At 29.3% G+C, this 72,089-nt stretch overlaps 7 protein-coding genes across 9 annotated transcripts; 1 reads left to right on the top strand and 6 right to left on the bottom strand.

The window, feature by feature from the left end:
- Positions 1-1,361: 1,361 nt before the first annotated feature.
- On the bottom strand, positions 1,362-8,144 carry LOC109802520 (uncharacterized). Of its 2 annotated transcripts, XM_020363917.3 has the most exons (15): positions 7,991-8,144; positions 7,778-7,840; positions 7,404-7,526; positions 7,098-7,151; positions 6,853-6,963; positions 5,880-5,963; positions 5,668-5,786; positions 5,171-5,272; positions 4,872-4,988; positions 4,298-4,366; positions 4,147-4,213; positions 3,753-3,806; positions 3,541-3,630; positions 3,377-3,409; positions 1,362-2,641 (listed from the first exon to the last, which is right to left on the bottom strand). In XM_020363917.3, the coding sequence occupies exons 2-15, from the start codon at positions 7,793-7,795 to the stop codon at positions 2,546-2,548; spliced, it is 1,137 nt and encodes a 378-aa protein (XP_020219506.1). In that variant the 5' UTR covers positions 7,796-7,840; positions 7,991-8,144; the 3' UTR covers positions 1,362-2,545. The 2 variants fall into 2 exon arrangements, with proteins under 2 accessions (XP_020219506.1, XP_082929120.1); XM_083072994.1 differs by lacking the exons at positions 5,171-5,272; positions 7,991-8,144 and having other exon boundaries at positions 7,778-7,984.
- An 11,251-nt stretch (positions 8,145-19,395) lies between these two features.
- PIN5 (Auxin efflux carrier family protein) lies at positions 19,396-23,561 on the bottom strand. The gene is made up of 5 exons (XM_020379215.3): positions 22,310-23,561; positions 21,827-21,912; positions 20,777-20,934; positions 20,077-20,153; positions 19,396-19,750 (listed from the first exon to the last, which is right to left on the bottom strand). The coding sequence occupies exons 1-5, from the start codon at positions 23,020-23,022 to the stop codon at positions 19,678-19,680; spliced, it is 1,107 nt and encodes a 368-aa protein (XP_020234804.1). The 5' UTR covers positions 23,023-23,561; the 3' UTR covers positions 19,396-19,677.
- Positions 23,562-43,292: 19,731 nt separating this feature from the next.
- On the bottom strand, positions 43,293-46,946 carry CBSX6 (Cystathionine beta-synthase (CBS) family protein). The gene is made up of 2 exons (XM_020379199.3): positions 46,156-46,946; positions 43,293-44,471 (listed from the first exon to the last, which is right to left on the bottom strand). Exons 1-2 carry the CDS (start codon positions 46,494-46,496, stop codon positions 43,532-43,534), a joined length of 1,281 nt encoding a protein of 426 aa, XP_020234788.1. The 5' UTR covers positions 46,497-46,946; the 3' UTR covers positions 43,293-43,531.
- A 5,867-nt stretch (positions 46,947-52,813) lies between these two features.
- On the bottom strand, positions 52,814-53,311 carry LOC145957508 (uncharacterized). The gene has a single exon (XM_083073775.1). It carries the CDS (start codon positions 53,309-53,311, stop codon positions 52,814-52,816), a length of 498 nt encoding a protein of 165 aa, XP_082929901.1.
- A 78-nt stretch (positions 53,312-53,389) lies between these two features.
- Positions 53,390-55,032, bottom strand: LOC145957507 (uncharacterized). The gene is made up of 2 exons (XM_083073774.1): positions 54,567-55,032; positions 53,390-54,486 (listed from the first exon to the last, which is right to left on the bottom strand). The coding sequence occupies exons 1-2, from the start codon at positions 55,030-55,032 to the stop codon at positions 53,390-53,392; spliced, it is 1,563 nt and encodes a 520-aa protein (XP_082929900.1).
- An 8,023-nt stretch (positions 55,033-63,055) lies between these two features.
- On the top strand, positions 63,056-66,256 carry CLV2 (Leucine-rich repeat (LRR) family protein). The gene has a single exon (XM_020379200.3). It carries the CDS (start codon positions 63,394-63,396, stop codon positions 65,545-65,547), a length of 2,154 nt encoding a protein of 717 aa, XP_020234789.1. The 5' UTR covers positions 63,056-63,393; the 3' UTR covers positions 65,548-66,256.
- A 315-nt stretch (positions 66,257-66,571) lies between these two features.
- On the bottom strand, positions 66,572-71,658 carry ABCI13 (non-intrinsic ABC protein 11). 2 transcript variants are annotated; one of them, XM_020379212.3, is made up of 10 exons: positions 71,077-71,655; positions 70,752-70,880; positions 69,892-69,987; positions 69,724-69,801; positions 69,572-69,633; positions 69,351-69,426; positions 69,034-69,141; positions 67,990-68,165; positions 67,796-67,880; positions 66,572-67,008 (listed from the first exon to the last, which is right to left on the bottom strand). In XM_020379212.3, the coding sequence occupies exons 1-10, from the start codon at positions 71,260-71,262 to the stop codon at positions 66,970-66,972; spliced, it is 1,035 nt and encodes a 344-aa protein (XP_020234801.1). In that variant the 5' UTR covers positions 71,263-71,655; the 3' UTR covers positions 66,572-66,969. The 2 variants fall into 2 exon arrangements, with proteins under 2 accessions (XP_020234801.1, XP_082929118.1); XM_083072992.1 differs by lacking the exon at positions 66,572-67,008 and having other exon boundaries at positions 67,793-67,926; positions 71,077-71,658.
- Positions 71,659-72,089: the final 431 nt, after the last annotated feature.

Genomic DNA, 72,089 nt, shown 5'->3' with positions numbered 1-72,089 from the left:
TCGCCATCTGTAGCAACCTCGGTCGCGACGGGACGGCGAAAAATAAATTGAAAAAGAGGAGTCGCCACCAATGTTATTTTTTACGGAAAAACATTGGAAAAACCATAAAATAGAAAACAGTCTACGAAAACCAAATTTTGAGTTCGGGAGTCAATTACGTGTGAGGAAGGTATTAGCACCTCACAACGTTCGTCCTAAGACGATTACCTTTAATTAATTAAACTAATTATTTATAATTTATAAAAATATTTATCTCACTAAAATAATCAAATATATTTTTTTTTTTTTGGGCTCGACAAGATTTAATTCTTGCTCCGACGTATCTTCATGTGCAATGAAGAATCAGAGTTACGTAGTTCTTTGTAGAAAATATTTGTGTGTTGATATTTTTTAATTAAATTTTATTTTTGTTAAATATAAGATTCTTGAACTGTCTCAGCTCATTCATCTTAAAAAAATAAAATTGACCAAGGTGTACACCAAAGTCAATTCAATAAAATTATAATTATAATTATTGCTAGAGATGTTATGATGTTAAAAAATTTCTTGGTTGAACATTTTTGTTTTTGGAGAAAAAATTTAAAGATAAGCTGTCACAACTTGTACTTTAAATTCTAAGGTTAAAAAGATGTCACATCTAATTAACCATTCCTCCAATAAAATTTTTGATACAAATACTTTGAATATTTTATATTGAATGTTGTGGTAATATTTTTTTGATATAAATTATATTTTAAAAATTTAAATAAGAAGAGCTTTAAGGTGACAAATTGTCACAACTTGCACCTTTAAGCTTTAGAATCAAGAGAATGTCACATTCAAATAATTTCTTTTAAAATATGTTTATTATACATTGATTAAATTACAAATGTTAGCTTTCATTTTCACCAAGTGTTTTATTCTAAAAGATTTAGAACTTTCAAACTGTAACGGCTTGTGTTCTAAGAATTTAAGATCAAAAAGATATTATGTCAAATTAATCATATTTGAAATTTCGAATATTAACCATTCTATTATTAATCACTAAAGATATTTAAATTTTAATAGTTCATCCTATAATAATATATAATTAATATTGTTATAATAATAGGAAGAATAAAATATAAACAATGCGCTTATTTTAACAAACTTCATTTATATAGATTTCATATATGCAAGCTCAAACGGTGATTTCACGCAAGTTCATCCTCAGGGGGTTAAACCTTTACGTAATGCAATAGAGCTAAGATATAAGGGGTCACATAAAATAGCAAACTGCGTGTTTAAAGCTATTGATGTTAAAAAGAAAAAAACGAAAATTCATGACACATATACATGGTGAATGTAGTGTAGGAAATAAATAGTGAAAGCACACTAAAGTATGTCAAATCATGCTGTAAGAAAAGTTGATAATGGTAGGAAAAAAACAAAAGCCAATAACACATCTTTATACAATGTGAACGTAGTACCAGGGGTTGCAAAACCATTGAAATGTATCACATCATACTCACAAAGTTTTTAAAATAGCTGCTTGCTTACAGATTTGATGTGAATCCTGCCTGTAAGAAGGTGCACTGTGCAAGAGATGATTTTCTCAAAGGTGTTTCCCAGGCTGCACCTCATTGACGGTCTCCCCCTTGTTTAGACATTTCCTTCTCCTTTTATGGCTCTTCCCCTTTCGCTTTTGGCAACTGCCCTTTTGTTTTTTTTCATTTTTTTCCTCTCTTTTATCAATTGTTTATAAGCACCGAAAATTTTTTCAAAGCTTCCGTGAAGTCTCCAACTGCTCCCTTTGATCTGTCTCCTTTTTTTTTTTGCTACCAGCTTGCTAAGTTTGAAATTCTAAGAATTGTTTTACCGCATGGGGTCCCAAAACCAAGACTTTCTTACTAGTACCAAGACTTTGGCTTCATCTATTTGGCATTTTCTGAGTTTTTTTATTTAAAAAAAAAAAAAAAAAAAATTGGTGTTTACACTATCATCTAGAGAGGTGGTCATCATCCACTAAAAAAGAAGTCATTACCACCCATTAGGGGAGGAGTCACCATCCTATGTAAAAGGGAGTTTATATAATGGAAGGATTTCTGATGTTTGTCCAGAAAAAACTTATAATGTTTTAAATGAATTAATATTTGTGGAGATGTTTTTGTGAACATATACCAGAGGTGTCAAACTATATTAAAATTATATCTTTTCTATTTCATGTTTGTGTTGTATTTATCTGTGTGTCCATACTTTGATTTTCATTATGCTTGAAGGGGATTTTTAATCAACAAATATGAACCTCTATCATTATTTTAATTTTAAATTAAAAATGCATTTTAAGTAAAGATCGACTACCATCTTATAAAAATATGAGTTGTTATTATTTAATTTATTAATATGGAAATTTTATAATAATATAAAAATTTATGTAACTCGACTTTGTATGATTTTACAAGTTAATACATTATGTAACACAACAATTTGATTGCAAAAAAACTTTAATGAATGGTGAAGTTGCTTCTCTTTACATGTATGTGTGTTTTGATAAATTCTATACAAAACTTGGACTATCAAGTATTGGTTATTGAAATGGATCGACCCAACATTCATCCTCCTCAACTGCCTTTTGCCATCGTTTTCTGAAAACTTGTAATTCACGGTAAGACATTCTTCTCACCTGCACCATATACAAATTAATATTAGTGCCAACTCAACGACAACATTATATAGATATATATTTAAGGCCAAATAGCAAGTTTTTAACATAAAAGTTTCCTCTTAAAGAAAACTGATATATACTCAGATATAATTTGATAATTAAATTGGACAAAACTTTGAAATTATACAACAATATATAGTAATCGTTAGTGTTATTTTTCGATCTAAATTAAAATTTTATTTCTATAACAAGTGTTGATATTTAATGAAATATTTTATTACGTACATTATCAGAATAAAGCTCAAAGTTTGATAAAAAAAAACTCAAACAACACTTACATACTGAATGTAAGTTTTATCTGAATAGAAAAATTTACTCATGGAGGTGAGCTAAATGTCAAAGGCAGATAATGACATTAGAGAGAGTGATTGTCGTTGAAGGTGACAAGTGCCTTTAATAAAGGTTTTCAATTCAATAAACCAAACATGTCATTTTCCATCTCTTCAGATATTTGCATAGGGCTAATGAGAATAACACTAAATCTTAAAAGAAAATGTTATTTCTTTCCTATCAAACAGCCTGGCATATGTCCATATAGAAGCATTATTCAAAGAAGTGGATTCTGAACCCAACTAAATAATTTGAAGAAAAGAACAATGCAATGTGCTTTTTTTTATAAAAAAAAACAGAGGTAAAATTTAAGCAGTGTGGCAATGGTTTGGGCTAAATTTTTTTGACAAAACTGTAACTTACATCAACTCTATGATCCTTTGCCCGAGATGAAACCTGCAAAGTCAGACAAATTTCAGTTGAATTAGAGGCACAATTTCCATATACAAAACATACTAAAAATCATAATCTTTGCAAACTTTAGGAGTACAAGCAAAAATCTTCTATAAAGATGCCATATTTCTGACCTCATTCACATCTAAGCCTCCAAGAGTAGGATGACCATAGTGGACTATGTATTCAGCATCCACAACACCAACATTTTTTGTTCTATCACCCTAGTAACCATGAATAAATCATATTAAAACAGAGAGTAAAAATGAAACGGGTTATATTCATTATTCAACATGTAGAATAGAAAATCCTCAAACTGAACCAAAAATTAAGGAGCATGACATGCCTGAGCACAGTAGCCTAGCTGCATATCTAGACCCCACGCATGGATCAAGTCATTCTGTAAAATAAACCAAACCATAAATGATGAATAAATAACCTTAGCAAAACAATGCTTACAAGATTTGTTTAGATAATTTTTTCCCAAAGTACTTCTATAGAAGTAAAAAATAGAAAGAGAAAATGAAATAAACTTTTTAATAAACTAAAATTAACTTATACATAAATTAAAAATAATTTTGTGGAGAAGTTAAGATTTGTTTGTTTAAACTTAAAAAAAATAACTTTAAAAACTGATTTGTTTTTAAGTGATTTTTATGAAAGCAAAAGTTGATGTGTTTGTTTACAATCATAAAAAAAACCTTGTTCGATAGTAGCATTAAAATGAGAGAATGGTGCACCTGGATCATATACCAAACGCAACGCCATGCAGCTCTTGAGAAAACAGGAGCCATCATTTCAACCCACCTGAAACAATTAGTTAACCTTTCTTAAGCTATAGTAAGATAAAGGGAATCCACACTAAATTAGAAGTTACAACAAAACCTTTACCCTGTGCAAGGGGGAGCAGTGCTACTTCCATCACAACCTTTGCCTCTACCACCAGATTTGTAAATCCTTCTGCTCACACAATGACCAAAACCATACTCAATATAGACACAAGTATCTACTACAAAACTTATTTAATAATTTAAGAATATGATTTATCAAGGTGCTTGGTTTTAAGTACCTGTTTTACAAGCAAAATCAATTTCTTACACCTTGATACATTCTAATTAAAGTAATTTCTATAGATGAAATTAATTTGGACATATATTGCAATCAAGTAAAACAGATCAAAATGAATCTTATCAAAATCAATTCCACCAAAAATTTGAATCAAACGGGCACTAAATAGCTAAACTGTTAACTGCCTTTATAACAAAAAAGCTAGGCTAGAAGTACATGTTGCAGAATGCAGTGTTGGTCTAACTAATGAGATAATAGGAACCAGCTATCCCTCATAAAGGTGAAACTATTTATGTTCTATAGTTAACTGTAGCTATTGTAATGAGACAAAAAGCTTGTTTCTTATAATACAAACAAAATCATAGTTGACAACAGTAAAAAGGGTAAACAAGATAACCTGTGCACATTTGACCTCCTCCCACGAGCTGTAATCTGATGATGTACCTCTGATTTTTCAGTATCAAGTGCTGGTTGTGATATCTCTAATCCTTCACTTTTTATAATAGAAACATACCTATAATAATCATTTAAGTATAAAATATCGATTAATCCCCAATTAAGATAATGTACTAATATAGGACATTTTTCAAGAACTTAAAGTTATAATTAACTTCTAGTTTTAAACTACTTAATTCACGATAATCAAATTTAGCGTGTACTTGCTCCAGTTATGTTTACAGAATAAATTGAACATACTTATCAGGGTGGAAGTTTTCTACTCCAAGATCCTCATCCCATAGGAAAACATAGTCATAGTCTGGAACTATGTCAGGGTGTAAGAAACGTTTGGCAAACCACCTAGTCAAGAAAAAATAAAAAATATGTCCAAGAATACAAAAGTTTAGGAAAACTGAATTACAGAAATTCTTTAAAGAATAAACACCATTTTGGTCCTGAATTTGAAAGACGCTGTTATGTTGAATCTTGAAATTAAAAAAATTTCAATCAAGTTTCTAAATGTATAAACTCACAATTATATTAGTTCAAAATTAAAAAAAAAACGCATAACTAAACTGATAATATTAATATATATCCAAGGATTAAAATAACAGCAAGTAGTTAAATTTAAAGATTCATTTAATATTTTTTTAGATTTTGTGACTAACATGAGAGCGCCTTTTAAATTTAGAAACTAAAATGATTGTGTACTCTTCTTTATATTATTGATGGTAATGAAACGAATGGTCCCTTACCATTTACTTTGATTGGCTACAGAAACATGAATGACCTTCGTACTCCATTCAAAGTCATTCCATTCATCAACAATGTTATCATAGTGGAAAAGCATCACAACGAAATTACTTGCTAGAAACTGCAATTTGTGGTAGAATGAGTCATCACTTATCACATATCAAAATAGAATGATAGTAATGAGCAATTTGTACAGAACACTCCTTGAAATCACCTTTTTGACCATTTTGTTCACAAGGTCTTTCTGCTTTATCCCAACTGCCATTGCAAACAAATTGGTTGACGCTTTTTCCTTATTCTGTTCAAATGTGTCCAAGTCAAAACATACACACAAGCACGGCAAAATAACTAGGAGAAGAATAGCATAGAAAAGAATACAAACTAAGGCTGAATGCAATTAAAGAAACAGCTTAGCCTCCACCAAAAACTTTACAGTAAAATATCTATAAATAGCGTAGAAGTTGTATAATTCAATTGCTGGCTTAGGCTCTCGAAATCAGATTATGCAAGTATGCAATTTTTCTTCTGATTAAACAAAGCAGAATATCTAAACAGATTATTCCTAGGACAAAACTTAAATGTAGTTCTTCTAGTAGGAGTTTCACCTTAGTATTCCACATGATACAGGTTTGTATTAAAAATCAGCTTAATTATCAAAGTCAAAGTCAAACTCCCATTCTAGTTCATATGAAAAATCAGCTAAAGTTATCAAATTCGAACTCCAATTCTAATTAAAAAAATTGCACTGAAAGTACTTAAGAAAATTGCATATATGTTTTGTCCTTATTCCTTACTCTTGCTCGAGTATGTTTATTAACACTGTAAAATGTAAATGAACAGAGACATGTTAGTTCTTTTAAACTTTATTTACTTTCCAATATGTTTATATTAACACTTTGGTGTAAATGAACAGTTGGAAAAATATTTTGAAAGATACCACGGAAGTTGGTTATTCAATTTTTTTTTTGTTGTTGTAAAAATCAATTATTAATAAAGTCTATAGATATTTCGAACAAATAACATAATTAAAAAAAGAAAAATTATTCACGTTCCAAAATGAGAACTATTGTGTGAAATCAATCAATCATACACAACCCTTACACTGCATTTAAAAACAAATATAACATTCCCCCAGGAGAAAATGCATGACCAATATGATATTCATAGGTCACAGGATTGAAACTCACATCTATTGTCTTAGTCTTAGGAAGATCCCACAAAGGTCTCATTTGCAAATCAGAAGTATTGGAGATTATGCCTTCAGGTAATGCATGACTTCCACCAGGCCTGCACTGATTCTGCTAAAAGAAATAAACAAATATAAGAATCAAAGTTGAACATCCCAAACAGTAGACGATGAATGACTCAAATATCATGTAATTAAGTAATTTACAAGCACTTAGGAAAAAGTATGCTTAGTAAGAGAATGAACCTTGCAATTATCGTTTTCCAATTTCTTGGTGTTCATTCTCCATCTTATTGGTTTCTGCAGTATAAAACCAAAACCATTATATCTGAATCCCTATAAGTCAAAGTCAAATCCAATAGGTTATTTGATTTACAAACATTCATCCCCGAATTACAAAATAGGATCAATGAATTGAACACAAGTTCTCATTTATGGTGAACAAAAAGTCAACCAATCCACATGGGCAGATGAATTATAATTCTGAAACAACACTACGCAGAAAAATCGTACTTCTCAAGAGGTAAGAGTTTATTGAATTTATTTATATACCTCGTTGTAGAGTTCTGCAGAGAATGAACCCGTGAAAAGCAAAATAACACAAAGCAAAGAAACTGTTGAAGCGATGCTACATAGGCATGATCTTTTACTCTTTGTATCAGAATCGAAAATTTCCTGACATAAAATACGAGGAAACAATTAGATGAAAGAGAAATAACAAATATGATCATATTTCAGTATTTCAACATCCAATATAAACCCCACATGCACAATTCATAGTTCTGCTAAAAAAAATTTAAAGGAACATACCAAAATTACGAGATAAATAAAAACAGATGAAACAGTATAAAGGAACATAAAACATGAACACAAACAATAATTGATTCAATGGTAACAACATATGAATTGATGAAAAAGTAACCTACACGACCAGGAGTCTTCATTTTCTGAATTCAGAAGCAGAAGACAACACAGAGTTCTGTTACAAGCTGTTGACCAAAAACAATGAAAAATCGAAATTAAATCGAAAACAATTTGGTTAGTGGTAGAGATGATGTTGATCATAAGGATAAGTGCCTTTGGTTTAGTGGTGATGATATAGTTAATTGATAAGGGAGAGATAAAGAAAGATAACTAACACGAAGTCAAAACAAATGGGTATGCACGATGATCTTATTCTATGTATAATGTTATTTTTGAAAAACTGAGGTTGTTTTGTCACGCGCCAAAGTAAAATGTTTTTCTCATAGTTTTCTGCGAATCAAATTGAATCTGTTTCTTCTTTGTGTTGTGTGTTACGTTATAAAGCGTAGACCACCATAAGTGGCGTTTGCATCACTGGCATATGGATGTGGATGTGGTGTTGTGACGTAATAACTTAACATTAACACATGTGCTTTATTTCTCCTTCAAGGTTACAAAAAGGAAAAAAAAAAATTTGGTCAGTTGCATTTATTAGGTTCTAAATTAAAATTATGATTTATGAATGCATTAATGACTTATGGATTATTTATTGACTTTATTTTCTTTTTTCTAAAAATATAGTCTTGTACTTATTTATAAGACTTCTTTCAAATCATTCAATTAATTTAAGATTTTGAATTTAAATTTTGATGTCGTCTTTATAATTCTAGAGAAAAAAATTACTTTAATATGATATTATAATTAACTCTTATATATTAAGTATGAATTGTTATTTTATTTGAGAGTGTTTTTAGAAGTTTTTTTATGAAACTATTTATAAAAATTCTTTTAACTTCTTATCTAATTTAATTTTTATTTAATATAATTATTTTTGAACTGAATATCAATATTTTAAAATAAATCAACCCTTATCGAATAGTGTTTTTAGGAGTCTTTAGGTATTTTTTTATTTATAATTTTTATCTATTCAATTTTTATTTAACACTAGTAAAAAAAAGTATTTTGTGCCTCTTAAGTTTTAAAAATTATAAATAAAATAAAAAAGAGACAAATTGAATGAGTGATTATGAGTAGTTACTTAAAAAATAACAATTATTTTATTTATTTTTTCTTAACAAATAAGGGATATAGTAGTCTACTAAAAGTGAAGACTAAAAGCCGTTATTCACTATGTATCCTCCTTATAATAGATAATAGATATATCTTCTTTATAATAGACTAGTGGAGTCAAGACACTTCGTACCTTTATTAAAGGTAAAATTAAAATTAAAATTAAATAATAAAAGTATATTGGTCTAATTGATATTATAATTAATCCATTAATTTCAAGTTCTTGAATTTGAATACAAATATTATTTTTTTAATTTTTTAAAACAAAAAGATATAATAGTCAACAAAATATGGATACCAAGGTGGTTACTAAAAAGAGTATCTCCTTTATATATTAGTATAAAAAATATATAAAAGCCGTTATTCATAAATTGGATATTGAATTATATAATTATCTTTGATGTCCACTTTTTAGTAGACCATTATGTCCTTCAAATATATAAAAAAAATCCTTATATCCTCTCTAAATAATTACTCTCAACCTTTTAATATCCTATTTGTGTGTAACTATTAAAAGCACGAAGTGTTTCGGTCTCTCTAGTTCTTTATAATAAATATAGATAATTATTTATAAATTGTCAATAAAATATAATTATGTATTATAATATAAATTTTTATCATAAATTTAAACTATAATTTATATGTTTAAAAATATATATATTAAATATAATTTATATATTTAAATATATTATTTAAACGCGTGACCACACACATAAATAATTTATTATAAATTTTAATTAATATAATAAATATGTTTATTCATTGCATATATTAAAATACTAATTAGTAATTAATTCATTACTTGATTTACCAACAGATATGATTTGCTTATTTGATTAGTTATAATATTTTGTTAGTTTATTCTTCTTCTTCTTTTTTCTTTTCAAAATGGAGCTGAATTAAAAAGTAATAAAAATGATAAGATAGTTTATTTTAAAATAATATTTTTTTACAATCTAATCTATACTAATATACAATTTCTTTAGATAATTATATTTGGTCTCCACATTTGATAAACTATGTACCCTTTTATTATTAAAAAAATTAAAATATTTTTTTTAGTAACTATTACTCTTTTTTAATAATTATCTACTCTACTATCTTTTCAAAATAAATATTAAGATGTACAAAGTGCCTCTTAAGTTTTTAAATAATAAAAAATATTAGAAATTAATCCTAATTATTTAAATAAGTTAATCACTTCTAACTACTCAAATTCTTAATTATCTTTATTACTGAATCTCAATTTTTATTTTATCTTTAAATTTTTTTAAAAAAATATAAAGATATAAAGTATCCCAATCTCACTAGTAAAACATAATTTACTTATCTTATAACCAATCCTATGATGTATTTCTTATTCTTAGAAAAGAGTTGAGTTAAAGACTTAAAGAACAGGATAATTAGTATTCTTCTCTACCTCGTTAGTCTTTTGTTTTGTAATTACATTATAATTATTATCACTGTTAATACCATCTTTATTATCGCTATTGATTATAGCATTATTATTATTATCTTTATTATTTATCTCATTATTATTAATATTACTACTGCTATTAATCTATTATTAATAATATCACAATCATCGTGGTGATGATCACCCCACCTATCATTAATCAATATGTAATAAATAACTCAGTAATATTATAAAATGTGTAGCAAATATTAGATAAAATTAAAGTTTGATTTGTTTTCATTCCGTCATCCTTTTATCATACTCTGATATCATTTTTTGTTCTATTATATATTTAGCGGATCTTATCATTTTGATTTGAAAAGAGGAAGATAGAAAAATAAAGAGAGGGAGCTCTATCATTATCAATAAAAATAAGACTTAATTATTTAATTGAATCGGCCTATATATCCTGAAATAGTTATGATTTTGATTTTCACATTACTTTGTTTTATTAAAGATTTAATCATACTTCAACTCTAAATTTATTAATTGGTTAAACTAATCACGTCATTACTCAATACTTTTATCTAAATTAAAATTTAAAACTACAATTACAAAGGAGAGGTGTATATTTAAAACTAAACACTAATCTTTTTACATATTATCTGTCCCTTAATATTAACAGTTTAATAAAATATTTATATAATAAAATTTTATCACAATACAAATCCATCCTTATATATTAAATATGAAAAATTATTTTATCACAATACAAATTATTTTGGATGTTTTTAGATATTTTTATTCAATAGAAAGATTTTTAGCAAATCTTTTATCTTGTTATCCAATTTAATTTTTATTTATAATATTTATTTATAGTTAAATTTTCATATCTTAAAAATAAATTATCAATAATTAATATTAATCTTATTGTATAATATAAATTATCTATCATAAATTTAAAATATAATTTATATATTTAAAAATAGTTATTTATACAAATTTAAATATAATTTATATATTTAAAAATATTTATTTATATAAATTTCAAATATAATTTATATATTCAAATATTTTTTTATATATAATTTATTACAAACTTGATTATATACAGTAAACATTTAGTTTGTACATTTATAGATTAAAATAATAGTTATATATATATATATATATATATATATATATATATTAAAAATATTCAACCATCTCAAACTTTACTCTTTTTACAAATAGACACCAGAAACTTTAATATTATCTTAATCAATCCTTAAATTTTATCTCATTTGTAAATTGACACCATTAATTTTAGTTTTTCCCCTATTTTTAATTAATCCTTAAACTCTATTTCTTTTATGGATAAACACCCTTAACTTTAATTCTTTTCTAGCTAATTCATATATTGACATTCGACAGTTTACTATTTTTACAAATAATTTTTATTATTAATTTATAGTTAAATTATTTATCTTAAATATCAATCATTAACTAATCTTTATTTTTTGTAACAATTATTTTTCAAATAGAATAAAAATGTGATTTTAGGAGTCAAAAATTAGAAGAGAATAATAAAAACAAAAAAGTCTTTATTTGATTTTTTTAATTCTAATTAAATGATATTTTAATATATAAATTTAAAACTAATAAATTTTTCATCTTAGTAATTAATTGAAATCATACATCTAACTCTAAAATGTAAACCCTAAATTGTAATTAAGATAAAACGGTAATTAATATGTTTATTCATAAAAATTATAAATTTTAAGGAATAATTATAATAAAATTAAAGTTCATTTATCTATTTGTTAATAGGACAAAATTTAAAAATTAATTTAGATAAATTAAAATTTGTTATCTCTATCTATAAAAGAGATAAAATTCAAAGAGTTAGATACTATTTCCTTTTGTTTTCTCCTATAGGAAGGTCAAATTTGACAGTAAAAACTTATCCCCTACACCATAATTTTAAATCCTCATTTATAGACTATGTCAATATTTTATTTTATTTTTTTTACAGCAAAACTATGTCAATGTTAAAAACCATTTTTTCTTATTAAGTTGTGTGAGTTTCTTTTTCTTTTGATAATCTTCTTTTTAGGACAAAATGAATGTGAAGAATATTATAATCAATTAGAATAAAAGAGGTACTTCGTACTTTATTATTAAATAAAAAATATTAAAAATAATAAGATGAGAGAGAATAAACGTGTTAGTAATGATATATATATATATATATATATATATATATATATATATATATATATATATATATAAATTCTCAGTTAAATGAGAAAGTTTTCGTTTACATTATTAGAGAGTTTTCAAATCTTAATTGGGATACGGGCAATTACATAATTATGTAGCTAATGAGAAGCGAGATTAATTTAAGTGAAAAATATAGAATGATAAAAAAAATGAAGACTAAATATTATATTAAGGCTATTCAAACATAGTTATTAGAAGGAGTATTAATTCTTCTTATATAATGATATAGATAAAAATAATGTATATTATTTTTTTAATGAAAATACGAAAATAAGATAATGTATATTCATTCAAATAATTTATTTTAATAACTTCGTTATCAATTTTAAAATCATCTCTTGGATTTATTTATATTTAATATAATAGAATATTAACTAACAATAATAAAAAGTATTCATTTTTCTTTGAAATTTATTTCTATTTATAGATTTTGTTTCAAATAGTATTTTAATATGCATGTTACATTCGATAGGTGTTTATTTTTATATAATTAAAATTGACAATAAATAAATATTATGAATATATAATTTTGTATGATAAAACTTTATGATTAATAGACAACTTTAAATGTACAAATTATATTTTAAATAAACTTAAAATGAATAATTTAAATTTTGATATAAGTTATTTTTAACTAATTGCAATACAAAAAATATTGAAATTCAATTTATTTATTAGGATAAAAGATGGTAGATGATCAAGATCGAGTGTAACACCTAGGATAAAAAAGAATAATATAGCATTACAACGTTAAAGTGATGAATGCAATGCAAAATAAAATATTTTCTTTCGTATAATAATAAAGTATGTTTGATTTAAAGTATGGAAAGAAAAATGAGAAATTTTAATGGAGTGAAGGTAAAAAGAGGAGAGAAAAGGGGTTAAAATTTTGTAACCTTATAATTTTAGATATAAAATTATATATAAAATTATTTCAAATATTATATTATAAATATTTTAATTTTTTTTTCATCTTCAAATACTCAATATTAAGGGAATTTAAAATTAGACGAAGAAGATTTTTTTTATAACAATTTACGAAATATGACTTCCATTAACTAAATATTATTTTAACAAATATAAGAATCGAATCTAGAAGCACAAAAAAAAAAAAAAAACTAAAAGTTTATAAAAACTTCTCTCATTTATTTATTTATTTATTCTTCAATCAAACACTATCTTTAAATTTTACTTACTAATATTTATATTAACATTTAATAAAATCTTTTATTGCTAATAAGATTCGAAAAGAACACCCAAACTCTCTAAGACTCAAACACGCATTGTCATTATAAAATTAATTCTTCACGTTGGAATGGCACAATTATGAAAAGAACACCCAAATTGACCCCAAAGAAAACCGATACCTCAAGAACACTGTTGCTAAGATAATCATCACATGATAATAAAATGCCAAAGAAGCCTTTTCTTTTCTTTTTTCCTTTCAGTCTGGGTTGCTTTAGATTTAAAATACAACGATAATAATGAAATTGTTTGTAGTAATATCATTTATAATCATAAAGTCAATGTCATAGATTAAATTAAACCCATGCATTAGCACAAGCTATGTTATTTATAATCATAAAGTCCCATTCATTGCATCATCAAATTCTCATAATACTATAAGCTGGCAAGCTCACTTTGTCTTCGTCCATGTGAATAATAATTCACAATACTTTAGTGATTAATTTATTTTTCTTCAACCTTCAATATAAGTTATGGAAACAGACGTGAGTAGTTATGTATTATAAATGATATAACTATGTATTACAAACTTGAGAATATCGAGTAACAAAACACTTACGATACCTCATTTAATAAAAAATGGTCATGTATCTTAACTCTTGTCAATACAAAAAAGTTTTTATTAAAACAAGATGCACGTCTTTTCTGTGTCCGTCAAATCTTAAGAAAGATTAATCTGTCTTTGATTAAAATAAAAAAAAAGGGTCAAATTTTCAACAAAAAAAAATAGTCTTATTTGACGGCAAATAAAAAAAAAATGTTTTAAAAATTTAAAATGTTGACACGGTTACACTCTCATGATGTGACCTAAACAAGAAAATGTTCACACTCACAGCAGGGCCTTTTTATTTATTTTTTTATTATGGCCCAATAAGGACAGATATTTTTATTTGGAAGATTCAGCAAGCTAGAAGAAGCATCGAGGTGGTCAAACTATTTAAAAGGAGTAAAATTAAAGTAATTAATTTTGGATATTGATTATAAAGAATTATAGTGATTCTGTTAACATATAACTAGGCATGATTGTAGGATATGGCTTATAGCTTGCACATGTATATATGTTGACATAAGGCAATAACAAAAATAACAGCTCAAGAAGGGTCTCGCGATGTATGGTCTAAATTGAAATGACAATATTGGAAATGTGATTATTCAAATTTCAAGTGCAAGTTCTTCATCAGGAATAGTGGTGGATGTAAGGATTGAGCAATGAACTATGAAAAATTATGATGAAAATGCTGAGTAACCATGACAATCTACAATTGAAGATGAAAAGATGATTGGTAGACGTAAATGTATTGCATGGTGACCACGATGGGCTTGGACCACGCCAACTCGAAAGGTCAGGCCATCTCTCCAACAGATAAAATAAGCTGATAAGAAGGAGATCTCATTATATTCTAACAAACTCAATTATTAACAAGGGAAAAACCCTAATTATATCAAGGTACGTGCATTATATATATGAAACTCATATACTCACGAAGACTAACTTATGTATTAGAATCTCTTTTACAGGTACCAACCTCATCTCGGAACAGCAGACATACCGAGTAGAGGAGGCTCAGTGATCTTACTCAGAGATCGTCTCACCCACCAATCTCATGTAAGAACTCATGGATTGTTGTGACGTGGGTGTCATACAATGTGACAGGGAAGTAACAACATGTGAGGTGCAATAAGTGCATGGATGTATTGTACGTATGATTACCGAAATTATATCAAAGGTAACAATTAAGTCAGCATGGCCAATTCAAGACGCTATCTATCAATTAAAAACATAATATAGTTTTGAAACCAATGAAATTTCAATATCATCATAAAATTTTGTCCAACACATGCAATAAAAAACAAAAAGTCTTATCGTGGATTTAAATTTAAACGCTCAACCAATAACATATAGATTAATTATATAGAGCATATACTTAATGAATAAAGAAACACACATAAAATCAAAAAAAATTAGTTACAAGCGATTAATATGTTTAATTCAATATAGAATTGATTGGACAGTGTTCAAATTCAAATCTTAACAAAAATAATCTTTAATAAAATTTTACTTACCATTCGGTTAAACTAAATTATTCTAAGAGGAAATCTTAGAATTGTAATAAAAAGAAATTAAAAAAAATCAATCCTATGTTAGAATAAATGATTTTTCACTTAGAAACCAGCAATTGATCAAACATCCTGTATCGTTAATAATACATTGAAAATATAGTTTCTACTAAATGCTAAGCTGACAGCAACATCTGGTTATGCAAGAAGAGAAAGTAGAAAAGTGAATAGAAAGAAGTAGAGGAATTGCAAATTATTTCATCAAAGAGACAGATTATGGGCATTTACCATTTTTTACTGTTAAGTAACGATGTACATGAATACAAAAATTAAAATAAAATACAATATTGTTACAATCAACATTTAAATGAAGTTGCAAGATCAGAACAAAGGACCTAGAAAGAATCACAAATTACACAAAAACTGAGACTATAAAAATGGAAATGTCGAAGTCACGAGTCACATTACTATTAGAAAAATACATAATGTAATAACTTGGACACATCGAAAATAAAAAAGAGAGGTATCAAAAATTTGTCAATGTGAGATTGTATATAGTTTATATGATAATTTAAATGAATTAATTTGTAACAAAATATTATATACTTTTCAATAACTTATTATTTAATTAAAAAAATTCATAATTAAACATGTTTAACGACTAAAAATAATTTAGAGATGAGTTCGTTTATAAAAATATTTCTAAAAAATATACAAGTAAGTACAAATATATTAAAAAAAATTGTTTTGTTTGTATACATAATCATCCTAAAAGTAATTAAACATCTTAAAAAGGATCATTCATAAAATATTTTGACGAATAAAAGTTTATCTAAAAAGTATTATACAAAATGATAAACTATATGTTGGTATCTCCATATGTATATTTAACAATAAAAATTATAACACCTAACATATCTATAAATCAGTGATTTAAAAACCGGACCGAACTGGCCGGTCGGACCGGTTGGACCGGGAACCGGTGGTCCAGCCGGTCCGAATCTTAAGTTGGATCGGTTATGCAGTCGACCCGTTTCAAACCGGATTGAACCAGTCAATTTTCCGGTTCAACCGGTGAACCGGTGGGTCAAACCGGTTCAACCATTTTTTTTCTTTTTTTTTTTTTAAATTTTTTTAAGGGACCATAAACCATAAAAAATAATAATGAAAATTGAATCTCTTAATGAAAAAGCAAGGAGTCTTATTAAATATAACAATGACTACTTGTTCTAATATATTTGTTTGCAATATATACAACTTAAATAACTTTTATAATATATTATTAATTTTAAATTATATATTTAATAATATAATATTTATGTAAATATTACATATATTATTTTGTGATATTAATTATAAGCATATTATATATGTACATATTATTTATATTTTTAATTTGTATTAATATACCGTTTAACATGTAATTTTTTATGTATCTTTTTACAAAATAAAAATAAAAATAATTTTAAATAAGATAGAAAAATTGAATTTTAAAATAAGATATGAATTTATTAAAATTTATAAGTATAAAATATATTTAATATGAATATTTTTTTAATAAAAATAAATAAAAACCGAGTCATGCGGTTCAACTAATGACCCACTGGTTCAACCTTTGACCCACTGACCCAGTACCTTAACCGGTTCGATGACCGGTCCGGTTTTTAAAACTATGCTATAAATACATATTCAATTGTGATATAATACACTTTAACCACATCTCATCATTTCATTATCCATCATTAGTAAAAATAATTGTTTCTAACTTTGATTCATCAAAACAAGAATAATAATTTTTTGGAATCGTAACCGACCTATTCATATATCGTCATTCATCTTAACCGATACCTTGTATTTTGTTTTCATCATCCTCTTTATAACTCTTAATCTCCTACTATTTCTTGAAAGGAGACAAAAATTTATATATAAAAAAAAAAAAAAAAAAAAAAAAAAACTAAAACTTCAGTTGTTGATTAGTCATATCGTGTGGATAAGGTGGAGTTTTGGGAGTAAATAAGATTAATGAAAAACTTAATATTTTGAAATATCATACTTAGTGGTGATTAGAATCACGTCCTGTATAATCATGTGCTAATTGTACAATATACCAGCCTCGTACTTAACACACAAGAGGACAACTGCAATTGCATCGCCATTATACTAGCCTCGTAATTAACACACAAGAGGACAACTGCATTTGCATCGCCATTATTCCATCAGTTATATATGGAGCATTAGCGATTATAAGCTTACAGTCTTTCCTCAACTCCAATCATTGTGAATATAATGGTAGGTGATCTGAACCAAGTTATTATTATTATTATTATGTCTTTTTCTTCTTTTTTTTTTGTTAAGTTTGTTTATTTTTCTTGATAAATGATATGATTCTCTTACACCCCTCCACATTTTTTATGCTGTTAGCCAATTCTTGGGAAGGCTACAAAACATGCACTAGTCCTAAGTTAGTCAGTGACCAGAGTTGTTCAGGACTATATTATAAATATAAATGATCACTGTTGAATGAGAGTCTCAGTTTTATATATTATTTTGTTTATTCATTGCTTTTAGGTGTGTGTTGTATTTATTCGATTGTAATATATATTTGTTTGTTGTTTATTGGATCTTTATTTGTATCTATTGGCTATGCATCAGGAACAATATTTGTTTTGGTACTGTTTAAAAAAATAGAGCTGATTTAGAAATTGATTTTCTATTCGGAATAATGAATTAATATACACTCACCCTAAAACTAATTGGAAAACCGCTTTTTTATCGGTGATAATCAATAAAATACGCATCGATCTAACGAGAGTAAACCCTTAAATTAATTATTAAATATTGTATGGATAGTATATAATTCACAACTTGTTGAAATCAGAAGTATTTTTAAAAATTTCTCTATTAAAATAAAAAAAATTAGTAGAGAAAACATTTCTAAACTTACATTTCTTAGTTTAAGATTTTTTTTCAGTTAGTCCTTCAAGGTTTTAAAAACTTTTATTAGGCTTTTCTTTTGCCCAAAATATTTATTTACACTTTTTTATTCTTATTTTGCACAAAAGATAATTAAGGAAACTATGTCAGGAGAACGGATGGTTTAATTTTCAAAATTTGAGTTAAATGTATTTTTGTCCCTGAAAATATCACCCTTATCTTTTATATTTTAGTCCCTATAAAAATTATATATTCCTTATATTAACAAAAGGATCGACGTGGTTAATTTTAGTATGTGACTAGGAATTAAAAATATGTGCAACAAGGAATTGAAACCACATTACTTATAATTAAACGCATAAACTAAAACTAATTTTTTTAAGAACTAAAAAAATTCATAATATATTTAGAAAATAAAAGCATATTTAAACCTTAAAGATTTTAAGAATTAAAATGTCCAACTTATACAATCTCAAAAATTAATTCAAATTTTTACTTTATTTCATCAAATTCATGTGTGATTTTGCAAATTATATTTTGTATTCTTTAAATACGCCATATCAATCAATATTCAATATATATTCATGATATAATTAAGAAAAGGAGAGAATAATATATGTTCTAAGGAACCGATTGTAGATAATAATATGTAGGCCCCTCATCAATACATGGACATGGCTTCAAGGTTTGTGATTGTAATACATTAATTCCTTGAGATTTATATAATTGACTGGCTGGTGGCTAATATATAGGAATCAAAATCAGACTAAATTACAAATTATAACTAGGGCACCATGGTACAATTGGGTAGGGTACTTTCAGTTTAACTTAATGGGAAGAAGAAAAAATAGTTTGAATTTTCCGTTTTGGACCCTTTTGATAAACCACATCTCTGATTTAATGTATAAACTCCAAAATTGCGTAGTAGGCAACTAAGACGGGAAGAGAAACAATCATGCCAAAGATCACCCTGATAACCACAAAGTATATGTAAAATTAATGTTAGGATACATGCACCATTAATGGCTTCAAAAGAACAATATACTATATAAGCGTGATTAAGAAGAACCATAATGAAAAATAAATAAATAAATAACAAACAAGCTAAGAAGAAATTAAAATAGACAATTTCGATATCGAGAAAAATGTTATTAGATTCTTAGATAAAAATGACAGGATTACTTATCGATCAAACCCTTAAAATGTCATGACCAAATTTGTGCTGCAACTTTCATATGTGTGAAAATTATTATCTGTTCATTATCATTCTTCATCACTGAGAAAAACAAAACTTACGCAGTGCTGAGAATTTCTGGATGCAACCCATATTCTTTAGCGTAAATGAAGGATGTGATGGACTGTGGCACTGCAGCCTGCACCATATATAGAATAAAAAATTTAATGGAACAATATTCTTTGTTTTTCATGAATAATATTTAAATTAATAGATATTCTGTCTTTAACCTAAAGTTTTCTAATTTTATTTATTCTGAAATGTTTACGCCTAATGCAATAAAACTTTAACAAAGTAATTGATTTATTTAACTTATTTTGTTTACACTGGCATCACACGTACGTTTACCCACAATATTGCTTTATAATTAAACACGAGATTAAAGAAACGACATGCTCATTCAGTATATAGTGTGATACACTTGTTCCATGTTCCACACCACCACTTTTTCATACAATAAGAATATTAATCAGCATACATGATCTTTCCAGAATTCTTTTTGCAATTAGTGGTCACAGTCACAAGTCAATATCAAGTATTAATTACTTTAATTACTAAAAAGTTGTTGCACTTGTTGAACAGTCCTGGCTTTACAAATCAAATAAGTTAGCAAAACGTGACATGTGGCTTGAAATTTTCCTACCAAAACACACAAACATATATACTAAATAAATAAGTCTACTGATACATGATTTCTAAAAATGGTGCACGAATTTTGTAACGAAAACATATAGTATGTGTTTGATGAATGAAATTAATTACCTGAATGATGGCGACACGTAAGACGTCACCGTGCAATCCTACAACGATGGCACCGATTGCCATAGCTGCTGGTCCCGCAATGAACTTTAAAACCAAACCAAACACAGTCATACTTGGTCCACATGCAATCAAATTCTCCTGAAGTGCCATGAAAATACCTGCATGCACTCATCACACATCACATACCACTTCTTCTGAAGCTAATTTAATGTGTACCTTGGTCGAGCTTAATTAACATAAGAATCCCATAAAAACATAGGAGTGTATACAGTAATCAAATGTCAGCAACATTTTCTTTATTATCAAATTTATAAAAAAAAATACAAAATTTAATCAATTTCATGTCTCGTTTAATAAAGATTTAAATATATTTTTATTTTTTAAATTGAGAATAAATTTATTTTTGATCTCTTAAATTTAAAATTATTGTTTTAGTCTCTATAATTTTCAAAAAAATTATTTTTGTTATTTAGGTCATGAATAATATATTTGGAAGTAATAAGTTAAAATAATTATGCAGTATCAATTGAATTTAATGTAATATTTTTTTAACAGAGACATCAAATAGATATTATGAAAAAAATTTGACAGATTTTCTAATAAAATTTGAATATAAATACTAAAATAAGATTTTTTAAAATTACAAGAACTAAAAAATTTAATTTTAAATTTTAAGGATTAGAAACAAATTTACTTAAATTTGAAACATTAAAAATATATTTAGGAATTTAATAAATCTCTCTTGGTTTATAGCATGTTTATTTTATAGTTTGAGATGTCTCAAACATTCCCATTTAAAAGTTATAATTTGTTGTTTCTCAATAAATTTGTAAATAAATCATTGAAATGTGAGCTTATGGATCATAACGTGTATCCAAACATGCTATCAGCAATAAATTTATTAAAATTTATAATTTTTAATAAATTTTAACTAATAAAAAAACATTAAAATTAGGGAGAGTTATAAAAGGCATGGGTAACATTACTATAACAATTATTAAGACTCAAGAAGTCATATCCATTGCCAAAACATGTATATAATTAACTCACCCATACTAAACATGGCAGTGCCTATCCCGGCCTTTGACATGATCTGTATAGACCCCTCTACCATACTTGGCATCACCAAATTCCACCTATATATACATGCACACACATCACTTCACACTACAACACATAAAAATCATTTGAAATATATTTAGATAATTTCAAATGGTCAACGTGCATATGGATATGAAACATGTATAAGAAGTATATGGAATGTATCTAGTGGAAACAAACATGTCAGCTAGCTCATCAGAATGATTAACTTTAATTAATTATAATATTGATAATATATTTTCATCGATACTAAATTTTAATGAAAGAGTAAACGATATTCGCATACAATAAATATCGACCATCAATTTTTTTTCTTCTATTTCTCTCTATATTTTCATAAATGATATAATGAAAAAAAATAGTGTTGTATAAATTGTTGAACAAATATCATTTTTCACTGTAAAATTATGAACCAAGTATATATATATATACCTGTTAGATATGAAAGCCCAGGAAATTCCCATCACACAGCCATATGAATTTGGGTTCATTACAAGTTTGAGCCACACAAGCTTCATCAACTTGCCAAAAGGAAGCCTACTACTAACAGTTTCTTCTAACACCAACTCCTCTTTCACATCAATAGCCACACCATCACTTGTAGTCACATTACTAACGTTGTCAACGATCGTTGCTTTTGATCTTGGTTTCAAGGTGGTGGTGCCCTGAATTCCCGTTCTCCTAAACTCCAACACGAACAGAAGCAAAGTGAGCCATATGATGGCTTGCACCACCGAGGACTGAACCACAAGGTCCTCACCAAGGGCTCCGTACATAGGCTTCACCATTGGAACTCCAACAACAAGAGCATTAGTAAGAGTGCACAAAGAGAAACTTGTTATAGACCAACAAAAACTCCCTTTAGTAGTGCACTTGGCCCAAAGGGCAAGCACCACCATGATGATGAACTTTGATATGGTGTCTGCAGCTATGAAGGAGTAGTTCATCTTGAAAGGGTCGATGTGTGCAGTGAACTCGAATGTAAAGAGTGGAAAAGTGAAGTAACATACAAATTTGTTTATGGCATCACATTGCTCCCTAGTGAAAATGTTCCACCACTTTAGTGAACCATACCCTAACACCAGAGCTACGTAAAGTGGCACCACTGCTACCACTACCTTATACACATCTTCCCACCCAATCATTTTTTTCTGTGTGTGATCTGAAAACCTTAACTTCTCGAGAAAAACTATGAATATTGGACAAAACTTTGGTTTTTGGTTTCAGTCATAGCTAGGTAACAGTAATCGGTCTCGAGTATTTATATGCATACTTACAAGAAAGGACAAAATGTAAATAAATAAATCAGTAATGATATTCGAATGAAAATATAAATGTTTATATTCATACACATACACTACATGGAAAAGGACAAAAGCAGATAAACAAATCAGCAACTTTATTCCAGTGATCGATATCATTTCTTTTTATTCTCTTATTTAATTTTATCAACAATTTATGAAGGTGAGATTATGCAACAGCAAGGTTACATTCTTGTAAGGTGTTGAGTTCAATCAAATGTTCTGTTGGAGTTCCACATGTAATATAGTCCAAATAAAATATGTAAATAGAAAGAATTCTCACCTTATGTAAACTAGTTTTACAGAGTTAAATTCAATTCAAACTTACATTTTTAACATGATACTAAAATTTATCCTAACGAATGTTGTTAGGTTTATTGTATCATCTACTATTGAATAGTTATCAGAAAATTCAGTGATGTCCAATTTTATAGACTTTATATATGCTTGAGATGAGTAGTCTTCTTCGTTTCAGAGTCGGTTACTGTCTCTAAATCTCAATAAGTGAGATTCTCGAGCACTAGATTTCCTTTTTTCATCTCTCTCTGCATATATATTCAGACAAGGGTTGAAGGGTGTTCTCAGAATTGGATTCCATGCATATGGATTCCTGAAGGCTGACATATGAGTGTAACTATAGCGAGCTTAGTGCATGCAAACGTGTCGTTGCTTTTTTGGCTTAAATGGTGTTTTGTTTGTGGTCAGCAATTTTTGACATAGAGAATAAAGAATGAGGTGCAGCTAGCTTAATTACCACTATTTCATCCACTTTTGAAAATAGTTTTGGGATTTCATTAATTATTGGCATGTTGCTTGCTTATTATTCTTATTATTGGAATGTTGCTTGCTTATTATTCTTAGCACAACACAAAGTGGGAATTCAATAATGCAATCAAAGCATCCTAAATTCCATGCTTGGGAATGATACTGTCACTGTTATTATATATTTTTTGCGGTATACATGAAGATGACAACACCAAGCAATACCAATATCGAATTCAGTCAAAGTTTAGGAATAAAAGTTGAATGTTGGTGTGTTGTGCTTGAACATCAATCGCTGATCCTCATCAAACATTACCTATACATAATATCGGTTGTATCTAATGACTAAAGAGAGAGTGAATGGGGGGGAGAGAAACAAGTTTAGGTCATACATAAAATTTAGTATCAACTATCAACCCTTGCATGAAGATATCGCTGAAATATATGTATGAGTTAATAAGTGTAATTTTAAAAGAATTTTTATCTCTATATCTATCCTTTATTTTATTTTTTCTATTTAATAGTTAAAGATGAGTTATTTGTTAAACCCGTTAGATTGATAAAAATAAATAAATAATAAAAATAGAGAATAATTCGTTATTTTAAAAAGGTGTTTGGTACAAAGATTTTTTTTTAACCTGTTCAAGTTTGGTTTACTAATTAAAAAATAATTAAGAAACATTGTTTTTAACTATGTTTTCTACAAAATTGTTTTCATGAAAATAGGTAAGAGTGTAACATTTTTAAGTTAAATAAAAAGTTTTACTTTAATAAAATGTCATGTTACCCTTATTTTTTATTTAATGTAGTAAAAATTATTAATTCTCAATTAAGACAATTATTTTTAAGAATATTTATGGACAACCAAATATATTTTAATTATTTTTAGAAATTATGTAATTCTCAAATATGATTTTTTTTTCTACCAAATGCACCCTAAGAAAAATATATATACATAAGAAAAATATCTTACATAGCTTTTTTAGGTGTGAAATAGCATATAAGGTGTACACAAATATTCTTGAAATAAAAATATCTTACATTGCGTTAGCTGTGGTTTGATTAGGTTTAATGCCCTTTTTACTAGCTAATTGAATATTATTTGAAGCAGACGGCTTAATATATATGTGCCATATCAAGAATAAATTCAATTTCTGTACAGAAAATTCTAAATTCGACCGATCTTTCTTTATTTTTCTTGATACCTTAGTGTGTACCCGATATATACATGTCAATCACCAGTGAATTATAGTGGAGCTAGAGAATACATAAAATGTAAAGTATAAACTGCCATATATATCATATTTTTTATTCCAATATATAATTAACTCATCTCTGTCACGTACACACATAGTGGCTGATATTATTTGTTTCTTAACTGTGTACATTCAGATATAGTGGCTGATATTGTTTTTATCGGAAAAAATTCAAGTCTTACATCGATTAGAAATTAGGCAATTGAATAGTATATAAGTGGAAAACAATCCTCACCTTTCAAGCTGATTTTGTAGGATTGAGTTAAACTTAAATGGAAAGCAACCCTTATCTTTCAAGCCAATTTTGTAGGGTTGAATTAAGCTTAAATCCACTATTCTAAGAGTTTTTATTAATGGTGTTTTCATTACCCTAAAACATGGAATTTTCTTTTTAACTTAACTGAGTCTTTCCTTTCAAACACGGTATAATTTTTTAACTTTCCTTCTTTGAGATATATCTAAATTTTACAATGTCATCATTTTTTATCTCCTACATTATTAGTTTTAGAAAAAAAATCTAAACATTTAGAAAATAAGATACAAAATGTAATGGTTTAGAAAGTTAGAGACTGACACTAGTACAAAATATACATTTTACGTCGGTCATTTTAGGGGGTTTTACGTCGGAAAAAGCTGCGACGTAGAAGCGGGAGACATAAATTTACGTCGGGGCACGAAAACCGACGTAAATTTACGTCGGACATTACAAGGTCCGACGTAAAAAGTTGTAAAAAATTTATAAAAAAAAAAAAAAAAAAAAACGACTGCAAGCAGAACGGGCCGTTCTGGTTGGAGAATGGCCCGTTCTCCATGGAGAACGGCCCGTTCTACAAGGAGACCCGTTCTACAAGGAGAACGGCCCATTCTCCAACCTGAACTTGGCCACTTCCTTCCCCAGCTTCAAAAACTTAGAATGCAACGCAAAACGAAGAACGGGTTACCTCAGCAGAAGATGCCATGTAGATGAACAAGTATTTGGGAGAAAAAACCTACTGCCCCAAGACATGAAAAAAATCATTTTTTTCAGTGAGAAAACATTGTCAATGAAGAAAACGAAGAAAAGGGAAAATGAAGAACCTACCTTGATTGCACAAAACGAAGAAAATGAAGAGAGCAAGATGTAGACATAAGTGAGGAGGAGGCGGACGGATTGCACAACGCGCGGGAGAGTTTGGGTTTAAATTTTTGAGTTCGCGATTGGATTATTTACGTCGGCCCTATTAGGGTCCGACGTAAATTTTAACATCTACGTCGGACACAATGCATAGCCGACGTAGATGTTAAAATTTACGTCGGACCCTAATAGGGCCGACGTAAATAATTTCACTAAAATTACGAACCATGCCACCGCGTTTTTATTACGTCGGATGTGTGTATGTGCGACGTAAAATGGGTGACGTAGTATCCTATTTTTCTACTAGTGTGAAACTAAAAATAATCCATTTTCACGGTTTAATAGCATTGTTAATCGTCATTGTACACAAAGATCAATTAATATGAGATTGTTGTAGTTTAATAAATGATTTAGATCAGTTTGGATTCTACAAATGTAGTTGCTATGATATTCGAAGAAGAACTTAGCTATCTACATAACATGATTTTCTCATTATACATATGGTTTATAGAATTGAAGGTTGGGGATTTGGTGAGTAATGAGTGGTTGTCCAGTAATTGCTGTAAAGTCATTGGAAATGGGGTAGACACTAAGTTTTGGTTGGATAAATGGGTGGGTTATGGAATTCTAGCTCATAGGTTTGGTCGATTATATCAAATAGCAATTAATAAAAATGCTTCTATTGCTGAAATGTCTGAATGGGAGGGGGGAGTGGCTAAATGGAAGTGGAGCTGGAGAAGAAGATTAGTGGTCTGGGAGCAGCAACTTCTGAATACTCTTGTTAATTTTATCAATCGTACAAAGTTCATTGTTTCTGATGAAGATAAATGATCCTGGATTGTTGCACCAGAAGGGGTGTATACAGTTACTCTTGTTAATTTTATCAATCGTACAAAGTTCATTGTTTCTGATGAAGATAAATGATCCTTGATTGTTGCACCAGAAGGGGTGTATACAGTTAGCTCGGCTTATAAGGTCTTGAGGAATGACATAATATTTGCATCTAATGTCATACTTCGGTGGATATGGACTAGCATTGCTCTAACAAAAGTTTCAACTTTCACTTGGAGGGTTATATTGAATAGAATCTCAACTAAAGATAATTTGTTTAGAAGAGGTGTTCTGCAAGCATCACAGTTGGAATGTGATTTGTGTAAGAATAAGGGAGAAACTACTTTTCACTTATTTTTTGAGTGTGAGGTTTCTTTTCAACTCTGGATGGCGTGCTTCAATTGGTTATTAGGATTAAATTATGTTATGCATAACTGTTGTGTGTAAAACTTGGAACAGTTTTATGGGCTTCGTTATTATTCTACGAAGTATCATAATTGTTGGATTTTTATCTAGTTATCTGTTGTTTGGACCATCTGGTTGGCTAGAAGTGATCTCATGTTCAGCTCTAAAATAATTCTCGTTTCTGAAATGCTAAATCTGGTGCAATTACGCTCATGGAGATGATTAAGGGTCAGATTCCCTTCTTTCAATTATGATTTCTTCTCTTGGTCCAATTCTCCTAGTGTCTGTCTTTCTTAATATTACATATTGGTTGTTAGCTCTCTGGGTTATGAAAAATTTGTTAGATATAGGTTTATTATGTCGCTCTTTTTATAAGCTTTTGAGTTGTCGTGGATTGGATTAACTTTCTTTATTTATTTTTGTAAAATATTTTGTATATAGATTAGAGTATCCTTTGTATTCTTGTTAATTCTATTTGCTTATAAAAAAACATATGGTTTATAGAAAAAGAGTTAATCATCTATACATTAGTAGTGTAAAAATTTTTACACTGGTAACCAATCATATCTTTTAAATTATTTTATTTTATTTTTATTTCATTTAATAAGCAACTGACATGATACTATTAAGAGATATGATTGATTGCCAGTGTAAAAAAAATTTATACTGTCAGTGTATAGATGATTAACTCGTAAAAAAAACATATCATTAACCCATTTTTTACTGGTGCAGGTTTAACTTGCGATTTTGAAATCTAAACTAATAATTGCTTGCTTTGAGTTGCAATTCATCGAGAGAAAGTAAAAGACGTACAATTAAATTATATATGAAAAATTTTACTCAACTACAATATTTGGGTATTTATCCGAATATTTAAACAGACGAGGCTCCCGTGTAGTGCCGAAACCTTGCACAATTTTTTTATGTTATGACTTATGAGTCATGGAAACAAGCATGGAAGAATGAAGAGACAAGGGAGAGCATGCATATAAGATTAATTTAGGTATAAATTTATGAATATGTTAGTGTCACACAGAATCAAATTGGTGATCGAAAATACAGAGAGAGAAAGAGGTGAAACCTATTAGATCACGTATGTATATATAAGATGTTAACCATTCACATGTATGCGTCGCTTTAATTTACACAGATTTGGTTGAAGGAAGGAATAGAATTTCAGTCAAGCTGAGACATGTGTGGACACAACATACGCAATCTAAATTTCTTGTATCAGAATAGTCAACATCTAAGATGATTTTTAACCTTTTTGTAGTGAGTTAATGTATCTTTTACGGGATATGTTCCATGAAACTTGATTATAACATATCGTAATTCATCAAAACCCGAAAAAAGCTATAACAGAATATGGTAGAAGTAATTCTTCGAGATAGAAAAATATCTATTATATGCAAAGTTTAAAGTAAGTACCTTAACTGAGAAAAATTAATATATATATATATAGGGGTTATAATAATATCGGTGTAAATCTTATTAAGTGTTACACCGCTCAATAACTTTATATTAAATGTAAATTTTATAAATTCAACCGTTAGATTAAAAGTTCATATCACTTAGATCATATATACAAAATTTTATATTAATTCAAGATGATTTGATACTTCATTTTTATAAATCAAAATTGACGTAATATATTCATTTTCAAAATATACTAAAATATGAACACTTTGATCACCTTCAAATTGTTCAATTTTAACAAAATTTGATATACACATATAAAGTGATATGAACTTTCAATCTAACGGTTGAATTTACAAAATTAACATTTAACATAAAGTTATTGAGTGATGTAACACTTAGTAAAAATTATATCAGTCTAATTATAACCTCCCTCATATATATATATATATATATATATATATATATATATATATATATATATATATATATATATATATATATATATATCACTTAAATCAATCACTAGTGGAATTAATAAGATTGACCTAATGATGAGAGTTGATAAATATATACAAACTTTTAAATTTAAACTTTGTTCATTACAATTTGTTAAGTCTCAATTTTACCTCTTTTTGGATGAGACTTATTGAACAAATTCCACTCATCCTTTGAACCATTGCAATATAATTGTTCTCTTTTTGGTTCATTTTGTGTGCAGATATAACTAACCCAAATTCATCTAACAATACCTTAATCCACCTCATTTTTTTGTGCAGGTATTGAGGAAGAGTGGAAAGTTGAAGACTCTTAGGATTGGAAACCTAAGAAGCTAAGGAGCAGAGAAGAGGCTCTGCGCCGGGCTCAATATAACCTGCGCTGGGCGTGACAAAAACAGAGTATTTCATCTCTGCCAGGAATTAAGCCGGGCGCAAAAGGAATTAAGCCGGGCGCAAAAGGAATTAAGCCGGGCGCAAAAGGAATTGCGCCGGGCTTGTGTTGAGACAGAGAGTGCTTGACTTCTCTGGAAGAACTTGCGCCGGGCGCGAAGAATTGTGCGCCGGGCGCGGAACCCTAATCTGATCTCCCAGGCTCGTATTTGAAGCCATTTTCGGGGTTCTTTCCCCCCATTCACACATTGGGCGCGTTTTGGGAGCTGTGGAAGGGATTCCCGGAGCTTGGAGCCGTTCGTGTGTGGGTCTTTCCTTCGGTTCTTCACTTCCTCTTCCATCTCTATTTTGTATTTGCCCTCTTTGTTGAGTGGTTTCACCCATTTTGTGGGGTTAGATGTAGCCAACATACTCTATTGTAATCCTTACGTTTTCAATGATATATATATTTGTTGTTTCATTCATTGTTGTGTTTGTTTCTTTGCTTAATGCTTGCTTTGAATTGATCACCCTTTGCATGATTTAAGGTTCCATTGAGTATTGGGAAATACCTTTGAAATTAGTTCTGGAACATATGCCTAGTGGAGATTGTATCTAGGGATAGAGCTTGACCCATTAGTAGTCTTAAACCCTAGCCCGTAATGCAGGTGTAGGTATTGGGTACTCAAGGGATTGATATTCAATATCCGCACCTAGGCTCTTTCTCTAAGGGATTAGGTTTGAGTAAACTATTGGGTTGACTAAGCAATGAATTTAACAAGAGATTAAGGATATATTAGTGTTACGTTCGGTGAAATCTGACCCCCACAGCCTCACAATACCATTATCCCATTTCTACTCTTTCCCATTCTAAAACTAAGCTTTTTATAGTTTTAATATTCCAATAGTCATGCTCTTCATCTCACATTTACATGACAAACTATAAATTGGAATTATTCTTTAGTCACGAATAGTCAATAAATGCTTATTTTACCTTCTAATCCCTGTGGATACGATATTTTTACTACTTGAAGGCCGGTATACTTGCCGTGTTTGAGACCGTTGATAGAATTAAACTAAATTTCAATTATAACAAAAGTACTTCAACGGAAATCTCAACACAATTTCTATGGATCAAAAAATCATATTCAAACAAAATATCAACATTATTTACTACAATTTTTTTCATGAGATTTTAAAGCAATTACATACTCACAATTTAAATTTATGATCATCGATTAGATTGAAAAACTATGTTAATAAATTTATGCATTTTTTTACTATTAAAATTATAATGATGATATTAAACTTCAAACTCTAATACTTAAACCTAAAATCATGTACATAATAATAAAACTCCTTACTACTTAGACCAATAATAATGACATCAAGAATCGAATTCTTGCATTTGAATATAAATTTATGTGTATACTACTCAAATTCATTAGTACTAGGTGGATATTGGTATTTCTAAACATGTGTATTTAGTAATATCTACAATGGAATTGATATAATTAAAAAAAATGAAATTAATATATGAATGTGTTACTATTTGTTTGGGCATCTAATCTCTTTAACTTATAATTTGAGTGTTCTTGTTTTAGCATAGAATAACGTACACATTTCTACTTTTATTTTTATTTTCAATTTTAGTGCGAAGAGGATTTTGAACTTGCTTTCTCCGTCGCTCAAGAATGCATGGTGTGGCACTTCAACCATTTGGCTATTTATTATTTTGAGGAAATTGATAAATGGTACAAAAGTTTGTAGTACGAAAATTACGAATCATACGTGTTGTAATATTATTAGAGAATAATGCATATTTTCTCTTTCCTTTTTAAATAATCATGCTTACCTTTATTCATTGATTTAGAATTCGGGTGCTTTTGTGTTAATGGAGAAATTTTTACATTAAAAAATACATAATATTTTCTACAAACACGTACGTAGCGCGTTTTTGTCCAATTTCCTTTTTTTCCTTTATTTTTAACATTATTCATTCACTCCACAAATATATTTTTGTCGTGTTATTTTCGAACAAAAAATACTGTACAACTATAATCTTTTGATAAAGTAAGTCCATGTGTTAATAAATAATTGATACATTAGTTATCTTAATTATTAATTAAGTATAATAATTACATAATTCGTTAATAATGTGTCAATGCTTAGTTGACCTAGCTAGTATGTCTAATGTAAATATTTTTCCTTTTAATTACATAGAGCAATAATTTTTTATTTAAAAACAAAAAATAATGAATTTATCGCAAGCAATTATAAAAAAAAAATAAAGTTATTTTATATTCTCCTGTCATATTCACAATTTAATGTGTTTACTTTTTACATGCGTAAGAGTTATTTGAATTAGAAATACATGGTTATGGGTATGAGATATTTTCATCTAAACAAATCAATGTTAATTGTTAGGGTTAAATCAAATTTGGTAAATGATATATACACCTCTAATTTTAATAAATATGTCTCTCTTTAATGATATATACGTATTCAATTTTAATAAATTAAATGTCTCTCTTCTCATTATTTTAAAAAATAAATAAATATTTATTTAATTATTTTTTTTTTAAATAAACTATATTTTCAAGAATTTTTTCTCCATTTGCCCCATCTTTCTCCACTTCTCTTCGTTTGTATCTCTCTAATTGCTCTTATTTATTTATTTTTTTTAATTCTTTAGTTTCTCTTTTTGACAATCAAAATACTCACACTTCATCTTTATTATTTTTTTCCTCTCTCAAACTTCATGATTCTTTGAACCTAGTTCATTCTTTCACTATATCTTAATTATTTCTTATTTAATAAGTTTGTGAAATAAATTTTGAAGACTTCCTCCTTGATTTTTCAAGGTGCAATTGATTACAACTGAATTTTAATTTTATTTTTCAATATCAATGAAAAGTAACTTCTGTATCAATGTGTTGATCTTGTTAAAACATACCTTAGAAAAAATAATTTATGGAATAATGTATAAATTGCTTTGGCATTATAAAAAAAATACTTTTTGAAATGATAAATATATTATTTCAAAAGAATATTTTCCAAAACTATATTTTAAGATATATTTTTAAGTACTTTTTGAAACATTGTATTTTTCTTTAAAAGGGGGTGGTGAATTTAGATGGGTAAGAGCAAGAGAGAATATCAGTGTTGTGAGTAGGGATGGCAACGGGGCGGGGCGGGTACGGGTTTTATGATACCCGTCCCCGTCCCCGCAAGTTAAACTCATCCTCATCCCCGTCCCCATACCTGTCGTGTATAGATTTTCATCTACATCCCCGTTCCTGTCGAGTATCGGGTATACCCGTACCCGTCAATTTTTTTTATTTTTTATTTTTTTGTAAAAAAATGATATTTTTAAATTATTTTTTTATTATATTATAATTATATAATTATGTTATTTCTTTATCTCATTATAATAAATAATCACACATAAAAAAATATTAAAATTTTTTAATACAATTAAATTGAAAGTGAATATTAAATTAAAAATGAGAACGGGGACGGGTACAGGGCGGGTAAGTACATACTCGTACCCGTACCCGTACCCAATTTAATATATCAGGTTTTACCCGTACCCGTACCCATACCCAGTCAAACCGAGTATTCCCCGTCAAAGTCGGACGGATTCGAGTATTACCCGCGGGTACAGGTATATTTGTCATTCCTAGTTGTGAGGAGATATCTATAAAGATGAAGATCATCGTTGAGAATAAAGGAATTTGGGCATGGGATTAGTTAAATGAAAGGGATGAGACTTGGATGGAATGGGTGCATTGAGTGAAAGGAAATGAGTAAAAAAAAAAGTTTGAAATTTTTTATACAAAATGAAAACTCTCAGCTAAAAATAAATTATAAAATATTTAAAAAATAATAATAAAATATAAGAGAAATAAATAAATATAGAAATTAATTAAGTGTATATATCAAAAACCTCAAATTTTGTATATATAAAAAATAACCATCTAAATCCCAATCACCTCAATCACATTTGATTGATTTAAATCATCTTATTCAATAATATAAAAAGAAATTCAAAAAAATTATAAATAAAAAATAAAATAAAATAAACTTGTAATAAAATACAAGAAAGTTGATAAATAATGTAAAATTGATAAATAATGTGTGCATATGTGTGCATATGTTATACTTATTTTATTGAATAGCTTGTATTCTATATTAATTTTTAACAATCTAATTATTAAATTTAAAATTTTTAATGTATTTATCAATTTTACAACATTTAAAAATTTTAAAAATTATTATTAAATAATTTTTAAATTTTTTAAAAATTTATAAACTTGATATATATATATATATATATATATATATATATATATATATATTATGAAATTTTAATTCAACTGTTAAATAATTAATATTTAATTTTATTTTAATTTTTTTGTTAATTCATAAACATAATCTACATGATATCTCACAATCGTATGGAGTATTCACCTAGGACTGGATATGTCCACCCCTGTCTTGTTGAAATTTTGATGTTATGTTATAACTTAACTATTTTATTTTTTTTATACATGTACATGCTAGTCAATATAGATAGATAATATAATTAGTTATAACATCTAATCGCACAAAAGTGGAAAAAGGCAACTAGAAAAGGCTAGAAGAAGAATGTTCTTGCGAATATACCTCTTTCAGTAATTAATAATTTATTAGTGCCTCTCTTTTTTTATTTATTATTTCTCTTAAATCATTTATCTCTTTAATTAATGCTCATATTTCTTTAACTAACATTATACATAATAAATATTTGTAAATCGTTGATGAATCAACTTTTATTCTTCTTGAAAAAAAAAACTATTCACTCGAATTTATTTTTTAAAAAAATTAACACCGCATTCAGATTCCTCATCGGGTGGGCTTGTGATCACCGTGGCTGAACTCCTTTAAAATGGGCCTCCATTGAACAAATAAAATATATTTGAATAAAATTATAATTTTATTTAATTTATGTCATTTTATAGATGATATACTTTTAACTACAAATATTTTCCTGTCGATCATGAAATTAAAATAAATATAATGAGTTTTTATTTAAATTATATAATTAAAATAAAGTCAGGTCATATAATTACTAGATATATTTTAAATATGAATTTCTCTATAAAATTTATAAAAAAAAAATAATAATAATATGTCTAATACTTTAAATTATACTATATTTAAAATATTTTGACTGAGGTTTTCTTAAATGAAACAAGTTAATCCAAGTATACTCGAAATATCTGTACATTAAATAATCTGTAATAATAAATTTTGAGTTAAACAATTCATGCAATATGATTTAAAGAATAAGTATAATTATATGTCAGACAACTTTAACATACTATTAGTAATATTTTATACTTTAGTAATAATTAAAAATAATGATTAATAAATCAATATTTTCATTACATTTGTATACTTTTAATTCAAATAAAATTATAAAAATTAAAATAGAATCATTATTCTTGAGATGACAATTGACAAACAATTAACGCGAGACATATTAAGAATAAATTCAATTATTCGTGTACAGAAAATTCTGAAAAAGATCATTATTTATTTGGGTTGATACTTAAGTGTGTGGCCAAAGATGGTGGAGAGTAAAGTATAAACAGCTATCTCGATATCTTTTATTCCAAACAGAGTGGCTGATACTGTTTGATTAATTCACTTGTGCATGCATTGCATGCAGAGCTACTGCCTCATTATTTTCCTTTACTGCTGCAGCCTGCATGTATGATTTGATATTTTCTCCTACGTGAATTAAATAATATCTGCTTGCTTTGATTTAATTACCATCGGTACTTGTTAGCATATGTTTGTTCAATGCACTGTACATAGTGTGGGGAACAAAATATTTCTTTTAACAATGAGATTCAAAAATATCAAAGAAATTTATTTAACGGGAGTTGTCCCTCGTATTTATGAATAAGTAAATTTATTATCTAAAAACATATTATATATATATTTTTAAAAATCTTTCTTCTAAATTTTGCAGATAAAATTTAAAAAAAAATTCACAAATTTTATGAATAAAACTTAAAAATATTTCCTCACATATTTTGTTGTTGAAATTTAAAAATTTTTCTTAGAAATTTTGTAGATGAAATTTGGAAACTTGTTTCTCACAAATTATTTAGCAAAACTTATAAACTTTATTTTATATGACTCTCTCTTGTCTAAGGTGATGACCTCCTTTATAAGTTAATTAATTCTTTTCATGTTTCTCAAGGGCCGTTATTTATTAACTTAACATTATAATTTTAAAAGAGAAAACAAATATCTAAAATAAATATATAATATATTTCAAGTCAAAACAATATCTTAAAAGAATCAATATCTTTTAAAATTTAAATAGTATCTTATAGATTTGAACTTTAAAATTTGAATTGTTTTTCCAATAATTCCCCTTAATTAAAATTTTCCAAATTTATCTTCTTATTGTCTTTGATGTTTGTCACAGTCATCTTCAATCATAATTTTTTGCTCTACCGTATTATTTCTCGTCTCCATTTCGTGAGTGTGTGTGTGTGTATATGTATGTATGTATGTATATAAATTTAAACAATTATTTTAAGAAAATTTATACAAAAGTTTAAAAATGTCACATGCAGATAAAATATCACAAACAATTATAAGTATCACTTGAGATGGTCACATAACTTTCTAATAAATATATAAGTAATTAAAAATGATCACACAGTAGTAATAATTAAACAATAACTTCAAATTTTAGAGGGATAAAATATCAAAACAAAAATTATAATATCTAAAAGGTTAAAACCCTTATTTGGTCCCTTATAATATTTTTTTGTTTCAATTTAATCTCACTTTAATTTTTGGTTTCAATTTAGTCCCCAATAATTTAAATTATTGCAATTTAGAACTTCCGTCCAAATGATTTAAACGGAGATAACTGTTGGTCACGTGGATACCAGATGGATGTCATGGAGATGCATACGTGGACGCCAAATTTCATGAATACACCTGGAACCAGAACGGCCCGTTCTGAAACCAGAACGGCCCGTTCTGCTTGCACATGTTATGTGTTAATTTTGTAATTAGAATGGGTCATTCCAAATACAAATTTAACACACCATGAGTGCATCAGAATGGGCCGTTCTGAAACTAGAACGAGTCGTTCTGGTGTTAGAACGGGTCGTTCTGGATTCAGAACGGCCCGTTCCAGAACGCCAACTTTAGCGTTGACCAAAATGCCGCAATGTGGTTCAAAAATTGAAAATAAAAATTCATAACATATCATAAATTCAAAGACAGAAACATGGTTCAGAAACTGAAAACAAAAATTCAGAACATAACATATACTAAAAAAGTTCAAAGAAATTACTGAGAAAGAAAATCATCCGGGTAACGCTGAAGAGAAATCCTAAACCACAAAAATCCAGGTTGTACTTCCTTAAGAACAGGTTGTTATTGTTGGGGTACATCGTCAATGACTTCAAGGGGGAACATCATTTCGTTTTATCCTTGACTGTATAGTGTCAATTTGGTAGTAAGTGGTTCACTTCAGTTTGACTAACAATGAAATAAAACATGCTACCATTATCCTTAGTGATACACTGGATCGTTCTTAATAATACACTATATAGCCCAAATATTTAGCAATTGAAGTTATCAATCCCCACTGACAATATTACCAAATCTAGTGTTTGAAATAATTTGTAACTTGGATCTTTTTCCTTGCACGATTCACAACCGTGAACTATAGTCATCGACCATTCTGGAACCAGAACAGCCCGTTCTGAAACCAGAACGGCCCGTTCTGGTTACACTATTGATGTGTAAATTTTGCATCTGGAACGGCCCGTTCCAGGTACAAAATTTACACACCAAAAGTGCAACCAGAATGGGCCGTTCTGGTTTCAGAATGGGCTATTCTGGTTTCAGAACGGGCCGTTTTGGTCCAAGTGTATTCAAGAAATTTGGCATTCATCTACGTGGCATCTACGTGGCATCCACCTGACATCCACGTGGCCAACAGTTAACTCCGTTTAAATCATTTGGACGGAAGTGCCAAATTGCAATAATTTAAATTATTGGGGACCAAATTAAAACTAAAAATTAAAGTGGGACTAAATTGAAACAAAAAATATTATCAGGGACCAAATAAAGGTTTTAACCTATCTAAAATAAAACATACTCATTTTGAGGGAATAAAATCGTAACTATATTATATATATATATATATATATATTTTTTATTTTTTTTTTTTTTTTTTTGATGATTGTATATAATAATATTCATTTATTTTAATTATTTATATAAAAAAAAGTCATATTTACATATATAATTATGTGTTTCTCCGAAAGTAAAAGACAATTGAAAATGAAAAGTTAAACTCAACAACAATTTGGGTTTTTTTTTATCCGAATACTATTTTTATTTTTTTTGTTCCGAGACATGAAAACAAACATGTGGGGAGAAAGAAGAGAGAGCATGATATGATGTAACATTTTTAGGCATAAATTTATGAATATGTTGGACGCGTAGCAGAATAAAAATGAATGATAGAAAATACAAAGAGTGAAGAAGGTTAGATCACGTCTAATATAAGATCGATGTTAACTTCACATGCGTTGCAATAGATTTTTTTTGTTAAAAGAGAGAATAGAATTTTAGTCGAGCTGAGGCATGTGCATGTGGACACAACACGATATGTCTATAAATTTTCTTGTCAGTGTACTCAAATCTATCTTTTTACTGACTGCAATCCAATGAACATGTAACATAGGATTAAGAATATGTTTGCATGAATTTCTTAAAAATATTTATTTTTTAAAATAAATAACCAATTTTTTTCTATAAACATCATTCACGTGGTATTTCAAAATTTTAAAGCAATCAATACTTTTATTTTAATAAACTTAATTGAGTGATACTATAATAATTTATTATTTATTTTTTTAAAAAAAAATAACACTGATTTCTCTTTTCTGTCCATTCATTTTCTCTCCTCTCCATCACTTACTTATTTTTCTCTCCTATTAATTGATTCTCTCTTCTCTCCATCACTTATACTCATACATTATCTGGTTTATCTCATCCAAATTTCTAGATTTTCTTTCCTTAGGTAATAAATATTCATTTTTCTTAATTTTCAAATATTCAACATATTTCTAATATGTGATTTTAAGAGTGACTAACATACACCATTCAAGTCAATATGAGTTTGGTGTTGATGATTGATAAGCAATAAAAAGTAAAGTTTTCTTATTCATTAAATCATTCTTTCATACGCCTATATTATTTTCAGTAATTATGATGATAATCATTATAATTATTGTTGGATTGTAATTTAGAATTTGGATTACCACAATTTTTTTTATCAAATTTAGTTTAAAGCGAGGAATGGTGACATGAGTGCAATGATTGTAGAGGAAATGGTTCTAGTTGGGAAAATTTATAAATTTGGTATTTACATGATGGTTAGAGTTACAGGTGGACGATGGTGGTAGATTAATTATCTAATGGAAGAAGAACAACCACTATGAAAAATGAGAGAAGAGATAGAAGTGAATGGAGGAAGAGGGAGAATGAGAGGGCGAGTTGAGATAAATGAATTTTTTATTAATAATAAATTACTATAATATCCTTCAAGTAAGTTTATTAAAGAAAAAGGATTGATTGATTTTTCGATCCAAAAGTTTTGGTGTATGTTGTTAATGTACTCCAAGTAAAATTAAGATAAAAGTATGTTAATAATTCTTAGGTATGTTAATAATTCTTGGGTATGTAAAAATTTCTCCCCTACCAAACATTCCTTTAGAGTAAGTGGATCCTTAAAGGAATGTTTGGTAGGGAAGAAATTTTTACATACCTAAGAATCATGATTCTTAGGAATTAGAAATGATGACTCTTGAAAATAACTAAAATATGTTTAGTTACTAATAAAAGTCATTGAAAATATTCATACATGATTCTTGAAAATTAAAGATTTTTATGTTTGGCTATAATATTATATTTTTTGGTTTACAAATATTTTTTACAAAAGTATCCTTTATTAAAATAAATTCACTATATATATATACACTTAAATCTTATTACAAAATGATATTAAACTGTTTTAAAAAGTTGTAAACTTATTAAAATTATTTAAATACAAAATTCAACAAAAAAAGAAAGAAAAATGTTACATTATAATTAAGAAGAATAAAAGTATATTATTTTATTTCACTCAAATAAAAAAATTAAAATTAAAAGTGCTAACAAAGACCATTAAAATGTAAAGATAAAATAGATTTTAATATTATTATTAAAATTGATAAGATTAAAAAATAATGAGATACAAGATAGAAATAAAAATATGGGAGGGAGAGGGAGAAGAGGGGGGAGGGAGAGAGAGAAGGGATGGGGAGAGGAAGAGAGGGAAAGTGAAAGTGATAGAGACAGAGACAGAGGGAGAGGGAGAGGGAGAGGGAGAGGAAGAGAGGAAAAGAGAGGGGCAGTGAAGGGAGAGTGAGAGAGAGAGAGAGAAAAAGGAAGAAAGAGAAATAAAAGTAGAAGGAGAGAGATATTTTTGTTTTAAAAATGAATATAAAGATCTTTTTATATACATAAAACTTTCTGGCGCGAAAGTTGGATTCCCATCTCCTATAGGATTTTTTTTGTTTTTGTAGGAAAGTGGGATAAAAATGGGTCTTGAAAAACTATATATCTTTTTTTAAAAATATTAACAATCAAACATAAGAAACCAATATTTTCGCTTTAAGATTTTCAGGAATGTAAAAATATTATGGGTACCAAATACCCCTTAAGAGTGAGTTTACTTAAATTTACTTTATTCAATAACTCATGTTTTACATCAAATTTTAATGATCTAACCGTTTGAATTAAAAGTTCTCAATATATAGATTAAAAAATTTAAAAACTATTTAATATTTTGTTTCATTAATTTAAATCAACGTATAAAATATTTTTGTGATTATCCATCAATTTAATTAATAAAATGGAATATCAAATAATTTTAAAAATTTTAAAACTTGACCTATACATTAAGAATTTTTAATTTAACAAATGAATCGTTAAAATTTAATATAAAATATGAATTATTGAGTGAAAAAAATTTAAATAAACTTATTTTTTGAGTAGGTAAATATTTATAAATATATTATAACTTTCAATTAAATATTAAATAAATAAAATAATTTAGTAATTAAATATTATTGTTAGAAGCAATTAAACAAGACTAAATTGCAGTTGGTAACTTAATTCGCACAATTATTATATAGAAGAAAAAAAACATTTAATCTTTATTTTTATCGCTACGTACAAATCAAGATTGACATGATAAACAAACCATTGTCGTCCCCCTCACATGTAAAATGTGTATCTTCTCCCGCGACTATCAATATTCAATATTGACTATCAAACGCTATTTATTTTTGCATCAATGATTGCTATATATATAAATGTCATGTGGGACCATTTGTAGCAAAACAAATACTACCAATATCTTATCTATCTTACTTTCTTTAACAAATCTTATATTCTTGACTAAAAATTATAAATTAAAAAAATTAAAAATTATTAAATAACATATAAAATTCATTAATTTCTGTATAAATTTAAACTGAAAAAAAATATTAAAAGATGATTGGTGTGGCTTTGGCTAGGAATTTAGTTGTAATTGCTTGATACACTTTGTTCCATTGACCAATGGATGAAATAATTGACGATATAGAAAGCCACTTGCACTCGTGACCACATGTTTGATCGTTCAAAGATTAGGTCCAGTTTTTAAAAGTTTACATACAATTCAATCACGTCAGCTACGTGGTTCACTATTATTTTAAATCAATTGCAGGCAATTAAATACAACAAATCATTGTCTACATGTGAAACCCAAAATCATTAAGGTAACAGCCAACGGGCCACAACAAATTTGTGCTCTCATCAATACTTTATATTTCTGACCAGACATAATTAACTATGCATATGCAGCATCCTGAAGACGACATATTTTTATATCAAATATAATACACAAAATAGTCTATATAATACTTATTTATTTTATTACATTATTTATTATAATTTATTTTTTTTCTCTTTTTTTTTTCTTTCTCTCTTAGCTGTACAAATTGTTAGATAATTAATAATTTTTTGCTAGTATATATATATATATATATATATATATATATATATATATATATGTTGTCATTGTCATAATTCTAGACAAATAATTGATGTATTTGTTATTTTCGTTATGGACTAAGCAAAAACTACGCACCGCCTACTTAGCTTAGCTATATTATATTTTTCTTGTTGGAACTTAGCCATATTATTAGCAGCACAGTGTACTTCCAATCAATTTATATCCAACTCCTTTAACCTAAATAGCAATCTTAATTATTGATAAATAAATAAAAAATCAGTAGTTAATATTATATAATAAAAATTGAATATATTAGCATATTAATTTTCATTTTTTTATTAACAAGATATATTACTCAATTCATGATTAATCATTTATTTATTATGAATGGCTCATATAATATTTTTGTTATTCTTTAATGAAATGGCTCAATTCAACAATGTTACTCAATTATCCTAAACCCTAAACCATTATCTATTTTTGAGCCAAATTCATTTTTTTTTATTAACCCAACAGTTCATTCTCCAAGTTTTTCAATGACATATTTGGAGGAAAACATCGCCAAGGCCAGCAATGCCTCTTCAGAATTGCAGTGGTTAATTTCATGGGTTTACCTCCTAGTGGTGTTCGCAAATTTAATTAACTTCACTACAAAAAAAATTAATTCGATTTTAAAGAGTGAAACTATTTAATTAGTCACATCAATTTGTAATTTACATTCGATTGGCTTAATTTTGTGATCATCCTATAAATGTATTTATTGTAAAACTGTCGAGAAGATACTTTAAACTAATTTGAATTGAGTTGTATAGAGGTAATTAAGGTGACAAAACAAAAACTCTACACAAGAAAGAAACCAACTCCTATATACCTTTATGGATGGAGAAAACTGCAACTGTCTGACCTTCTTGAAGAGATATGTCAGAGTTCAGCTGAACATTAGACCTATTGGCTATTGAGGTAGGTAGGTCATGTTCCCCATCCCAATAATGTGTTTTCATAAGCTGACAAAATGAAGTAAGCAAAATTGGATTAAACTTTCCAAACTTAAGTTTGCACGTATTTTATTTTGCAAACCGATCTTCCCAAAGCAATCTCAATATTGTTTTCCATTGTGCGCAAGATTGAATTCACATCAATTTTGGTCAATTTTGGTTGAATGTGGATCACCATAAACAACAACAATTAGTTGCTTTTACATCAATTTGATATGGTTTCTCTTTAAATGTGAATCATGGATATGGAACCCAACATGCAATGAAACTGTTTCAAGCCAATGTAAGTTGTACAAACATGCTTTTGAAGAAAATCAAACATCACCAAACTGAGTTTAGAACAACATATCCATTAGATGAGCAAATTTCTTTAGCACATTACAAACTACACCCACATTAAAGATAGAAACTATTTTTTTCCATGAAAACAGTATTCGTTTTTTTTTTAATTACCAATTAACATAAACTTGTACAAACAAACAATCCAAACCCATTTTCATCTTAAATGTATGATAGAGCACCAGAGACAAACTGCTAAGAGTACTCATTGAAAAAGTTGAAGCAAAATATCAACACTGAATTTCATTTCCAAACCCCTCTGTAGATCTGTTAACAGGAATGATGGTTGCAGGTGGTTTGGTCACAGCAGCTAAAATATCAGCATATCCAACAATTCCGACCAAAACGTCGTCGCTCTCATCCTCAGTCACCCACACATGAGTTGCCCTGTGGGATAGCATCTGAGCCATGACCGCAGCCAATGAACTAGAAATTTTACATGTCAGAGGTGCACTTCTACCCCTATACATGCTCCTGGAACCAAAGCTATGGCTTGCAGAATTGTTGAAGAACCCAATACTCCTGCTACTGAATTTCTTTGGTTTCCTTGAACCACCACCATTAGCTAAAGCATTGTCTCCAGCTGCTGATGAATCTACACAGAAATCAGGCAGTGACCTTGGGCTGACATTATCTTCAACTCCCATAACAAACTGTCCGGCCGAGAGGTTTGCTAAAGCCCATGCTGCATTTAAGTAATCACATTTCCATAACTTACATGCAGAAATTTCTCCAATGATCTTACACTGACCATCTGGTGCATTTTCTATTACAGCAACTGCACTTGGATCTTGAGGAAGCTTTTGAGTTGCCTCCATGGCGGGAGTAGAAGATTCAATATAGCTGTAGTTTGGATTAATTGCTCCAAGAGCAGCAATGGAAGTGAGAGGAAGGGGAGCTAGAGCCCCAAGACAACCAATGATGAACCGCAGTACATCTTCTCTAGAGAGACAACAATACTTATCACGGCTAGAAGTGCCAGAAGTTGAGGGGCTCCGATTTATGTTAGGAGGTAGATTGTTGCTGCTGTTGCTAGGAGATTCACTATTCTTGAGCCACTTGCCATAGTAGATTACTGAGAATCGCTTACTCATGCCCTTCCATGCTAGACTCTTTGGAACAAGCAGACGTTTCAAACCTTGTTTCATCATGTCCAGTGCATCGATCAACCTTGATGAGAGGAAATAAAATAAGATATTAAGGGTCTGTTTTGGCACATTAGAAAACTGGATCAAGTCTTCAGGACTGTTCAAATTAAAACTAGCTTTATCATAGATATTGTTTGCCTAAGTTTGGTTTTGAAGTACTTTAATATCAAATAATGTTATTAAAGTTCTATTACTATTTTGAATTTCTGAAAATGTGGAAACAGAGAAAGGAAGAAGGAAATAACGAAACTTTTGATTCATATATAACCTGGCTAGCTTAAAACAAATTTTTACTATGTGTTTTGAACTAGTTTTAACTCAAACTAATCAAACAAGAACTACTTGATTATCAGGTCTTCAAGGTTGACAAACTATAGCCTTTTGTTACTTTGTGTTATCATAATAAGGAATATCATTGATCACATATTAGCAAAAGACAGGCACTAGATAGTAGATAGTACATACGCACTTTAAAAGTTTCAATTATCTCATTTTTAGCTTTGCCCAGTATGTAATAAATTCAATGATACATCACACATTTTTTACATAAAAATGCTTCACCTTTGTTCTTAAAAAAGAATAATGGATGATCACATATTAGGCCATCACAATTATCACATAATCAAAGAAAAATGGACAATCACTATTAAACAGGGTGAAAGGGGGTTATTGACACACAGCAGACACCCTTATCCCAAGGATGCATTTGGCAACTAGCAGAAAAAAGCATTATTTTCATGGATTCAAATATCTGGTAAACTTTGTATGCTCCTTCTGTAATGAATAGATGAAAGCCATAGACATACGATTAACAAGAGAATCTATATGGAACTCTGGAAGACGGGTTCGAATTAAGGATATATATGTCTTGGACCCAAGAGTATAAGATACCCAAGCATATGATACAAGGGCATCTAACATCCGAATGCTTGACATAAGAAAACTAAAGTTATCATGTAATTTACTAGGGAAGTACAAATTCTTGTAACTGGACGGAATCATATTCAATCCAAGAACAAGGACGTCCACAATGCAATTCTCTAATCCCCAGATGCCTAAATGAAAATACCATTCATTTCCCAGACATCTCATCTTTACTAGCAACAGAAATCACAATCTTTCTACTCAAAAGAACAAAAACCACCCATGTAACATGACATTCTTATTATCATATTCATATCAGCATTGCATTGACTGCCCCTGCCACTAAACAAAGCAATCCACAAACTCACAAATAGCACACACCAAAAGCAAGTGGAAAAACATAGTTTTAGCTAATATAATCAAGAGTTTAATTTTCATATACAGCCAATTGTGAACTAATTAGAAATCATTCTTAATACGCGTTTTAAAATATATTATAAAGAGTTCAATTTCTATGCACTATGAGTGTAAACAGGTCTATCAATCATAAAACATACTACTTACGACTGTTAAAATAGTTATTCTATAAATAAACAAATTTTCATCCATGACCATTTCTGACAAAGTAATTATCGTAAAAATCAACAAAATTCTCATTCATGAGGATTGTTGATTAGTTGACCGTATAAAAACTCTTTTATAGTTAGCACTATCAATGCATACACTCACTATTCACTCTATTGTAAAAAATCATCAAACTCATCATATATACACAAACGTATTCCAACCAAATTCGATTATCAAATCATATCCAAAAGTAATCAAAACATGTGCTGGCTAACCTCGTAGCAGGGTCAACAACCCTGAGCATGGAATTATTAGGGACAACAACCTCAGAAACAGGAGTCTTCAAGGCCATATCCTGATCCTCCAAACACTGACTCTTAGCCAAAAACGCAACTATGTCAAAGGAACTAAGCACACCAACAAACCTCTGCTGCCTCATCTCACTATTCTCAATCGCCACGTGAGATCTCTTCCTCCAAATGGGTATGCTGCCCTCAGGGGACTCCCCTATGGCCCTAATCGCCGACTCCACCGTCTCACTCTCGAGGAACTCCACCAGCTCCGGCTTCCCCACCGTGAGATCGCCGACCACGTGGTACACGAACACCGAAGCCATATGAGAATCCAAAAGGGTATCCGAATCGTAAAGAAAAAACAAATTTTGCGGGCAGAAAAGAATGAAAAAGGGAAAAGGGTGTTGAGAGCTATAAGAGAGTGTGGAGGAAGATGAGGAGGAGATCGAGGGCGTTGATGGGGGGGCGGTGGAGGATCAAGGAGGAGAAGGAGTTTGCCATTGGGATGGAGGAGGAAGAAGAAGAACAGAGAGGTTGAGGCCCATTCAATTGAATTGAAGAGAGAGTTAACTGAAGAATCGGTCAGTGAATGTGAAAAGCGGCGTGAATTTTGGGGAAGATTTGGATTAGGTAGGTACTTTGGGGGACAGAGAAGAGACGAAAGGACAGAAGGTGGATGAAGGGTTAATGCTGTTCAGAAAGAGAAACTGAGAATGAGAGAGACAAAGAGGAAGCTGTGCCATGTGACCCTCTCGCTCTGCTTAACTGCATCATATACAGAATCTTTCCCAGTTAATCTTTTTTTTCCTTAATCATTTTCTTAATAATACAGGTAAAGCACTTTCTGTCTCATTATAAAAGAATTAAAAAATTATGATCGGTTAAAAGATAAAAAATATATTTCAACAAATTAATTAAAAGATAAAATTATCCAAAAAAAAAAATAATGTGAACATCAAAATAAGCTATTTCTTTATTAATATTATATATAAAAAGGTCTAAAAAGATGAGGTCTAAAGTGAGTTTTAAAATTAATTTTTTTAAAGATGAGGGAGTGGTAAGAAAATCAACAGTCACCCATAAAACAATAAACTTTTAACAAAAAGAATTACAATACTAGGATTAAACCTCAGTCCTTACAATGCTAAATTTAGACAATGACTAATAAATCAAAGTTAGTATTGATACAACTGATTCATTAAGTTTTATAAGTAAAAAAAATATTTTAGAAGCCTGAAGTTAGGACTTGGCCAGTCTTATGCTTGGGTCAGCAGTGATTATAGATTATAGTTTAAAACGAAATCAAAAAGGATAGTCTTAATGTAGTTAAAATTTTAAGAAAGACTAATTTTTGACGAAATTGATAAATACTCTGATTAATATCATGGTATAAAAAATATAAATAAATATCTTTAGAAAAATATTTTTAGGAATTATTTTTTAATAGTTTAATTATTTTTTGTAAATTAATGTAAACTAAAATAAACTTAATCGCACAATAAAAAAACTAATTTGTTTGTAAAAAACTAAAATTAAATCTTTTTTTAAAAAAAATGAACTAAACTGTATTGTTTCAAAACTGAACTGAAATAAATTATAAAAATTAAATTATTTGTATAAAATGGTAAATTTTAAAGGTATCAAAAATGGTTGATTTAAATGGATTAGATGAATATATTGACAACTTAAAGTTCAAAAAAAGTGACTCAAAAAAATTTGTACCAGTTTGAATAAATCTAACAAACTAATAGAAAGAACAAATTACTAATTTTTATTTAATTTGATATTTTTTTTAATTTTTTTTTTTGAAAAATTTAAATTAAATAAAAATTAAATAAAGTGGACAAATTACAAGTCAAAACAATTCCATTGGTTGTTTAATGTCAAGGAGGTTGGTGTTGGAAGTTGTTGTCGATTCACGTGGGATTTGGTTTGCAAAGATGTGATAATTTTGAGTTGAATGGTGAAATTTCCCAGCCTTAGATACCATTGGTTGCTATAACCCTTTAACAATTATGTGTCGTGCAACAATAGATATTCTTGGCAACCACGGATTTATTCTCTCGATTCAATAATTATATATAAAATAATAATAATTCATGTCTATTAAAATAAATAGTTAAATTTTTCTTCAGTTTCGAATATAGAAGTAAAAAAATGTTAAAATAAAAAATTTAATTAACATCATTTAATTTTATTGATCTCATTTTTAAAGGATTTTTATTGAAACTTTATATTAAAAAGAAATATCATTAAAATACAATCTCCTATTTAATTAAATATAAGTATTTTTAGATAATGTTATTAAATAATGTAAAATAATTCAAATTTATTTATATTTGATTTCAACATACATACTTTTATGATATGAAATATAAGTAACAAAAAAATTATTTACATTAATTAATAAAGATAATTGATGTCATTTTATTTTACTAATACCATTTAAAAAAATAAATCATTTTCCTAAATTATTTTCATCGGAAATTATTATATCAAAAATAAAAACAATTATTAAAAACATAATCTTAATTAAATGAAAAGATATTTTAAAGATAATATTATTAAATATAATAAAATTATTTAATATTTATTTATATTTGAGACCATATTTATAATTCTACTAAAAATATTTGTAAAGATTAGTGATTGACTTTAGACTTAGATCGTGGTTTATCTTTATGTCAATCTTATTTCAATTTTTTTTAAAATTACTTTTTTTTTTTGAAACTTGATATTATGTTTAAGATAAATGTGTGCTTGTATATAAGTAAAAAAAATCTAATTTTTTATTTAAATAAAAATAATTTCTAACTAATTTTATCTTATTTAATATTATTATTTTAAAAATGCCTCGTAAATTAAATGTGATTACTATTTCTAATAATTATTATTAAGGAGTAGTTTAGGAAATAAAATTTAATTTTTATGAAATTTATTAAATGAAATAAATTTAACTACTTTTTCTTAATATGCGTGACTTCAAATATTTTTGCTTTATATAATATACATTAAAAAATATTCAATAGAATCATAATATTACTTATATTTAGGTTAAAATGTCTTTATTTAATAATTTAATACATTAATTATTAATGTTTGCAGTACTGTCCATAGATTAAAATAAGGTATATTTGAGAGAAAAAAGATTACTTTTAGATTTTAAAATTCTAAAATATTGGGATAAAAATAAGGCTAGAACATTTAAAGATACAAAAAAAAGTTGGTTAAAAATAAGGATGAGTCATTGAGTCATTGAAAATAAAAAATAATTAAATAAATGATATTTTTGAGATAATATTATTAAATGAAATAAAAATAATTAAAATTTATTTAAGTTTAAATCAATAAATATAATGTTTTCTTATTACTTATAATGAAAATTGGATGAAATGTTTTTTAAAAAAATTAGATAAGTCTTGTTATCTCATACAAACACTCCTTAGTGCGTATTGTAACACTGTGATTTTATGATTTATTGTTGATTTTTTAAAAAAATTTGATTGTTGTTGTGATTAATTGTTTAATTGCTGGAAAATTCTAGAAATTTAAGAATTCTTATGATTTTAGTTGTTTAAGAGTTATTTTAAACATTAAGTTTGACTCGTTAAGGGAAGATGTATAAGATTTTTCTTTAGAAGTGAAATTCATAAGTTCGTTTCTTCGTAAAGCTTATAAAAAAGTTAGAGAGAAAGATTTTAGAGCCATTGAGAGTCATTTTCTGTTTTGACTTCACAACTTCCTTCTATTCCTTCCCTAAGAGTAAATTTTGTGGTTGTTGGTGTGATTAAGAACTATAGAGTTTAGAATTAAAGAGTCTTAGTTGTCATTCGAAGTTCATTGGGAGACTCCTTCTTCTCTTCCTTCTCTTTCTGATTGATTCTCAAAGGTAAAGGAAACTTGTAACTTGTTGATTTTGTGTTATATGTGCTGATTTTCACTTGATTCATTCATGAACTAATTGAGTTGTTGCTGATTTGAGAATTAGGTCCTTGTTCTTAGATTGTTTTTGGTATTTTGAAGATGACTTGGTAAATTTGTCTTCTATATTGGTTGCATGTTGTTTTATTTGATAAAAATGGAATTGTGGGGATGTATGGATGTTATTTGGTGAATCGTATGTCGGATTTTTCTAAGTTTTAAGTGTGAAAAGCCAAATTCGTGATTTTGCCAAGTGCAAAAGTCACCATTGCATTGAGTGCAACTTCAAGGCACCAGGCGTGATGCGGGCTAGAGGATATTTGCCACACTAACACCGAGCCCAAGATTGATAGCATCGGGTGTGAGTTAGAGAATATCTCTCTGACTTGGTTACGTCGAGTGTGAGTTGAATGACATCAAGTGTGGATGCTCTTAGAGATCTTTGACTTGGTGATGTCAAACCCTAGTTGAGTGGTGTCAGACATGATCAAGATAAAAGCTTTTTACCTAGATAACGTTGGGCACCAATGTTGTGATGTCAGGCGTGAATCAAGTAGAAGCTCTCTGACTAAAATGGGGCTAGACATAGGTATTGCTATACACAAGCATGATTGTCATAAGGGATCCCTACCGCAATGACGCCAAACACTAGGGAGAATGACACTACATGGGTTGTCAATTGAAAATGTGTTGTTTAATTGACTAAGTGTTGAGTATGTATATGATAGTTGAATCCCTCACATGTTGTATGTTACTATATGATTCTAATGCCTTGTATATGGTGCTAGAATGACATATTTGGTTATTTAAGTTGTTTAAAGTTATAAGTTGAATGAAAGTTGAAAAATGTAGAGATGTTGTATGCTGTGTAATGTTAGAATGGTTGTGTTGATGATGCTTAAGGCATGGTGTTGAGTTGTATTGATTGACTTAGGACTAAAGGAGAAGTTGTTTTATAAGTTGAATAACCCATTGTAAAGATATGGTGTTGTGGTATTCTATGAGCCTAATTATTGAAAACCCTTTATTGAAAAGTTGACTCTTGAAGTGGAGTGTTGAATCTCCTCTAGGACCATAGTTGATGTGGTATATTGACACTATAAAAAAATTGACACCTTAGGTGATAATAATATGTCCAAAAAAAAATATGTGTCAATATTTTTTATGGTGTCAATATTGTATACATGTATAAAGTGGTCAATATAAATCTGTATGGAGGTAAGGTCGAACCATATGTAATGTCTTAAATTTCATATACAATATTCTCAATTTTATTATTATTATACTCTTCTTAAAATAGTAGTCTAAATATATATATATATATATATATATATATATATATATATAATAGAGAATAAGTACAATATTTTATATAATTACAATATATTAAATTTTTATTATAAAATTTTTAATAAAATAAAATAGAATTATATAATATTTAATTTTATAATTATTATGATCTGATTAATAAAATAGAATCATATAATATTTATTCACAATTTTATTATTATTATCTTAATTTTTTAAGATTCTTAGATTTTAGTTATTATATTAAAAAAAATAGATAAATACTAGTGTTTTATTTTATAAAATTTTATATCTTCAAAACTAAATATATGTATATATATATATATATATGTATGATAATATTATAATATTTTATAATTACAACTTATTATAATATAATAATATATAAATATAAAATAGAATGGTTCAGTGGCTTGTTCTATAACGCATAGAGATAAGTGCGTGCAAATAGATTACGCATGATATTACGTAGACATGGATATTACGTAATATAGATTACATGACACCCTCTATAAATAGCACATGACACCCTCTAAGTGGATATTACGTGGTGAAATAATAGCACATGACACCCTCTATAAATAACATTGTGGTGGACAGTGGCGGAACTTGGATAAAAAATTTGGAGGTGCCAAATTAATTTTTTTGTATAAATTAAATTTTTTACTAATTAAAAAAATAATAAAATTTCTCATTTTTTCTACTCAAAATAAACATGTAGAATAATGAAATCTAAATCATAAAAGACTATCATTAAATGCCAAAGGTTACCTGGAATAAAGGAAACCAAAGTAGTTGAAGTAAATTTCAAGATAAGTTGTGCACTAGTCTCCTATGAGATCCAAAATAATATATTTAACATAGCTCAAGCTACTTGTATTGTATAGTATCAGTTGCACACGGCATACCCAAAATTGTGCAATGCAAGTCAAGCAAAAAGAATCATCTAAAAGTCAATAATTACTTTTAGGTGGGCCAAAATTCAGGAGCAGCTGCATAAATTAAATATTGACATTATTATATACATATAAAATTTTAAATGCAAGCCTAACATAAAGTTTAAAATAATATAAACATAAGTAGAAGTTACCTTTAGTTAAAGTGCTGCTCTTCGCTCTTTCAATGACTTAAAATGTTCAATAATTGAGTCAGAACTAAAACTTGTTGCAATATCCCTTTCAATATAAACGATCATACTATCTGCTAAAAAGTCAGCTTCCATCTTATTTCTCAACCTAGTCTTGATTATTTTCATTGTAGAAAAAGATCTTTCAGTTGTAGCTGTAGAAACTGGAAGAGTCATGATAAGACGAAGTAATCTATCAATCAAGTAGTAAACTTCTGACTTTTTTGTTGTTGCCAAACATGTACACAACTCTTGCATTGTTGATAAATTCTTCAAATTTGAATCTTAACGAGCATCAACAATGAAATGTTGAAGTTGGAAACGCAAATTAATTTTCTCCTGCTCACTGAAATCCATGGGATAATATTTGTCTACAAGAGTGCAAATGTCTTCAATATTGAAAGCTTTATAAGCGTCCTTAGGAACCAATGTCATGCTTAGAGTTAATAACTTCATTGCCTGGTCATTAAATCTACAATTCAACTCCTGTAATTGCTTATCAATTGTAACAAAGAATATTTTAACTCTCAAATAATGCTCCACTGTAATATGATCTTTTTGGTGACGAGAGCGCCCTTGCCTTGCTACATAAGAAGCACTAAATTGAGGAACCTCAATATCATGTTTTTCACAAAAAGATGTCACATTTTTTAATAACTTATCCCAACCTTCTTCTCTCAAGTTTTGGATAAGTGTTTTTGTAGAACGAACTAAATGCATAGCATTAACTACATCCTGAGATTGTTGTTGTAAAGCTTGACAAAGAACTTCTGTTATCCCCATAATTTCTCTCATCAAATGCAAGATCAATATAAACTCAAATGAGGTCAAGCTTTTGTAAGCATTATCAGCATCCCCACGTTAAGAATAAGTAGATCCATCAACCATAATTTTTTCTAAAACAGAACAAGTTGCATCATACATATTTATCAAGCTACAAATAGAAGAGAAATGGGAGCTCCAACGAGTATCCCCAGCTCGTTTCAAAGTACAAATTTGATTTGCCCCTTTACCATTTTCAAGCTCACCAATCTCTAGCAAATATGCAATTTCATCTAACTTGGCAGCTTGTAACTCATCATGCCACTTACTAGAAGAGCAAACAATATTCACAATAAAAGTCAATTTTGAAAAGAATTGATGAATTGGAATAACTTCTCTTGATGCAGCAACCAAGGCAAGTTGTAACCGATGAGCAAAACAATGAACATGATATGCATAAGGACAATCATTTAAGAATAATGCCTGTAATCCATTCCATTCTCCTCTCACATTACTAGCACCATCATACCCTTGACCACGAATATTAGAAACATTAAGATTATGTCGAGAAAGTACAACACATAATTCATTCTTCAGAGTTAATGCCGTAGTGTCTTTAACATGCACAATATCAAAAAACCGCTCTTGTATAAAACCATTTTTATCAACAAATCTCAAAATAAGAGCCATTTGTTCCTTTTTTGATTCATCGCGAGCTTCATCAACAATTATACAAAACTTAGAATCTCCAACTTCCTCACGAATATGATTTTTCACTTTACTAGAAAGAATATTCAATATCTCTTTTTGAATTTTATGGGAAGTATATTTGGAATTATATGGAGCATTTTCCAACACAACTTTTGCAACCTCATCATTGTATGATGCAATTAGTTTTATCATCTCAAGAAAATTACCTTGGTTCCTTGATTCACTAGTTTCATCATGACCTCTAAAAGCACAAGCTTGAAGTGATAAATAACGAACCGTATCAATTGAAGTTTTGAGACGCAAACGATTCTTCATAATCTGATCTAAGCTTTGCACATGAAAAACATTCCTAATATGACAATTTTGATTCAACAAGTCTTGACAAGCTCTCACTGCATTATTGTGTGGTGAGCAAGGATCCTTCCCAATGTGTTTAAGAAATGCACACTTCTTTCCATTATTAACTTTCCTCCAACTTTTAAAACCTGTAGAAAAAATAATAAACAAAGTTAAATCTTGTTGATGATAATCAACTCATTACCAATTAGAATTCAAATTCAATCACCTATAGCAATGAAAACATTTGAACCAAGGCGTCCGCTTGGTTTACTAAAAAGATAGCAAGGCAAGCAATATGCAGCATCTTTTGAAGGCGAATACTCTAACCATGAAGGAAATATGCTAAACCAAGTGTATTGAAATCTCCTTGGATGATCTTCTTTACCAGACAAAGGATAATTTTCTAAATGCATTTGATATGGACCCCATTTTAGATAAGCCCTTCGTACCTCATCCGTTTGATTTGATGGGTATTGCCAAATTTGAGGGCGTTTCCCCGGATCACGTTCCAAAGAATTTTCAAATTCATTATATGTAACTCTAGGAACCTTTGAGAGTTGTTTATCATTTTCTTCAATTCTTGGATTCTTGGGAAACTTCTCAAGTTCACTTGACGTAGAAGTTGCATTTTTTTCATCTTTATCACAAGTCTTCCTCTTGAAAAAAGAATCAATTCTTTTACTCTTTATCATAATTTTTCTAATATATATTTATCACCTTTCACCTATATAAAAAAGGAAAAAAATATCTTCACAGTTATCACAATGCAAAACATACAAAAACTCATACCAATATACTACTATAATTAAATACAACACTATATATTCCTCAAGCTAGCTATGCAAAACTTTGAGCAAATTCAATTTTCTAAAATTCTTAATAAGCACATGAACAAACTACTAGTTGTTGAGATTTCCGTTGAAGTACTTTTGTTATAATTGTAAATCAGCTTGATTCAATCAACGGTCTCAAACACGGCAAGTATACCGGCCGTTCAAGTAGTAAAAATATCGTATCCACAGGGATTAGAAGGTAATATAAGCATTTATTGACTATTCGTGACTAAAGAATAACTCCAATTTCATAGTTTGTGCAGTGAATTCAAAGTTGTGACTATTGGAATGAGAGCTGTAAATAAATATTGTTTTGTGAGTGGAAAAGGTAAGGAATGGTATTGTGGTATTGTGAGGTTGTGGGGGTCAGATTTCACCAAACGTAACACTAATGTATCCTTAATCTCTTGTTGAATTCATTGCTTAGTCAACCCAAGAGTTTACTCAAACCTAATCCCTTAGAGAAAGAGCCTAGGTGCGGATATTGAATATCAATCCCTTGAGTACCCAATATCTACACCCGCATTACGGGCTAGGGTTTAAGACTACTAATGGGTCAAGCTCTATCCCTAGATACAATCACCACTAGGCATATGTTTCAGAACTAGTTTCAAAGGTTATTTTCTAATACCCATGGAACCTTAAATCATGCAAAGGGTGATCAATCCAAAGCAAGCATTACGAATAGAAACAAACACAACAAAGAATAAAACAACATGTATATATATCATTAAAACCGTAAAGATTACAATAGAGTACGTTGGTTACATCTAACCCCACAAAATGGGTGAAACCACTCAACAAAGAGGGCAAATACAAAATAGAGATGGAAGAGGAAGTGAAGAACCGAAGGAAAGATCCGCACACGGACGATCCCAAGCCCTGGGAATCCCTTCCGCAGCTCCTGGAGGCGCCCAATGTGAGAATGGAGAGAAAGATCCCCGAAAATGGCTTCAAATACGAGCCTGGGAGATCAGATTAGGGTTCCGCGCCCGGCGCACAATTCTTCGCGCCCGGCGCAAGTTCTTCCAGAGAAGTCAAACACTCTCTGTCTCAACACAAGCCCGGCGCAATTCCTTTTGCGCCCGGCTTAATTCTTTTTGCGCCCGGCTTAATTCCTTTTGCGCCCGGTGCAATATAACTGGCAGAGATGAAATACTCTGTTTTTGTCACGCCCAGCGCGGGTTATATTGAGCCCAGCGCAGAACCTCTTCTCTGCTCCTTAGCTTCTTAGGTTTCCAATCCTAAGAGTCTTCAATCCTCAAGTCACTAGCTCAATACCTGCACAAAAAATGAGGTGTATTAAGGTATTGTTAGCTGAATTTGGGTTAGTTATATCTGCACACAAAATGAACCAAAAAGAGAACAATTATATTGCAATGGTTCAAAGGATGAGTGAAATTTGTTCAATAAGTCTCATCCAAAAAGAGGTAAAATTGAGACTTAACACTAGTTTACTTCAACCAAAGTTTTCAACATTTTCAACAAGTAATTCATATAAGTAGGCAAAATTACTAGTTTACTTAACAAGGAATGAAATTAATATTCTAATCGATTTGATAATCAATACAATTTTTAAAACTATGAATCAAGCATTTGTTCATCATTCATATTTACCAAAACTGCAAAGGAGAGAATCAGAGGAAGCTCCACACAGTTTTCTTCGGAAGCGTATCGGAAGGGCGAGCTGGTTGAGTTGTATTTGGCATGGAGGAAGCTAGCGCTGCGCCTGGCTCACTGGTTGAGCTTGTTCTGAAGAAGGGTGACGCTATAGTTTAGGGTTTGCAGAATTGCAGCAGTTCCTGCAATAATGATAATTTTAGGTGCAATCTTTCTTCTCGATACACCAAGTTTTTTGATTGAGCATGGTAAAAGCGAGGAAGCGAAAAAAGAGTTAATGAAAATTCGTGGCACAAGCGACGTTGAGGAGGAGTATGTGTAAGGATTTAGTGGCAGCGAGTGAATCATCAAAGATGTTGATCGGGTACCCAGGAGCGAGTGAACGAGAAGCAGCTACGCAGTAGAACCTGTTCGAATGAAATGGAGCAGTTGGTGACGTGAAGCGTATTTGAGAAGTTAGAAAGTTTTTTATTTTTATTATAATTAATAATATAATAATATATAAATATAATATTAAAATATATATGAATATATATAAAAATAAATAAATATATAAAAGTTTTGGGGGAGCCACGGCTCCCCCCTGTCCCTTCAAAGTTCCGCCCCTGGTGGTGGATGATATTATGTAAGCATGAATATTACGTGGTATAGATTACATGACACCTTCTATAAATAGCACATGACACCCTCTATAAATAACATTGTGGTGGATGATATTATGTAGGCATGAATATTACGTGGTATAGATTACATGACACCTTTTATAAATAGCACATGACACCCTCTAAGTGGATATTACGTGGTGAAATAATAGCACATGACACCCTCTGTAAATAACACTGTGGTGGATATTACGTGGTTAAATAATTACTAAACAACAGATTACGCATGATATTACGTAAACAGGGATATTATGTGGTATAAATTACATGACACCCTCTATAAATAGCACATGACACCCTCCATAAATAACACAATCACATGCAATACAAACAGAAACAAAAAAAAATTGGACGAAAGAGCAAAGCAAAATGTAAAAAGAGAAATAGTGAAAGTGATAACGTAGCAATTTTACTTCTCTTAAGGTAAGGGGGAGGAGAACTTTATCTCTTTTAAAATTTTTTTTGCTAATATGTTTATTTAATTATGTTTATATTTTGTGTGTATTTATTTAGTGAGATGTCCCTAACCTCATTTATTTGCTTATTCTATAATAATTTTTACTCATAATAATTAATAAGGTGTTCATAGTTTATGTTGTCTAATTAATTTATAATGATTATTATTGTCATTTACATGATTGGCACTCTTATTATATTATATTTACGTAAACAATATTTTAATGATAAATATTCAAATTTATTTAGCGTATTTATTTTATGATTAACTATAATATAGTTTAGTTAAAATATCTTTGACTCGTCTTATTGTTATTTCTTCATGTATTTATAAAGATAAATATTATTCTATGGCCATAAGAATGAAAGTTTGAATTAATTTGTAGTTTGAGGTTTAACCTTGGGGATTTAAATGAGTAAGGAGTTAAGGTGAAAATTCCTTTTGTTGGTTGATATTATGATAATGCTCATTTATCCTGACTAGTCATTGCAAGTGTAATTCAAATTTATTTATATATATATATATATATATATATATATTTTTTTTTTCTTCTAGTATTAACTATTGCTACGGATGTTATGTGATTATAAATATTTATTTAAAAATTGTTATCACTCCTTATGTTTCTTGTGTAATATATGTAATTAATTTATCAAAATAAATAAAAATAGATAAACCTACCAGCACTTTCAGGACCTTTCACTTCCATCATCTCCGCGGTATTTCCAGGAACCACTTGGTCTGTAGATGTCATTGCCAACTCATTCACTTTTCAAGAATTCACACTATCAACTTTTATGTTTTCTTCTACTCAAGAAATTTCTACCGTTATTGATGGATCGGTAGTGGTCACCTTTTTCCTACCTCCAACAAACCATGTCAATCCTATTGTGAACTTGTATCAACCAGATATGTAAACATTATAAAAGTAGTTTAAGAAATAAGTAGTTTATAAGTATGTACATTATTGTAAATATTTTTGTTTAATATGTGATGCAAATATAAAGTGCTATATGTAAGCAAGTTTATAAAATTTTCTTTTGTTTTATGTATAATAATATTAATGATATAATGTACATAATTATTATATACATGTAATATTAGAATTAATTTTTACACAACTAGGCGTTACACCATACATGTACAAAGTGACCAAATCGAGTAAGCTATAAGGTATGGGGCCAAAATCCCTAACTAAGTACTAAAAGGGGTGTAATATTTGAAGGATAGTTGACAAACTAATCCCATATGAGACTTAGTTATGCATGATAAGGTCGTGGTATCCTTACACCCAAATTTTCCTACCCTATTAGCAATCCTAGATTTTGTTAGTTTAAGTGGCGAAATTCAAAAAACTATGTTGTGTTGTGGATTTATATCTAAATTAGTTGTTGGTCTAGCTAACCCAAAAATATTGCGCTGTTAAGTTGGTTCGGTAGGATCAAGCATCTTAAATTGCTCACTTGTATTGTAAGAGATCTCTTAGTTGAATGTATGACGATATATATAATTGTTGTGTTGTGCATATGATGTGTTGATTATATTGTGTTGATTATGTTGTGTTGTTTATGTGCTACGTTAAATTGTTGATGAGTTGCATAGTTGTGTTATATCTATATTGGTTGTTAATCTAGCTATATTGAAAAGATCACATTGTTAATTTAGTAGGGTCAAGTCACTTAAATTATTCATCTGTATTATAAGAAATTTCTTAATTGAATACGTGACAATACATTTAGTTAATTTATTGTGCAAATATAGTTGAGTTGTTGAGTTGTGTAATACATATGCAATGTTGTGCTATTGATGAGTCACATCGTTGTATAATGTTTAGTTGGGATGATGTTGTTATGTTGTGTTGTTCTAGTTGAAGAACATGTTGTATTTTGTTGAAACATTGCAAGTTGATAAAATGTTAAGGTGAATTAAGTTGTGTATATGGGTAGTATAGTTGACCTTCCTTCTATACTTAATATGTAGTTTTCTTTTGATGACTAATTTATCCTTGCATGTGTTTCCTGTGATTGGTTTGGGACAATCATACTTGATATGAAAGCAGGGTAAAAATATCTAAAGGAGGGATTTTAGTTGGGAGTCAAGTTGGATGACAGTATTATTTTACACTACCATTTTTTCTTGTAATTGGTGCTTGATCATCAACTAAAATTTTCATATCTTTAATATAATTATTATATGTGTGTGTAAAATATGGTGTAGTTTCACCATATGAACATTTATATTCTTGGAATTGTTTTCTTTATTCCTATAACATATATTGTATGACATATATATCCAAATATTATATGTGTGATAATTTTAGATAATTGTGTTTATATTTTTCACAATTAGTAATCAAACTATTAAATACAGAGATTATGACATGTTATACAGATAAAAATACAATTCTTATATTTTTTATTATAATAAAAATATAAATAATTTAAGAAAAGTTGTGGGGGAAAAAGAAAGTGAAGAATATAGTGCAAAGCGTGAATTTGTGGTATAGGAATTGGAACATATACGATATGATTATACGTTGGGTTGGGATGCCAATTGACTCGTAGTCAGCAACATATTCGTAATCGTAATTAAGTGGAATTCTATTTATTCAGATTCTGTTTGTTGCGAGAGACATCTAAGAAGAATATTTACGAAAGTGAATTTCGAAATATCACGTTTCATATATAGTACTATAAGTTTTTGAACAAATTATTTTACGAATTGTTGATTCTCATAAATATAAAAATCTATTTTTTCTTCTTAGTTCTTATTTCTCTACTAAAAGGGAGTATTTTATATTCTCAATAAAATGGAAGTTTTTTTTTTTTTTTTTTTTTTTACATTAATTACTTATTCTTCCTTCATTCTTTCATATTTCTCCCAATTTTTTAATGATATAAATTTAAATTTGTTTATAATTATCAAATACCAATCAAACATGTTGATGAAAAATAATTCTCTCTCTATATATATATAACATGTAATTTTTTTACTCAAATATAAGAAAATTTTAACCAAATTAACTTTATTTAATATTCTTAAATAAAAAAAATAATTCTAAAAATAAATGAAAATGTTATCTATAATAAATATGATTAAAGATATTTTAATAAATTATATATATATATATATATATATATATATATATTTATATAAAACTGAAAGTTAATGCAATTAACTATCATTCTTAATATGTGTAAAATTAATTTTTTTTACATATACATCCAGAGGGAGTATTTTTAATAAAATAGTATGTAATACGTGATTATTAATAATATAATAATATATCTTAAAACAAATGTTCCTTAAATAAACTTAATTTAAAGTACATATCTAAAAAAAATTATGAAAATAAGTATATGTGTAATTATTTTAGGTTAGATTACATTTTTAGTTTTCCTATAATATCAAATATGCAAATTTGGTTTTTAAATTTTAAAATTTGCAATTTTAGTCTCTTGATTTTATAAAAATTGTAATTTTAGTTCCTTCATTAAATATTGATTTGCTAATTGTTAAAATTGCAATATTATTCATGAGTTAAAATTAAATAAATGATACTAACAATTAATATTTAATAGTATTCAAGCTAAATTTCATTTAGTTATTAGTTTCATCACTTAAAACTTAAAATTGATAAAATGAGATGAAAATTTGGTAAAAATAATAATTAAAGATATAATATAATTTAAATATAAATAAATATTAATTATCTTATAATTTATATAATGTTAAATCATGATACTTTATTTTACTATCTATTATATATATGAGGAATGCTAATATATTCCGACCTATTTTTTAGTTGGAGTATATTAGCAACCTATACTAAAATTTTAGAATAAAAAAATCACTCATTTCTTTTGATTTGATTAATTAATATAAAAAATATTATAGTAATTTAATTTAATTTTAAAAGAAAATAAAACATTTTCTCTCTCTTATTAATTTCATTCTCAACTCATTTTTTTTATTAATTAATTTTTTATTTGTTCAGAGAGAGGGGAGATATCATGAGAGATGAGAGAAAAATGAGTTAAAGAACGAATTTAATATGAGAGAGATAAATGAGTTAAAAAAAGAATTTAATAGGAGATAGATAAATGAGTTAGAGAAGATATTTAATAGGAAAGAGAAATGAGTTGGAGAAATAATTTAATAGAAGAGAAAAATGACTTATTTTCTTTTAAAATTAAATTAAATTACTATAATATCCTTTATACAAATTAACCAAATCAAAATAAATGAGTGATTTTCTTGTCCTAAAATTTTGGTGTAGATTGCTAACATACTTCAACTAAAAAATAGGTGAGAGTATATTAGCATTCCCCTATATAAATAAATAAATATATATATATATATATATATATATATATATATATATATATATATATATATATTCATTTGAAGTAATATACATTGAGTCTATTGAATAAAATTATAAATATTTTTGAGAACTTTTGAACTAAAAAAAAAGTGTTTTAGTAGAAAAATTTTTAAAATATTTTTGAATTTGTATTCAAATAAATTTATTATCTAACTTTCACTTTCCAAATTTTATAGATTTGTCACAGTTTATACTCACATTTATTTAATATTAAATTCATAATAAAAATACAAATTAAATATATTTTTATTCTCTAAATTTTTGTTAATTTTTAGTTTTAGTCTATAAACAAATTTTATTTGATTTTAGTTTTTAAAATTTGCTTCCATGAATTTTTATATCAAGGACCAAAATCGTTAAGAAAGAAAAATCTAGAGACAAAAGGTGAAAATCATAAAATTTAGAGACTAAAATTAGTATAAAAAAAAAAAAAGAATTATCTAAGAATTAAAAGTAAAAATTGAAAAAAAAATTAATGTCTATAAATATATTTAATCATAAAAATGTTATAGTTATATATCTTTATAATTAAGGTTAATAAATATTATTTTAATCATTTAATTTTCAGAAATATATTTAATCATAAAAATGTTATAGTTATATATCTTTATAATTAAGGTTAATAAATATTATTTTAATCATTTAATTTTCAGATAAAAATTAAAAGTCATAACCCTTTAATATTACCATTTAACATGTCACTATAGTACACATCTAACATTACATGAGCATGCGATTATTTTAACATGACCATGCTTTCTGGGATACATACAGCACAAGAGAAACTTGAAAAGGGGATAAAGTGTAATGTAGAGAGAGATTGTAAAGTGAAAGAAGGAAGCACAACAAAGCCACTTTAATTTTTTTGATATAACCTAAACCCTCCTTTTCCTCTGTTGCACTCTCACTTTATCAGCGTGACACGACCAACCTAAGATCAATGTGTAAGAACCTGTTCCTCTTTCTCTTCTCTTCTGTCGTTCCTTGTGTCCATTTCATCATGTTTTCTTCCTAATCCTCAAATCTTTTGCTCCCCAGTTCCTCTTTTGCTTCAAACTCCTCTTCCCCTTCCTAAAAATCGCACCTTTACTCCCATGGTGATGGGACACACCACCCCCTTCACACTCCTGTGTGTGATTCTTCTGTGTGCAACCCCTTCCCACTCAATTGATGTCCACCCACAAGACAAAGCCTCTCTTTTTCAGTTCAGGTCATCGTTGCAAGACCCCAACCAGAGTTTGGCCAACTGGGTAGGCTCCAACTGCACTTCATGGAGTGGAATCACCTGTGACAACACAACTGGGAGGGTGCTTTCCATCAACCTAACTAGCATGAACTTGTCAGGCCAAATACCCCCCAGTTTGTGCCACCTTTCATACCTCAACAAGGTGGGGCTGTCCCACAACAGCTTCACGTCACCCCTTCCTGAGTGTCTTGGAAACCTGCTTAACCTAAGAGCCATTGATCTCAGCCATAACAAACTTCATGGGGGGATACCAGGCTCTTTCATGAGGCTCAGGCACCTCACTGAGCTTGTTGTTAGTGGGAACCCTGGTTTGGGGGGCCCACTGCCAGCTTGGATTGGTAACTTCTCAACAAATCTTGAAAGGTTGCATCTTGGTTACTGTTCATTTAGTGGGGGGATACCTGAGAGCTTGCTTTACTTGAAGAGTCTCAAGTATTTGGACCTTGCGAACAACGTCTTGTCTGGTAATCTGGTTGATTTTCAACAGCCTTTAGTTTTGCTTAATCTTGCTTCCAATCAATTTGCTGGTACTTTGCCTTGCTTTGCAGCTTCAGTTCAGTCTCTAACTGTGTTGAATTTGTCTAATAATTCTATTGTTGGGGGGCTGCCTGCTTGTATTGCTTCCTTTCATGCCTTGACTCATTTGAACTTGTCAGGGAACCACTTGAAGTATAGAATATATCCTAGGCTTGTATTCTCTGAGAAACTTCTTGTTTTGGACTTGAGTCATAATGATTTGTCTGGTCCTATTCCCAGTAAGATTGCTGAGACTACTGAGAAACTTGGCCTTGTTCTTCTTGACCTTTCTCACAATCAGTTCTCTGGTGAAATTCCTGTGAAAATTACTGAGTTGAAAAGCTTGCAGGCCTTATTTCTCTCTCACAATCTTCTCTCTGGAGAAATTCCTGCTAGAATTGGAAATTTGACTTATCTTCAGGTCATTGATCTCTCACACAACTCTTTGTCTGGTACCATTCCATTTAGTATTGTCGGGTGCTTTCAGCTGTATGCTTTAATACTTAATAATAACAATCTTTCTGGCGTGATTCAACCGGAGTTTGATGCGTTGGATATCTTGAGGATACTGGACATAAGCAACAACAGGTTTTCTGGGGCTATTCCACTCACTTTGGCTGGATGCAAATCTCTGGAGATTGTAGATTTTAGTTCCAATGAGCTTTCTGGATCCTTGAATGATGCAATAACCAAATGGACAAACCTCAGGTATCTGTCTCTTGCTCAGAACAAGTTCAGTGGAAATTTGCCTAGTTGGTTGTTCACATTTGACGCGATAGAAGCGATGGATTTCTCGCACAACAAGTTTACTGGCTTCATACCTGATGTTAATTTTAAGGGTAGCTTAATACTTAACACAAGGAATGTCACTGTTAAGGAGCCATTGGTTGCAGCAAGAAAGGTTCAACTGAGAGTTTCGGCGGTTGTTTCTGATAGCAATCAACTTAGTTTCACTTATGATCTTTCCTCAATGGTTGGAATTGATCTATCCAGCAACTTGCTACATGGGGAGATTCCAAGGGGCTTGTTTGGGCTAGCTGGTCTAGAATATCTGAACTTGTCGTGCAACTTTCTCGAAGGACAGCTTCCAGGTTTGCAGAAAATGCAGAGTTTGAAAGCCTTAGATTTGTCACATAATTCCTTGTCAGGACATATTCCAGGAAACATATCTAGCCTTCAAGATCTGTCCATTTTGAACCTGTCTTACAACTGTTTTTCTGGGTATGTCCCCCAGAAGCAGGGGTACGGACGATTTCCAGGTGCATTCGCTGGAAATCCGGATCTGTGCATGGAATCTTCCAGTGGTGTGTGTGATGATGGAAGGACTCAATCTGTGCAAGGAAGTTCTTTCAGGGAAGATAGGATGGATGGACCAATATCTGTGGGGATTTTCTTTATTAGTGCCTTTGTTAGTTTTGATTTTGGTGTCGTTGTTCTCTTCTGTTCTACGAGGGCAAGGAATTATATTCTCCAAACAAAAGTTTGATTTGATACTTGTGAGTTGTGACAGTTACAAATCTCCTGTAAATTCCATTTTGTAATTTGGTAGCTGTCTTTCACAGTTTCAGGTGAACATAAACTTTTTGTGATTAGGAATACTATCTGGCCATGAACTTCACAAGTGTTACTGTGTTCTCTTTCCTACAATGTCCTTGCCAATCAGCATCACTGACCAAGTGTCTCAGAATTACTGGACCAAAATGTCATGATATAAGTCATAAAAGGTTTAAAGAACACCAATATTAGTATAAGTGAATGTTAGTCCTGCATCATTCAGCTGGAAAAAGAATGAATGAATATGATGAAGGTTTTGATCCGAGTAAAGACCAGTCCCACATCATTCTTTTGGTTGTTCTCATCTGCTGGAACTTGGTTGCATCAAGTTCATCCATTATTCATAATCAGTGGAGCAATCACATTCCCGATCAGATCTAATTATGGTGAAAATTTTGATCTTGGGCATCAAATTGCAGATTTACAAGCATGTTTACGTGAAGAGAACTCGTATCATTCTAGATTAACCTAGCCCTTTTTTGAAGTGGGGAACCAAATTTTACACATAGGTGCAGGCAAGATGAACAATTAGCTTTATACAAAAATTTTATTGCAATCATCACTCACTTAATGCTGTAAATTTAAATGATATTCTCATGAATTCTTTTTGTCAACAGGAACGAGGTTAATTGTTCAATTTATGTTTGTTGTTAAGTGCCACATGCTCGACAGAAAATTAGAAAAATTCAAAGTTTACCGTGTCTCCGATGTCGATACAAATAGTGTACTTTATATTAAGGAGAATATTACAAGTCCTGAAATATTAATTTATGAAAATAAAAATATCACATTAAAGATATAAGAATCATTCAATACTTATTTTGAAGTAATTAAAAAGATTAAATAAAAAGTACAAAATATTCTTTAGTGAATATCTTAGGATAGTCGATAGCAAGACATTATTATTAGTATGATTGAGAATATGATACCATCTAGAAATATAATCAGGCGAGATCTAAAATAATAAAGCAAATTTATTGACTATATTGAATTGTTTACAAAAACACAAGCTAGAACATCAAGTACTACGCGCAGAACTAATATTAATACATCGAATCTCTTCTAACATATGGTGTGCATGGAACATGCACCTTTGGCTTCGATTGCCAAAGAATTTAATCATCAGTAACAATAAGGTGCTCTCTAACCCAAAAGAAAAAAACCTGTCTTTCCCGGATTCTAATCCAAATTGGATGGCCAATTCTATAAAAGTCAAATTGGAATGTAATACCAAAACGGTGCCAAGCTCTTTAATACTTGTTGCAACAAATTTATTGCACATTCCTATCTGCACTCCATGGTAGCCAAGACCAGCCATAATCCATTTTTTCTAGTTTACAATTGCAATACTGTTCTAATATCTGATAGGACCATCTAGACTCCCGGATGCAAACTGCCACAACAAAAAAAAATAACACTAACATTACTATTTAGAGACGATTGCGTTATGTGATCAAACAAACAATCAAAAGGGCAACGAAAAACGTTAATTTAAGGAAGTTCAGTTTAGTTAAACCATCCAACTATCTTGCAAAAGGGTGGAGTGATCTGCTTCCCATAAACACAAACCAAGTGTCACTGTCATCATGTCCAATTTACTTTCAGGGAATCAAATGAGTCTAACAACTGTCTGCTTTTATTTTTATTGATACATTTTCAGAAGCATTACAGACACTCAATCACTGTTCCTGGTCATCCACTCTATCTATTGTTTCCAACTCTAAACACAACAATTTTGCATCTACCAAGTTCCATGGTATCTTAACCCAATGGCCTATTTACATATTGTGCTCACACTTCTATTAATGTGAAACTGTAAAATCATATAAAATAAGATTGGTGAATTAGGAGATAATTGAATCTTGTACAAAGGTAGCTCCTTAAAAGTGATTGAAACCTTTGGACATGGAAAGAAAGGATTTTCAAATGAAAAATACTAGACTCTCTCACAAATATTAAATAAGAGAAAAGGAGGCAAGGAACCCAATTAAGGCTAACTCATGTAAGAAACAAGATCTTTAAATAAAGTGAACTATTAAGGAGTTTGAACTAGGGTGACTTTCTAAATGGTACACTTAGATGTCATCCCTAATCCCTATACAAAGAAATTGAGGTCCCACAATTAAAAAAAAAAATCAGAAACCATTCATTGTTGACACCTATTAAGCAAAACAACTAACCTGCTGAACAATTGGATTTGTTGAAGTTGTAAACTCATGAGTCATTCCTTCCCAAACAATCTTTCCTTGGTGTAGAAACAATAATCTGTATGTATTTGTGAAGTCACTTTGCATATCAGGGTACATGAATTCTGGGCAAAATAAGAGGCTTCAGAGGGCAGGAAGACATGCAATCATTATGAAAATATCCTTACCTATCAATGGCTCTTTTAATGGTACTATGTTGATGAGTAACAACCACATAAGATGTAATATTCCCAGGTTTCCCACGTGCGTCTTGTCCTTTAATGTGCACCGAGCGAATCAGATCCTCAACAACAGTAGATGCAATGGGATCAAGTCCAGCAGTTGGTTCATCATACAAGAGCACCTGTACAGAAGTGCAAAATGTTGTTTATATTTTATAAACAGAAAAGAAAGGGGAAATCGGGGGGATCAACAAAAAGTGGAAAGTCTTCCTATGAAACTAAGTGTATGGTTATATCACTATTTATCTTGGTTTCTCCTTTGAGGTAACGATTGATACTGACAAACTAACCCCAAAATTTTGAGCATACAGGTATAGGAAATAGTATCAAGTGCCATAGATGCATAAGATTGTCTCTTGGTCAAAATTAACTGCAAGAACTGCATGTGGTTGAGGGAAAACAGTTTGCTCAGGGACAAAAGAGAGAACAGAGAAGGGGGATCTATGGCTTCCATAATAGCAGCATACAGAACATGTGTCAACATTTAGAGATGTCTAAGAACAAGATCTAGGTTCAATATGATCAATAAAAATCAGTCACAAAATAATAAAACAAGAGAATTGCATAACTTCAAGGTCTGCACCTCCCTGCCTAAAGGTCCCAAAACTACTCAATGAATGGATGTCCTTGGACCTACCTTTCTCTCCCTTTACTTTGCTTCTAACCATTTCCCCTTCCTACCCTCCTTGCTATGTAGGCAAGGCTCTCACAATCCAAATCCCTCTTTTTCCCTTTGCTCATATTTCCCACGTGGTCTAGCCTAGGAGTGCCTATCAATACCCCACCCCACTCCTTGGTACCGCTGCTAGAAACTAATGACCTACTTATGCAAGAAGCATAAGGGATCAAGAAAATACAAGTTCTACGACACTCCTTCCTGGTAGTAAAAATTTCAAACATTAATTAATAAGTACTTAGAAACAGCCTTAAGTAGTTACTAATCAGAGGGATGGTTGGGAGCTTAACGATAGAAAAGGTAAGCTAACACACCTCTGGCTCTATTGATTCTTTTGTGGTGTCACAAATAATAGATCGAGCTAAAGCAACTCGCTTTTTCATCCCACCTGATAACTCAGAGGGCAACCGCTCCTCAACTCCCTGTAAAAAAAAGGTGGGTGAGAAGTTAGTCTTTGTGTAAAACATAATGGCTATGCAAATAGAAGGAAGAAAGCAGAGTGTGACTAGCAGTCCAGCAATACAAGTATGGAGCAGCTTTCTCAATGGCAGACAGAAAGTGTATACTCCTACTGCTACCCTTTAATGCAGCATCTGCTGCCAAATTTAATGGTTTGGAACCACGTGCATACCTTCAATCCAACTGCAGCCAAGGTTTCCTTGACAAGCTCTGATATCTGGTCATCAGACATGGTTGAGTGTTCATACCTGAACAATCAACCAGGTCATAAACTAAAAATTAAAGATCTTACAAGACTCAAAATCAAATTAATCAATCAATTTTATTGCCCTTTAGACAACAATGTCAAAAAGGAGCTGAAGTTTGAAAGGCAAAGTTATGCCTGCAACTTACAAGAGAAAACCAACATTTTCACGAACAGTCAAAGAATCAAAAAGTGCTGCACTTTGGAAAACCTGTTTACAGATACATATAAATAAATAAGTTACAATGAAAATGTATTATCACTTAAGAATGAGCATATTACAGATTACTCGGAAACTTACTAATCCAATTCGAAGACCAGATATGTCATCATCGCTTACTAAACCAACTCTCTTTTTACCTCGAATATAAACTTCCCCCTGTCAATTTGAGAGCAATTGCATTCAAGAAATGAACTCGTATTTTTAAAATTAAAATCACTAGCCCAAAATCCAACATCAGATATTTACCTTGTCCGGAGCAAGAAGTCCTGCCATAATCTTCAAAACTGTAGATTTACCAGTCCCAGAGGGACCAATTATTCCAACAGCTTCACCATGCCTGATCTATTCATTATGTCAAAAATTAATAAAAAAAAAGTGAAAAGGATTTAGCAAGTTCTGAATCAGTAAGACCTCCTCCCACTTTTTTTTGACAAGTAGTTTCCATTCAATACACCTTTGCTCCAAATAAATTTATCAAAAAATTGGTTTCTAATAGAGCTCAACAAAGTTGTTTGCTTCATGTGACACACCCCACAATGAGGAACAAGGCTTGGTTGTTAATATTGTTGTAAGTTTCATGCAAGTTTGGTTTCACGTTAGATTCTTCAAAATCACGTTGAAATGCTGAAATACCAATTAACGTGATTTTAGGTCAATTTTCACATGTTTGATCTCATGTTAAGGAATTGATTCTAGGTACATAATTGATTCTAAGTTGAAACAAATTTAGGTAGCTTTTGTGTTAGATGAAAATTTTATAGTTTCTTAGAAAGTGAATTTGGACCTAACTCAACCTTACAAAATCAACTTATATAGTGAAAGTTGTTCTCACTTATATATTATTTAATTATTTTATTTCTAATCAATTTGAGACTTAAGTTTTTTCCCAATAAAGTTTTAGTATTAACTTCTTTTATAATAAAAACATTCAAACATAAATCACATAACTTCAAAATCCCTTTTAACCAAAACCAACTTCATTCAAAATCAATTTTGCCAACACTCATCGAAACACAAACATCATGCTAAACAACACACTCCACAAAAACAATGAAAGAGGCAAACAAAAACGCCAAAGGATATATTGTCAAGTACATAACCCTCACCTTGAAGCTTAAACCATTTAAAATTTTCTTCTCCCCAAAAGACTTGTACACATCTCTACACTCAATCAGAACATCAGAATCATCCTCATGATCCCGCGCCGTGCTCAACTGTTCTGATTTAGACAAACCCTAGCAACAACCAACAAGCTCGATGTCAGCCACCCAGAAGAAAAAACCAAAACTTTCCGATTACCCAGAAACCCAAATTCCCTCAACACCCAATCCCAGCAGAGAAAAGGCAACAACAGTTACACCATTGAAACAAAAACGAGGGAACCTGCAATGGGTATGCAACAAGAACATGAATCAAATTATGGACATTTACATTGAAATTAATGGGGGAAGAGTCCTGGCTCTTGAAGTTTTGCGGGGGTGCGATGCAGGCACAGACAACCTTCCTGTGATCCCTGTTACGGTGGTTGTTGTAACGGAAGGAATTGGGAGGGGGGATTCTAGAGGAAGCGTTTTGTGCAGTGAGGGAAAGGAAAAGGGTGGTGGAAAGGGAAACCATGGTAATGGGGAATGGGGAATGGGGAATGGAGAATGGAGAATGAAGAAAAGAAAAATATAATATAAGTGGAGCTATGAGGTGGAAAGCATGTGATTCATATGGGTTTTATGGTTTCAAAGGGCAATGATGAGGGTCAACTGGTAATGGCCGGTGAATTTGATTTTGAGAAGAAGAAGAAGAAAGAGAGTAATTTCGTATGGTTGTTGCTTGGGATTGGGGATAGCCTTATTCTCTTTCTTTCTCTGTTTTCTGAATCAAGGTATCGATCCGAGATTAGTTTAGCCCTCACTCTAGATTGGGATTTGGCAAACCATGACAAATCAACATTCAACATTCAACATTAGGGCTAATGTTATATCATTGGCTCCTCGCTCTCACTCTTCCAAACTTCCACACGCAACTTTTTTTCTTCTTATATCCAACATAAGTAGTACATACACTAATCATTTTCTTTTCTAAGCACAGACAAACTTAATTAATCTTTATCTTTTTTGTTTTTATAGTTAAAAATATCGTGTTTTATTCTTTATGTATGTCTTTTTCTTTTTAAGTCTATGTTCTTTATTTATTTTTTTATTTTATGAAGACTAAAAAAATATTTAACTATTATCATATAACAATACTAATAAAACTGCATATAATGTTTTTCCTTTTGGTTACTATTAAATTATTAATATATTATACTGGTTTTTTCTTATATCTCCAAACATCATGAGTTGGTTTTCTTTGGTCTAGAATAATCAAAATTAAATTATATGATTTTTTTTCAGCAATTAAATTATAAGACATGTCTTATATTTTTAGATTTACATATTTTTAGTAACTTT

The sequence above is a fragment of the Cajanus cajan genome, chromosome 4, assembly GCF_000230855.2.
Source record: "Cajanus cajan strain Asha chromosome 4, NIPB_CcT2T_4, whole genome shotgun sequence".
NCBI lineage: Eukaryota > Viridiplantae > Streptophyta > Magnoliopsida > Fabales > Fabaceae > Cajanus > Cajanus cajan.
This window is presented reverse-complemented; position numbering and strand designations above follow the sequence as displayed.

Bases quoted from the DNA above. Each gene is read 5' to 3' on its own strand.
- CBSX6 (XM_020379199.3), bottom strand. From the start codon at position 46,496: ATGGCTTCGGTGTTCGTGTACCACGTGGTCGGCGATCTCACGGTGGGG. The intron at 44,472-46,155 runs GTTAGCCAGCAC...CCTCTCATCAAG, and splicing joins GTTGTTGACCCTGCTACGAG to GTTGATCGATGCACTGGACA.
- CLV2 (XM_020379200.3), top strand. From the start codon at position 63,394: ATGGTGATGGGACACACCACCCCCTTCACACTCCTGTGTGTGATTCTT.
- PIN5 (XM_020379215.3), bottom strand. From the start codon at position 23,022: ATGATTGGGTGGGAAGATGTGTATAAGGTAGTGGTAGCAGTGGTGCCA. The intron at 21,913-22,309 runs GTATATATATAT...ATGTATATATAG, and splicing joins TGGGCTTTCATATCTAACAG to GTGGAATTTGGTGATGCCAA. The intron at 19,751-20,076 runs GTAAGTTTTGTT...TGTGGTTATCAG, and splicing joins CCAGAAATTCTCAGCACTGC to GGTGATCTTTGGCATGATTG.
- LOC109802520 (XM_020363917.3), bottom strand. The intron at 4,989-5,170 runs GTATGTTCAATT...TGATTATTATAG, and splicing joins GAAAACTTCCACCCTGATAA to GTATGTTTCTATTATAAAAA. The intron at 4,367-4,871 runs GTTATCTTGTTT...TTGTGTGAGCAG, and splicing joins AGGAGGTCAAATGTGCACAG to AAGGATTTACAAATCTGGTG.
- LOC145957508 (XM_083073775.1), bottom strand. From the start codon at position 53,311: ATGGGGATAACAGAAGTTCTTTGTCAAGCTTTACAACAACAATCTCAG.
- LOC145957507 (XM_083073774.1), bottom strand. From the start codon at position 55,032: ATGATAAAGAGTAAAAGAATTGATTCTTTTTTCAAGAGGAAGACTTGT. The intron at 54,487-54,566 runs GTGATTGAATTT...TTTTTTCTACAG, and splicing joins AAATGTTTTCATTGCTATAG to GTTTTAAAAGTTGGAGGAAA.
- ABCI13 (XM_020379212.3), bottom strand. From the start codon at position 71,262: ATGGTTTCCCTTTCCACCACCCTTTTCCTTTCCCTCACTGCACAAAAC. The intron at 69,988-70,751 runs GTGAGGGTTATG...CATAATGAATAG, and splicing joins TAAATGGTTTAAGCTTCAAG to ATCAGGCATGGTGAAGCTGT. The intron at 67,881-67,989 runs GTAAGGATATTT...AAATACATACAG, and splicing joins ATTAAAAGAGCCATTGATAG to ATTATTGTTTCTACACCAAG.